The sequence below is a fragment of the Rattus rattus genome, chromosome 5 (assembly GCF_011064425.1).
Source record: "Rattus rattus isolate New Zealand chromosome 5, Rrattus_CSIRO_v1, whole genome shotgun sequence".
NCBI lineage: Eukaryota > Metazoa > Chordata > Mammalia > Rodentia > Muridae > Rattus > Rattus rattus.
This window is the reverse complement of record NC_046158.1, coordinates 108,323,781-108,395,236: the sequence shown is the minus strand read 5'-3', so window position 1 is coordinate 108,395,236 and position 71,456 is coordinate 108,323,781. Positions and strand designations below refer to the sequence as shown.

Sequence of the window (71,456 nt, the reverse complement as noted above, 5' to 3'; positions counted from 1 at the left end):
TCAGCCTATGTCTGTCTTGGGGGGGGGGGGCACCATTCAAGCATTTATCAGTCCTAAGCTCTTCCTACTTAATTTCATTGAGGTGTTTCTTTGAGTCTTCTTTAACTCCCTCAAATTCCTTGATTGTTGATTTATGATTTGTTCCCTTACATTCTGTGTCCTGAAGTTTAACTGGGTAGTTCTCATTGGCAAACATTTCCACAGGGCTGGTAGTTTTTGGAGAGAAGACACTGGCTTGATCTTTCATATTGTTGGTAGTCTTCAGATAAAATCTGGGCATGTGAATTTCTTTTGTTAGCTCAGGCTAGACCCTGGAGGAGGACATGGAAAAATCTGGGTATCTCTCTTTTCTGTTAATAGCATTGTAAGTATATGCACAATGTGATTCCATTGTAATAAAAGAGTCTGAGCAGCCCAGAGGGAGGAGGAAATGAAAGTTGTGTGCTGTTAGTGTCAGCTTTCTAGGAGGAGGTGTCCCTAAGTGCTTAAAGGGTGAAGAGGAGTTTGTTTGCACAGTGAACATATGACATCATGTTGTGGGTGAAAAGAAATAGTCCTCAGGGACTATTCATCCCTCCCAGGTGACAATGAAAGTTCGGCAGAAGGTGAACTATGTCTGTGAGAGTCTCACATAGGCATCTGATTCTATCCTGAAGGCATACGTCCCTTGAGAACTTCTCAGCTCTACAGTGTAGCCTAAACAGTAAAACTGAGCCTTGCGAGTAACAGCTCCAGCTAGGCTTTTCCGTGTTCACCGAGCACATACGCCAGTGCTCACCTGTAGCTCATGAAACCTGCTTAGCTGTGTAAGTACCTCCTGGGAGGGGTCTCCCGAGGCATCCGGCTTCACAAATTGAACAGCTACTACATTCTAGCTCCTCACCTTGCAAGAGGCCATTGTTGGACTACCCAACCCCTGTCCTGTAAAGCAATCCTATAAATCCCGTTATAGTATGTATATATTGGTTCTGTCACTGTAGAGTACCAGGCCTAATCCTCCGGATCAGTTTTAGAAGATGAAGCATCTTCCAAACAGCCCCACTGCCAACACTAAAAACAACTCGGCACACGCACACTGCCTGCCAACCTCTGAAGTCGTAGCTACCCACTCCTTCCCCAAAATGAACTAGAGAATAGGCTCGAAGTGTGGGGAAGTGATAAGACAATGCTTCAGTGTCAGCCATAGTGGCGACTGATGAAAAGAAAGCTCTTCCCCAAGCTGTGCATGGAAAGGAAACCTCGGCAGCAGAAGTGACTTGGAAAAGAAGCCAGAAGATCATTGACCTACAAGGGGTGGCCACAACCAGGAACCCCAAGGAGATGGAGATAAGAAAGTCAGGTGGGGCTCCAGAGGTCCGTGGATCCCTGGGTTTCTGGTGCCCAGAAAGGGTTTGCAATGGACATTTCAGTATCTGAAAGCTCAGGGCTTCGTTTCACTGCCATCTTACGGCAGGGCCTTAACAGACAGAAAAGTAAACTCTGCGTGATTGGAAGAATGACAGTAAATTGACCCACATCCTGGGAGTTGAGGGCAGCTCAGTGGCTCCTCCTGGAAACGAAAGCCCCTAGACCAGCAGTTCTCAACCTGTGGGTGGCAACCCCAAGGGGTCTAATATTATATAATATATATATGTATGTATATATATCCGATATTTACATTACAATTCATAACAACAGTAAAATTATAGGTATGAAGTAGCAACAAAATAATTTTGTGGTCAAGGGTCACCACAACACAGATAACTGTGTTAAAGGTCACAGCGTTAGGAAGGTTGAGATCCACTGCCCTAGGCAGTCTTAGGCACTTAGCCTGTTTCTTGGTCTCTTCTGAACTATTGGCGATTCTATGCTGCATCAAGAGATCCAAATGCATTCACAGCTGCTAGGTTTGTGCCAGGAACAGAGGGTGCGGACAGAGAGTTCTCAGAGGCACAGCCTCTGAGAGTTGGCCAGGTTGATACAGGCAGTGTGGCATCGTGGGAGTAATGTTCATGGCTCTGACCCTACCACCTCCCTTCTTAAGGTTCTCGTGCAATGATATTTACGACAAAGTTTATCATAAGCAGGGCACAATAGAAATAGCACATGTCTGCATTGATGGAACTTCAAGTTTGATTATTATGGAGACAACTTGTTTCTGTTTTCTTTCATTTCCCTCCTCCGCCTCTGGACCTGCAGGTTATTATTCCACGGAGGGATGTGTGCTCCCAGCTGGAGGTGGCTTCAGGATTTCTCCCACCACCATTATTTGTCTCCTGTCTGGGTGACTCCAGGAGTCTAATGGTTTCCACGTTGCTCCATGGTGTCCCTCTAGTCTATTTCTATAGTCAATGTTCCCACGACAGGGAGAAGTATAAATGTCACCCCTCTGCCTCCCTCTCCAGCCCAGTATCTTTCCACAGCTTTGCCTATCTTCCTTTTTTTTTTTTTTTTTGCATTACACTCAGCATAAGGTGACGTAGTCTCAATTGATCCTGTTCTTATCTTTCCCACTGGGACCGAGGGTGAGGATTCAATGGACCATGTGTCCTTGACTGGTATCATCGCTTAGAAGCTGCTCACTCTATGTGTTTGACAAATGAGAGAATAAATGTAAGTTGTTGAAAAAAAATGAGGCCCTTCTTATGAGATGTCCAAATACGCACAGTGAATAGGAGCCTGCTTATGGGACGCACGGAGGCTACACGCTTAGCACCGCGCCTGGTTTCGAGAACTCACAATCATTTGGGTTTAGTTCTAACCACAGTCATATTTATTGACGTATAATTTGGGCTTCACGACAACTTTCTGAGGTTGGCATGGTGCTTGGGACCATTCACAAAGAAGAAAATGGGCAGAGAGGTTAAGGAACTTGAGTAACTTTAATTATTTAATTATCATGGAGACAACCTGTTTCCCTTTTCCATTCTGGAAGCAGATACACGCTGTGAGTTCAAGGCTAGGTTGGTCTATTAAGTTTCAGTTTCAGTTCAGCTAGGGATACATAGGGAAGCCATGGAGGGAGGGGAGGGGAAGAGAGGGGGGGAGGATTGAACAAGAACAAGGCACACAGCTGGGACATAGACCTAGGAATTAAAAGGTCTAGCCTCCTGAAAGACATTTACTAAATGATTTCACAGTGGTCACCTAGGTGAGTGGGGAGGTAGGAGATAGTAGGGCATAAAGTCAGGGGAAGGTGTCGATGCCAGTTATACCCCCAATAGCACCCAGTGACCAGGACAAACCTCTTCCCTTCTCTATTCTCACTTGGGAACCAGAGCTGCAAAGAAGAATACACTGGATGATGTGTTCAAAGTACCCAGCTGGGGCCTCATCGCTGTGGAAGCTAACAGTACAGCGGCAAACCCGTGAGAAGCAGGTCTAGAAGCCCATCCCCATCCCAGGCCACACAGGGCTCTACAAGCCACTTGGCTTAAGGCATGAGTCCCCGTGGAGCCCCAGCTGTCACCAGTGCTGTTGTTCCTGTGTGGTGGAACATGACACTTGGCACGTACCCAGGGGTATGTACACGGGCCACTTGTGAAATAGCTGGGATCCCTGCAGACTCCAGGTGTTAAGGAGCTGTGACCTCAAAGGGGCTTGGCAGCAGCCTGGGTAAAATGAACCCTCTCTACTTGGCCAGAGCTGAGCCTGTCTTGCGAAAGGGACATCGGGCATCTGGGAAATGTGATGCATGCTGGGCAATAGCTCGTTTCTCAAATCTCCCATGCAGGCCAGGTCGGCACAGCTCTCTATGTAAGTTCCCTTTCCTTCCTTCTGGGTTGACACTAACTGCGGCCCACAGTTCTTTTTCTTTTCCTTCCCTTCCCCCCTCCCTCCTTCTTTTTCTCCTTCCCTTCATCTCTCCATCACTTCCTCCCTCCCTCCCTCCTTTCTTTCCTATTCGCCTTCCTTCCTGATACCGACTATTATTGAGTTGCCCCGGCTGACCTTAAACTCCTCGGCTGAAACCACCTCCTCCTACCTCAGTCTTTCAAGTGCTGGGACTATGCACACCCACCATGGTGTAATATTGATTGGTCGGGGACCCCCTTCCTCCTCATCAAAGTGGTTTGTCTGCTGTTTTGCTGTCTTTATGTTTTCTGACATGAAGTAGGCACAGAACAAATGGTTCTGTAACCTCATGAAGGGGTTTTCCTTTTCTGCTCATCACGTCCTGTTGGAAAGTTCCTAGAAGGACTGCTACCCCGAGCAATTTCAGGGAGATAAACTTGGATTTCTTCCCATCTTTAACGCATGATCCTCCTGCCTCAGCTTCCCAGGTGCTGGGATTACAGGCCCATGCCACCTGCCTGCTCTGAAACTTTGCTTTAACTCCTCTGACATTGGGTAGTAGAGGGATCAGCCTGCCTGGATTTTAACCCAGACTCTGCCTCTTTCCAGATGTTGCCTTGAAAGAGTTTTAAAAATTTTTATTGTGCCCCAGTCTGCTCAACTTGGAATTGGACGCTCATGACACTTTGTCTTGGATCCTTTTCTATTGCTGTAATGACATGAACAACATGACCAAGGCAACTTCTAAAAGAAAGGATTTCTTTTTGATATCTGGGGCTTACAGTTTCAGAGGGTGGGTTCATGACCATCGTGGCAGGGAGCAGGGCAGCAGACAGGCAGGCATGGCACTGGAGCAGTAGCTGAGGACTCACATCTACAGCTAACTGGCAATCACATGAAACCTCAAAGCCACCTTCTAGTGACATACCCTCTACAAGGCCACACCTCCTAATCCTTCCCAAACGGTTTCACCAACTAGGACCCAAGCCTTCAAACATACGAGCCTATGAGGGGCTTCCTCATTCAAACCACTGTAGCACCTCTTTATAGGTTTGTGTGAAGGATATAAATGGGTTGGTGTACACAAAGTGCTTTCTTATATTAGTTTTCTTTGCTTTGTTCTCTCTCTCTCTCTCTCTCTCTCTCTCTCTCTCTCTCTCTCTCTCTCTTGATTGTTTTTGTTGTTTTTTAAAACAAGGTTTCTCAGACCAGGCTGGCCTTGAACTCACAGAGATCCACCTGACTCTGCCTTCTGGGTGTTGGGATTAAAAGTATACACCACTACCATCTGTAATAATATTTTGGGCAGTTTGTTACGCTCCCAAAATAACTGCCGGGCATTTCTATGCCCACTTGAGCCTATTTTAGCCCTAAGTCAATGACACAGGGACCTTATATTTTTATTGACAAGATGCTGACACTGTGCTAGGCAGGCTCTAAGCTATCCTAACCTTCCGAGGCTGCCTATTTCCTAGCCTCGTGGTCCATGTGTGACCTCGTGGTGACTCAGCACAACCTCATGGCTAATCCTCCTGGTCCATCAACCTGATCTCCTCTACACCTTCCTCTCCTATTTCTCTCTCTTGCTCTTTGGGACTCTCTCACTGGGATTGGAAGTCCCGTCCCATTCTCTTCTCTGACCAGTTATAGGCTGAACCAGCCCTTTATTAACCAATCAGAGATGATGAAAAGCAATTTTTACATAACTTTGAAACTGAAGATGCTTGGCCGTGTCATTGTCCGGACTGCAAACAAATGTCTGGACATAGAAGTCAGCATCTGAATATACAGTGCACAAGACCAACCCCCAACAGCCACCCGCCGTGTTATTTTTCTTAAGCTTAGTTTTATTAAAGCATATAAATAGTGTACTGATTTTGAGTTTACAGTTTGACCAGCTCTGCTAACCAGACACTCTCACTGAAGCTGCATACAACAGGACACTTTCCCTTTCCCCAAAGCCCCCTCTGCCACTTCTGGCCCCTTCCCCCTCCACCCCCTTATGCCCCTCACTCCCCACCCCTGTCTCCTGAGCGTCTGACAGATGGGCTGGGCTGCTGGTTCTTGGTTCTAGCATTTCACAGAGAAAGGATCCACATCTGAGTGTTGCCTCCTTTGAGTCAACATCATTTACTGTGATTCCCTCTCTCAGTCGGTTACGCCTTTTTCATTGTTCTAAGTCAGGTTACAGACAATTATTTTCTCAGCCTGAGTTTCTTTATTTGCAAAATGAGGTTCATGCCTTCTACCCTCTTGAAGGTGGTAAGACCACTGAAATCTGGACTCCTCACTTAGAACATGCTGTCTCCTGTACCTCTCCCTACAGCTCTGAAAGAGCCCCCCCCCGCCCCCCTGCATGACGGGGAGCTTTGAGCCCAGAGGGTCAAAGGCATCCTGGAGTTGAGAGGGGAAGAGAGCGGTAGAGTGGATTCACAGCTGCAAATGGTTGGCTTTGTTTATCAAACAGACTGTTTGTTATCTTTTAATTCTTTGTCTGGTTATCCTTTCTGCCACCTCCCCCTTCTAAGCATAATTAAAATGCAAGCTGGCACTCCCCAGGAGGAGATAGCTGAACATTTAATTGCCCTGAGCAAAAACTTCTAGCAAAAGGTCATGCTACAATGGCAACCCAGACTCCTTTTCTCACACACCAGTGATAATGTATTAAGCTGCATGCTTGTGGGACCCAATCTGGAGACAGCACCAGTCAGGCTGCGGGGTTACCATTAAACACTCACCCAGCCTCATTTCGAAGGATGTTTCCCTAGCTTGGATTCATGACATTGTCTGTCACCCCAGCTGACCCTGCCGGAGTTGACCGTCAAGGTCAGAAGGCCTTGGCCAGAGGGGACAGCTCCTTTTACCATAATGTCTTGGCTTGTTGTCCTTGAAGCAGGGCCAGGAAGACACATCTGCTGAGTGGCAGATACTGGAACTCTCAGAATTGGGTCATTACCAACCGAGTCTCAAGATTGGGAGGGCGTCTCACATACTCTTTTTTTTTTTTCAACATATTTAAGGAGGAAAAATGTAAGATAAATATAAAGGTAAACAAAAGCCTGTTCTTAAATTGATGGCGTCTTGGGGTCCCTGCAAAAATCATGCCTGGGATGTCATTAGCAATCCCCGTTTAAAGTCATGGGAAACTGGGTGAGTTCATGTATTGCTTTGCTTTCAGACAGGGTCTCGCATATCCCAGGCTGGCCTCAAATCACTACATAGGTGAAGATAACCTCGAACTTCTGACCTTCCCCGCTTTCCCATGCGTCCCTGCACCTGGTTTAGGCAGTGCTGGGACTCAAACCCAGTTTTGTGCATGTCAGGCAGACAGTCCAGTAAGTAAGCTGCACCTACAGCCTGTGAAATTTATTTATAAAGAGTAAACAAGGCTTAGATAACAGGATCTATGGTTAGAAGCTAATCTCCGGGTTGATTTAGTCTCCCTGATAACATGGGAGACAAGGATTTTTCCATGTTTCTGCCCCATTCTCCTCAGCAAGGTGATTTCCAGCATCATCTCCCATTGATACTGTGAACACTAAACTTCTCATCTCCTCCTCCCCCAAGCTGTTGGTGGCCACTGATCTGTTTTCTGTCTGCCCATTTGAATATTCTCAATGTTTCGTACAAGGGAATCAAAGAATGCTTTTGTGTCTGGCTTCTTACTCTTAGTGTGTCCTCAAGTTTCATCTGTGTTAAAACATGTGTGAGATCATTTCCCGCCTAATCTGAATAGACTTCTCTCAAAAGAAGACATACAGAAGGTCAAGTCTATAAATGTACCAGCCATCAGACAAGTATAAATTCAAATAATAAGGCATTATTCCATACCTGTCAGGATGGCTCTTAGCAAAAAAGCAAAGTGTGTGGGAGAGAGAATGGGAAAAAAGACAAGCCTTGAACATTGTTGTTGGAAATGGAGAGTACGAGAACAGCATGGACCTTCCTCAAAAAAATTAAAAGACTGGGGAGGTTGCTCAGTGATAGGATTCTTGTCTAGCCCACACAAGACCCTACGTTTGACCACTAGCAATATCAAAATTATAAGCAGAACCATCCTATGATATAACAAACCCACTGTTAGGGATGTAGCCAAAAGGGGAGAGAATCAATATGTAAGGGAGAGCTGCAGTCCCAATTTCTCTATGGCACTATGCACGTTAGCCAACACGTAGACTTAAGTGTTCATTAGACAGTGAGTGGACGCAATATGTATGCTTAACATAATCTTTAAAGTCTCCACTTTAAAAACAAGAGAAGACCTATTGTCGTATAGGCAACGACAGGGAGGACCAAGGGGGACATCCTAAGTGAAGTAAACCAGATGCATTGTTACTGCATGATCTCACTTGTGCACGTGATCTGAAAAGGCCAAGCGCTTACAGGTGGATGTTTGGATGGTGGATCCCAAGGGTAGCATGGGAACCCTGGGAGGAATACTGGTCAAGAAGTAACTCAAGCTGGGTAAATTCTAGATATCTTTTTTATACCGTAGTGACTATAGATAATAACGATATACTGTATTCTTGACAGTTGCTTAGGGAATAGATTTTTAAGAGTTCTCACCTCTAAAAGAGATGAGTAATACACCCACTAATTGGCTTGATTTAGTCATTCTAAAATATATGCATTTCAAAACATCTTGTTCGCAACGTGTGTGATTTTCGTTAACTAAATAAGTTTTTATTTTAAAAAAATCCAAAATATTCCTTCTTTTTTTTTTTTTTTTTTTTTTTTGGTTCTTTTTTTGAGCTGGGACCCGAACCCAGGGCCTTGCGCTTCCTAGGTAAGCGCTCTACCACTGAGCTAAATCCCAGCCCCAAAATATTCCTTCTTAAAGATGAGTAATATTTCATTTATGTGTTTAGCACGTTCCTTTGTGGCTGGCCCCTTGGGTTGCCTCTGCCTTTTATCTGTTGTGTCCAGTGCTGCCGAGAGCATGGACAGGCAGCTCTTCCGTGTTGGTTGGGCCGTGCTTCCAGTTCATCCGGGTGTCTACACAGTAGAGCTGGAGGACACGGGAGCTTGGCGTTCCTTTGTGGAAACCATCCTACTATTCTTCTACAGCCACAGCCCCATTGTATATCAGCAGGGAGTGCGTTACGCTGTTTCTTTACAGCTTTGCCAATGCCCGCTCTTTTTTATTTAGTTGACAACACAAATACAACTAATATGAGACAGCATCTCGCGGTTCTTTTTCACTTTCCCAGTGTGGTTGTTTGAATGAAAATGGCTGGGGTTGGGGATTTAGCTCAGTGGTAGAGCGCTTGCCTAGGAAGCGCAAGGCCCTGGATTCGGTCCCCAGCTCCAAAAAAAAGAACAACAACAACAAAAAAAAAATGGCCCCCACAGGCCCACAGGAAGTCGCACGATTAGGGGGTGTGGCCTTGATGGAGGAACTGTGTCACTGGGGGTGGATGGTCTCAGATACTCAAGCCGGGCCCAGTGTCTCACTGCTGCCTGCCAACCCGGATATAAAACTCCCAGCCGCCTCTAGGGCACCATGTCTACCTGTGCGCCACCATGCTTCCAGACATGAGGATGACAGACTAAACCTCTGAACTGTGAACCAGCCCCAGCGAAACGTTTCCTTCTGAGTTGCCGTGGTCATGGTGTCTCTTCACAGCAGTGGAAAACCCCAAGGCACCAGTGAAGCTGAGTATCACCTCATGTCACTCTTGGTGATGTATGGATTTTCTTCAGGGAATTATCTACTCAAGACCTTGCCTGCTTTAAAATTTTGCTGTTATTTTTCTTTTACTTTTAAGATTATAATAAAATTATCATTTCTCTCTTCTCCCTTTCTTCCCTCCCAACCGTCTCGAATATCTCTCCCTATTCTCCTTTAAATTCATGGCCACTTTTTTCATAAATGAATCATCCTTAATATAAATAAAAAGAATGAATTAATAAGGCAGCTGTATTTCTTCACCTTATGCTACCCTCCAATAACCACCCAGAAGAAATGAGATTAATTCAAAACTGCACCTCAATAACTGAGCGGTAAAATTTTTACCTTTACCTCCTAAACTATTCTGGCTTCCTCCCAGCCCAGCCCCTGACGCTCGCACATTATTATTGATCCGGCTCTGCAGACTCCTTCATGGCTCCAATTTCTCCACCCTCCTCACTGGTCTGCCTCTCCCCCTCCCTCTCTCTCCTCTGCTGGCAGACACCCCAGCCTATTCTCTCTTCTGCCCAGCCATTGGGTGATCAGCATTTATTGACACGGCAGAGAGTGCGTGCTAAGAACTGTTTACACAAACCTGAGGCAGGAGATTCTTGGTATAAGCAAAACAAGGCTGAGTCTGGATTGAAACAAGATGAGGGCAGAGAAATCAGCATTTGAATAACACAAGGGTAAACTTTACACAGCGTATAACACATTATGTCTGCGATAAGAGTTAGTAATGATTCCTTAAGACCTTTTGAGACACACCCTGTTGTTTTTTTATCCTCTTCCCTCTATAAAAAGCCCACTCTTCTATTCCCACTGTGAGATCACTGCGTCCCACTTTTCCTCTACACTCCCCCTCTTTCTGCAGCATTACCCCCTTCCACTCTCGCTAGAGAGACCCCCTTTCCCCCAGATCACTTGCACCCCACTAGTCCCCTCGATGGTGCTTACCAATCCCCCTTTCCAGAAATGACCCCCCCCTTTTACTTTCTTGCTTTCTGCAGTTATTCTAACACATGCATTCGCATCTGAGGATTTGGAGCTAGGAACCTCCATGAGAGAACATGTGATGTCTGTCTGTCTGTATCAGGGTCACCTCATACAATGTGACCTTTTCTAATCTCATCCAATTATCTGCAAATTTCATGATTTTAGGGTTTTAACAGCTGCCTTATATTCCATGGTGTGTACGTACCACATTTTACTATCAATACCTAGGATGGGAGACACTTGGTTTGTTTCCCTTTCTTTGCTGTTGTGAAAAGAGCAGCAGTGGGCGTGGCCGAGCAAGTATGTGTGCATAGGATGTGAAGAAGTGCTGTGTGCACTCGCCAAGGAGTGCCAGGGCTGTGTCGGACGGTGCATTTGTTTTTACGTCTGTGAGAATTCTATCCACTGACTTCCACAGAGGCTGTACCAGTTTATAATCTCACCAACAGTGAGGAAGGTCCCTTACCCCCCCACATACCTACCTATCTATCTATCTATCTATCTATCTATCTATCTATCTATCTATCTATCTATCTATCTACCTACCTATCTATCTATCTAAATATCTATCTATCTACCTATCTATCTATCTATCTATCTATCTATCTATCTATCTATCTATCTATGTCTATATCTATCTATCTATGTATCTATCTATCATGTATCTATCTATCTATCTACCTACCTATCTAAATATCTATCTATCTATCTATCTATCTATCTATCTATCTATCTATCTATCTATCTATCTATGTCTATATCTATCTATCTATCTATCTATCTATCTATCTATCTATCTATCTATCTATCTATCTATCTATCTATCTATGGTAGCTTTGAAGAAGCTTTTTAGTTTTAGGGAACTCCATTTGCCAATTGTTGGCCTCAATTCTTACATAAATGGAGCCCTATTCAGAAAGTCTGTTCTCACACCTATATCATATATGTTGCTGCCTGTGTTTTTTTCTCTACCTGTATCATATATGGTGCTGTCTGTGTTTTCTTCTAGGAGTTTCCATGTTTTAGGTTTCACGTTTAGAACTTTGATCCATTTGGTGTTAGTTTTTATGCAGGTTGACAGATGAGGCTGTGATCTTACTCTTCTGTTCATGCATATGCAGCTTTCCCAGCACCATTTCTTGATCACATGTATTTTCACCAGCTCATGTTTTTGGTATCTTTATCAAATATTAAATGACTGAAAATACCTGTACTTCCGTTTGGGTCTTTTGGGTTTTGTCCCATTGGTCGACACGTCTGTCTTTGTAGCAGTACCATATTGATTTTCTCCATATGGCTCTTTAATATATACTAAGGCCTGGAATGGTAATCCCTTCAACGTTGTTCTCATTAGACCTTCCACATTATCCTCAGGAATGTTTTGACTGTCCATGGTGTATTGTAGCTCCATATGAGTTTTAGGATAATTTTTCCACAGGCTTTTCCTGCATCTATTGAAACGATCATGTGTTTCCTGTCTTTAAGTTCACTTATATGGTTTATAACATTTATTTACACACACACACACACACACACATCCTGAATTTCATGGATAAAGCCCACTTGGTCATGGCGGATAATCTTTTTGATGCATGCTTGTGTTCTATTTGCAAGTATTTTATTGAAGATGTTTGAGTCTATGTTCATCAGAAATATTGAAATTTTCTTTCTTTTGTTTTGTCTTTACCTGGGTTGGGCATTAGAGTGGTTGAAGGAGTATGGGATGTTCCTTTTCTTTCTTCTTTTCAAAAAAATAGTTTAAGAGTGATTGGATGGAGATCTCCTTGGATGGCTGGTAGAATTATACTGGGACCAGACTTCATCTGGTGCTGGGCTTTTTAAAGAATTTTTTAAAGCCAGTTTCAATCTCCTCACTTGTTATGGGTCTATTCAGGGTTTTGACTTCTTGGTTTAATTTTGGTGGCTTGACTGAATCTAAAAATTATTCATTTCTTCTATATTTTCCAGTTTAATGGAGTACTGGTTTGTAAAATATTCCATTATAACATTTTGAGTGTCTTTGTTATCTGTTGTAATGATGCCTGATCATTTCTGATCCTGTTAATTTGGCTCCTCTCTTTCTTTCATTTGGTTAATTGGGCCAATGGTCTGTCAAGCTTGGTCATTTTCTCAAAAAAGAAAAAAGAAAACAAAAGAAAAAGAAAAGAAAAAAAGAAAAAGAAAAAAGAAAAAAAAAAAAGAAGAAAGGAAGAAAGAAAGAAAGAAAAAGAAAGAGGGTTGAGATTTGTTGATTCTCTGTGTTGTTTTCTTTTTTTTTTTTTTTTTTTTTTTTTTTTTGTTCTTTTTTTTTGAGCTGGGGACCAACCCAGGGCCTTGCGCTTCCTAGGTAAGCTCTACCACTGAGCTAAATCCCAGCCCTGTTTTTTTTTTTTTCTATTTCACTGATTTCTGCTCTGAGTTATTATTTCTTACCATCGACTGGGCTTGTGCTTGTTTCTTCTGACTTTTCTGAGCTGTATCATTAAACCATTTACTTGCGCTCTTTCTGTTGTTGTTGGTTTTGTTTGTTTGTTTGGTTGGTTGGTTGGTTTAGTTTAGTTTTGGTTTTTGAGACAGGGTTTCTCTGTGTAGCCCTGGCTGCCCTGGAACTTGCTCTGTAGACCAGGGTAGCCTTGAACTCACAATGATCTTTCTGCCTCTGCCTTAACAATGCTGGGATTAAAGGTGTGCACTGCCCCCTGGCTTTCTTCGTTGTTGTTGTTTTAATGTTTAATGTAGACACTTAGCGATATGAATTTCCTTCCTAGAGCTGCTTTCATTGTGTTTCAGAGCTTTTCTTGTGTTCATTTAGTTCCAGGAAATTTCTTCTTCCTTGATGTCTTTGATTCATTCATCATTCAATCATGAGTTATTTAATCCCTGAGAGTTGGTGTATTACTAGGTGGTTTGTTTGTTTTTTTTTTTTTTTTTTCCTGCTGTCAGTTTTGCTGCATTGTGGTCAGATCTTATACAAGCAGTGGTTTGTATCTGTTTGAATTTGTAAATATTTGCTTTGTCTTCCAGGATGTGGTCTATTTTAGAAAAGCTTCCCATAGTGGGGAGTAGAATGTGTATTCTTCGGTGTTTAAAGAGAATAGTCTATAAATATCTGCTAAGTCCATTTGATGTTAAAAAAAAAATCCGATGATTCTCTAATTATTTTTTGTTTGGATGATTCGTGTGTTTGAGAAAATGGGGTATTGATGTCACCTCTGTTAATGGATTGGTGTTAATCTATGTCTTTAAATAATCCAGTATCAGATGTTCTTACGAAACTGTGTGCCCTAGAATTTGGTGCATGTATGTTGAGGCATTTGTAGTTAACTGTCCCTTGCTTAGAATACAGCGTCTCTCTTCATCTCTTCTTATTAGCTCTACTTGGAGTCTATTTTGACATGTGTTAGGCTAGCAATGCCTGCTTGGTTCCTGGTCCCTTTCGTTGGAGCGCTGTCCATCCTTTGACTCTAAGGCAGAGCCCAACTTTAAATTGAAGGCGTGTTTGTCTTAGATAACGGATGGATTTTGTTTCTTGATTCATTCAGTCAGCCTGCGTCTTCTGATTGGAGAATTGAAGCCACTGATATTTAAAGTTATTGTTGAAATGTGTGTAATTATGGTCCTTGTGTCATTGACTTTTGAGGTGGTTTGTATTCTCGGTGATTATTTTTGCCTTAATAATCATGGCTTCATAGTTCTTCCTGGGGTCTCTCTGCTGTGTTCATTCCTCTCTTCTCACTGAATGAATATTTCCTGTATTTTCCATAGCTCTGGTTTGTTGACTGTAATTTGTATTTACATTGTAAAAAGCTTGTCTCTCTCCTTCAACTTTTGCAGATAGTTTTTCTGGACATATCAATCTATGTTGGTCATGACAGGTATTAGAACTTGGAATTTGTTGCTCTTGGCTTTCAAAGTTTCCATTGAGAAATCAGTTGTTCTGATGGACTTTCCCATCAGACTTTTATGTGACTTGTGTTTTCTCTTAAGCTTTCAATTATATCATATTCCTCTTTTGCTTCCTAGATCCTTTACTATCTTTGAGTCCTGATAGTCTATATTATATTTGAGTATTTCTAAGACTTCGAGTTTTCCAATTAAATCATTGGGTTTCTTAGTTCTACCTTCCTTTCAGCTCAGGGCCTCTTCAAGATTACTGTCAAATCCTTAGATGTCATTATCATTTCCATCTGTTATCTTTGGGGGGTTGTAACTTTTCCATCACTCAGTCATTTATATTTACTAAGTTCTTCCTCCTTAAACTCCCTTTTATTTATTGAAAACCTTTCATACAATGTACTCTAATCCTTGATTTTTTTTTTCAAATCAATGCTAGTGCAACAGCGGGTACAAATATCATAGGAGTAGCCATCCACTCTCTGAGTAGACTCAAGACCCATGCCATGTGATAAAATCCACGGCTTACACTATTGGTACCCAAGAATTTAAGAATGGATAGGTCATAGGCCTACAGAAAACACATACCATTGTTATTCTAAAACCTAGCAATAAAACCTTGCTTCTAAGGCTACTGTGCTCTACCCATAGATCAGTGCCCTGTTCAGCCAACATCAGAGAAGCCTCCTTTTCTGGTAGATGGAAACTAACACAGAGACCTACACCTGAGCAGTCTGCAGAATGAGAGATTTAGCCACATTCATTTCTTTCTACTTAATTTCACTGTGTGTGTGTGTGTGTGTGTGTGTGTGTGTGTGTGTGTTTTCTTTAAACTCCTTCAATTTTTGGTGAAGTTTATGATTGTTTTTTTAAATTTTGTCTCCTGGGGTTCATGTAGAAAATCCTCATTGGTAGACATTTCCATAGCACTACAGAGAAAATTTTAACTTGCATTATTATTATTATTATTATTATTATTATTATTATTATTATTATTGGTATTTTGGTATTTTTGCAATAAAGTCTGGGCATGTGGACTTTTTTATCCTTAATTCTTAGTCTGTTGTGTACAGAACAGGTTGGGGCTGAAGAGAGGATGTTGGGTGGGTGGAAACATTGGGTCTAGAAGTTGGAAATGGCATGGATGGAATGAAGTCCTCCATGGCTTGCATGGAGGGGACTGGGCTACTGTACGGTATGTGCTCCTGGTACAAGCCTGAACTTTGGGGGCATATTCGGCTAGGTGGAAAGGTTAGATATTGTATGGGAGGGTCCTTAGGTTTAGGGAATAGGTAGGGCAGGTCTTGGCTGAAGCATAGAGGTCATTTGTAGTGCAGGCAAGGTGGTCCTCAGACTAGATTTGTGTGGTTGTGGCAAATACATGAATGGGGAGGTCAGGGAGACTCAGCAGCTAGGTCCTGGAGAAGGAAGTGGTCTGTCTGAATGGGTAGGATGGTCGTAAGAGATCTGTGGCTTGTTACAGGTAGGAAGGTCCTGGTGGAAATCTATGTTGACTGCATTGCAGGAGGGCATGGTTAGACTAGGCTGGGCCACTAGGTATGAGGCCAAAATCTGGCAGGTTTTGGAGAAGACATGAAGAGGGAAGTCAGTGAGATTTTTTGGGCTGGGCCATGAAGGTGGATGTGTAAAGCTTTATTACTGAGTTTTAAGAGTTCTTTATATATTTTTATATACTAACCTCTTAGCAGATACACAACTTGTAACTATTTTCTTGTAATAAATAGGTTGACTTCTGTTAATAGTGTCCTTTGATGAACATAAATGTTTAATTTTTTGACATAGGATCTTCCTACCCAATCCTGGATGTCTTGTAACTCACCATGTAGACCACGATGGCCTCAAACTCACAGATCTGTTTGCCTCTGCCTTCCAATGTTGGGATTAAAGGTTTGTGCTATGATGTCTAGCAAGTTATTGATTTTGATGAAGTCCAAATTATGGCTTTATTCTTTTTGTTGTCTGGAGTTTTGTATTATATCAAAAATGTCACTGTTACATTCAGAGTCATTAAGTCTCCCTTCTGTGTTTTCTTACATGAACTTTATAGTGTCAGCACTTACATCTAAATTTTTGGACCATTTGGATTTTAGTCTATGGTTTTAGCAAAGTGAAAAAAATCTTATTTTATTAATTTCTTTCTTTAAAACCTCTTTATTTATTTATTTATTTATTTATTTATTTGTTGTGTATGAGTATCTTGTCTGCACTTGAGTGCATAGTGTCTATGTGCACTAAATTCATGCTTAGTTCTCATGAAGGGAGGAGGAGGGCAATAAATCCCCTAGAACTGGGGCTACTGATGGCTTGGTCTATGCAAGACCAAGTGCCCTTAATGGTTAGGTTGTCTCCTCAGTCACAACAATATGTCTTTTATTTAGTATCATGTTTAACCTATCAACTCAAATATTTATCTTTATGCCCTTTAAAGTGTTTCCTGGGTTTATTTGAATATGGCTGTATTCTTTCATCCTGTTTTCTATGGATAGCCCCAGCTTCCCAAGAAGAGGCATCCAGGGCTTAGATAAATGTCACTGGCTCCTTGCCAGTTGGGAAAATGGACCCAAGACCATGACAAATGACTGAGAAACTCAATGGAAAAAGTCAGGGGGTCTAGTGCTTGAATCTAATTCCTAAGCTGGCAGTTAGGGATCTTAGTGTTCCTAAGATGCCAGGCAGGCTTCAAACTATGTCCTTTCTCTTCCTGCTTGGTTTTTCCTCACATACATACATACATACACACACATACACACATACATACATACTATATAATACATACATACGTGCCTCCTCTTACCCAACCATTCTTTCATCTGACAATCTATCCATCACTAATTCATCCATCTGCTCATTCTCCATTTTCCCATTCTTTCCTCCATTCTCCCACCTCTCAAACCAGTATTTGCTGGATGCTGTCTAGGGTCTGGTCATGGGAACTGTGTTAAGGAACATAATCCAACACTCTACTTACTATCAGGCAGCACCCAGGGCACTATAGAAGAGGGATGTTAATCAACCAACTCCTGGTCCATGTATAATTACACACCGTGATACAGGCTCCAAAGAATGGCAAGACAGCTATAGCATGTATAACAAATGAACTAGGCCCAGTCCCCAGATGGGAGGGCAAGGAGAAAGCAAGTGTTTTGGGCAGAGCTTCGAAGTACAAAGACCGGGACCCATTTTTGAATCTGTCAGGAGGCTGATGGGGTACAGGGGTGATGGACAGTAATGTGGAAGTGGGTGCAGCTCTGTAGGGCTCAGTACCTACAGGGAAGGCTGACCTCTGCCTGGATCTGACTTCCCTGTACAACCTGACTCATCCTTATCAATATTTAGATCTCATCTTGGGAATTTCCTGTCTGGGGAGCTGCTTTACTCATGCGGGCTTAGCAAAGCCTGTGTATTTCCATCTGATAAGGAAAAAAATATCCCAAACTTAGAAGGAAGGCGGAAGGAGGGAGTGTTTCTTCTCATTGCCACAGTAGAGCACTGTTTAAAAGCATTACTAAAGGATTAGTTAGTCCTGACAAGAAAGACATATGAGTTTGTTTATGCTGTTTGATTAGGGACCAGGTTTTATAAAGCTATGATATATGTCCAATTAGTAAATTTGTTCTCTCTAGGTCTGGTTTAGCACCTTGGGGAATGTTAACAATCTGTATCTCAAACTTCGACCTTTTTTGCTCTCACATTCCTTTCTTAAAAGCCCGAGGGCACCCATTTCCTCTTGGCAGCAGGGCTGCCCTCCTGCAGGGGACCCTTGTTCCCTGACTGATGTTCTCATTCTGTAAGCAGGCCATGGGCAGGCTCAGCAGTGCTCTGTTAGGACTGGCAGCTGCTCTCACTTCCTCCCACTCCATGAGCTCATATGGGTGTGGCCCATCTTTCGTCAACCCTGCATTCTCAGAGTTTTGCAAACGGCCTGCTTCCAAGCAGGGGCTTGAGAAATAGTTATTAACTCAACCATTCGGAGTTGGTCACTTTGCCTCTCTGAACCTCGCTTCCTTTTCTGTGAAATGGACACCAGAGCACCCATCTGCCAAGATTCCGTGAAGAACTGAGGAACGCAAGAGATCACAGGACTCTCGGGCACACTGCATCGATGAGATGACATTTCTCCCCAGATGACTTACATGCTGAAGGCTTGGTCACCAGCTGGCCGATGGAATCACTGGAGGGTGATGGAGCACGAGGGCTCTGGCCTAATCAACAGGCTCTTCCACTGAGATTCTTAACTTGATGGCATTAGTGGGAGGTGAGGTGGGGCCTGAGTGGAGGAAGCACGTAACTAGAGGCTGTATTTGAAGGGTGTGCCCTGACTTTCAACCCTTCTTCCTGCTAAGGATCCTCCGATGACATACTCCTCACCCACTGCCATAATGTTCTGTCTTGCCACAGGCCCACAGGAATGGGGCCGGCTAACCACAGATAGAAATCTCTAAATCCCAGAGCCCTAAGTTACTGTTCTTTCAGGTGTTTGGTCACAGCGACAGGGAGCTAACACACAAGGTGCACAAAAGCCTCCCTCGGTCTAGGGGCTGGACACTAAAGGTGGCGTATAAATTCCTGGGGTGGGGGGCTCCGGGTCTGGTTAGGAGAACACCAAGCCACAGGACTCCTCTATGATCTCAGCAATAGTTCTTGTCCTTTCATGATGTGATATGTGTTAGCAAAATAAACCCTTTCCTCCCCAACTCACTTTTGGTCACCGTGCTTCACTGCAGCCATGGAAACCTAAGATGGGGTCATCAGCCCCATTGGGCAGGTGGAGTGGACAGCTCAACTGAACTTAATCCAGACCTGCTATGTAGCACGGGGGATTCCTTTCTTTCTCCCAGGGAACCTCGGGAGGGGGCACAACTAAACCCTACTGTACAGCCAAGGTCCCAGAGGTAGTGAGTGGGTGGGTGAATTGTCTAAATCCCCACGACACTGAGGCAGTGGAGAGAGTCTGTGTCTGAAGTTTCAGCACGACCGATGCAGCCATGACTCCCTCTGAGCCAAGGGAACAGAACCCCCGCCTCTGTAAAACCTAGAGAGGACCAAGTGATACAGAACTTTCTGAAGCCCTGGCACACTCCATCCTCACCCCCAGCCCCAGAGGACAGGCAACTGGCAGACTCCAAGGACAAAGCTTCAGAGACAAAATGAAACACCCCAAGGCATCATTGTTACCCAGAAATCTTTATTACAAAAATATTTTGCAAGCCAAAAATTTTAAGTTGCAACTATGTACAAAATGGGGCCTTTCCTCCTTCTCATCTGGTCTACAGATAAAACTGAAATCCCACTCCTCACAGGGCGCTTTCGTACCAGGGTTCCATACATAGGCTTGGGGATCCCCCCAGGCTGCCTGACTAAAGCTAGAGCTACGTATCTTCCCTGCCTCGTTCCTTTCTCCCTCCAAAAAAACTTAAGACAAAATTAGGATGTCAGCGAGGACATCCTTTTAACTCATCTATACACCCGTGTGTGTGTGCGTGTGTGTACACACGTGATGTCTCTTGGCAGAGGAAAAGAGGATGGATCTTTACCTACCAACCCTTTGGAATTAGAAGACAGCCCAAGACCATGGCTGGGCCAAAGACCAGTTACGGTTTGCTGGGCCAGTGAGGTCAACTCTGACTATTGGGTCAGCTAACTCCTGGATGCCTTTATGGGAAGTATTAGGTCACCAGTCCTATAGAGCTGAGTCCTGGCTGTTTTCCTGACATCCCTGTCACACCTACAGAAACAGGCAGGTTGAATCAGCTTCTTACTTGAAGAGCCAGAACCAGGAATCCCCCGGCATGGGGGGACATTAGCGCCTCAACTTACTGAGCTGCATGTTAAGACCAGATAGCTAGGTTTGCAACATCTGCTTGCCATTGGGCCCAGCCAGGCCCCGACATCCAGTTTGAAGGGTGAGGGTCAGAGCCTCTGCCCAGACTCCCGAGCCAGGGACAGTGGGGTGGTTTGCCCTGGCTCACAGCTGTGTTGTCACAGGTATGATCAGGTTCTGTTCCAGTGTGATCCTGCTGAGGTCTGATGGTAATAACAGACTCCTTGCACTGATTACCTCAGAGCGCTGGAATACCGGGTGCTGGCCGAGCGTCCCTTCTCTCCGTATGCCTCTGCAGTGCTTGTGAGTTTGTCACTGACCTTCTCCCCTCGATGAGGAATGGCCAGCGTCAGCACTGGATCAGACAAGGCTGCACTTACCACAGTAGCCATGGAGGCCAAGGGCCAGCTGTGGGGACAGAGCCTGGCTCATCCCAGTGACGCTGAGTGCTGAAAATGACAGCAGAGGGATCCTTCTTGGTCCTCAGGGTGCTGGGAATTGGAAAAAAATCTGTTTCTGCTATAAGAAAATCCTTCCGGGACAATAAACTGTTAGACCTCAGACTTCACAAGACCCAACCATTCAACACATGACAAAGAGCCAAGATGCTGCTGCTGTTGTTTTAAGGGGGGAAAGAAAAAAAGAAGAAAGAAAAAGGAAGAAAAAGAAAAGAAAAGAAAAGAAACCCAACAACAACTAAACAGCACAAATCAAATTTTCTAACACCTTAGCTTCAAGACTGCACAGTTCACATTTCTCAATAATTTACAGGCGTCCACAGAGCAATGCTGTTGAGTTAGTGCTAGCTGGAGGAAGCGAGCTGGGACTGGAAGGGTGGGGCCACACTGAACATGCCCAGGGAGTCTCTGCTGGTCTAGGGGAAGAGGGTTCCTTCTCCTCAGGGCTCTCAGCCTGGGAGGTGGGGAGGCTAGCACTGTTGGCTGAAAACTTGTTGACTCCTGGTGTAGTTCTTCCACACATGGGGCGGTCTGATCTAAAGGGAGTCTGGCCCCGAAGCTCAAGTTGGATGGAGATGGTGAACTCTTCTCCACACAGAAGACCAGGCGCTGGAGCATCAAGGAAGCAACCTGATTGCCTGGTTGCCAAGACCAGGATCCAGACCCAGTGTGATGGGCTGAGGCACAACGCTTCTTGGATTCCAGGCAGCTTTCTCCAGTTCCCCCTCTGGTTCTGCAACACCCAGCTCCAGAAGAAGGGGACATGGGTGTCCGAGAGGTGTTGGAGAGCCACGGAGGGAAGACAAAAGCCACCCTTACCCCTGGTCCTAGGACCTGTGCCACCTGGCCTTCTGGAGACAGGGCTGGCTGGCTGGTTGTCCTCATCATGGCCACTCCATGTAGGACAAGAAAACTTGTGGGGATGGGGCCTAGAGCCGACCACAGCCCCATTCACTTCCTCTGGACCTGGACACTGGCATACTCTGAGAAGGATGGCTCAGGCTTGGGGGTTGGCTGTGCCCGGTTGAGGTGGACCATGTCCAGGTCAGCATAGGTGAGGGTATCCTCTGGCCTAGGCAGTTTGCCTGTCTCAATGCTTGCATATTCTGTGTGGTTGTTGGGCTCGGGGACCCGGGGGGCGGGCTTCTTCTCTTTGGGCAGATTCAGGTCTGCGTATGTGATGTCGTTGATGTCATTTGTGTCCTGGATCTAAAAGACACAGAGAGAAAGTCATTCTGGAGCCCCAGCCTGTTGACTCATCAACTGGCTAAAAAAAATCTGCATGCTTCTTTCCCAGAGGGCTCAGCCTTCATCCAGGCCCCTTCTCCTGCCAATGGTGTCCCATTCCCAGCCTTTTCCCTTCCAATCCACCTTCCTCCACACAGAGCCCAAAGGGTCTTCTGAACACTATGGTGGTGGTCCCTTTCCAGTCCCAGTTTGCTTCCTCCAGCTTTATGTTACCTCCTTCTTTCTGGGTGGACCTACCTATAGCTATCCTCTCCCCCTTCCCATGTCTTTTCCTTGGCCTGGATCACCCACTCTCACCTCCCTCTCCCATGTAAGAGACCCCAGTGCACCAAGTACAGCTCTGATCTAGCATTGCTCTACCCTACCTCTGGCTGGGCCCAGAGCTCCTCTGAGCCCTTCAGTTCACATCTTCCTAGCATAGCATCTACCACCAAAGACTATGTCTGTTTTACAACCTTAGTAAATGTGATCTCCCAGGAGATAGGGAACACTCCTTCATTTACATGTTGATTCCACATTTATTTTTCTAAATTGGGCACTTGCTATATTGCAGACAAGGCTAGCACAGAGGCCCAGTTCATGGTGACGGGATTAATGGATAGAAAGACAGATAGGTGGAAGGATGAGTGGACAGACAGCTAGACAGAGAGATGAATGGAATCACAGTCAGAAATCATTTCACAGAGGCTTGACAACAATTCTGCACAGGAAGAATGACTGACCCTGTTTTACAGGTTAAAAAATGTGACCTAGAGAGCAGATATAAACTCAATGAATGGTCTAAGTCACTCAATTGAGCAAAAGAAACGAAGCTTGTTGGAACCGAACACGGTGGGCTTCCCATACTGTGACACCTCTGTCCTGAGCCCTGCAGGTACTCATTGCTGTCTGGGAAACCACGGGGACTGAACTTGCCTCCCTCCCTGGCAAGGTACAGAGTCTGGTGTTGGGGACCTAAAGCAAGTCTGCTGGCTCCCCAGAAGAAAAGTGGCCACCTTGCTCCAGGGCCTGACATTTATTTGCATACTCAGTAAGTCTTGGAATGTGAATTTCTACAGGCTTCAGCAACCAATTCTCTTACCCAGAAGATTCCAGAAGGAGACAAAAACACAAAGAATAGGGGGAAAGGGCCCTGGCTGCCATGACTAGAAACTGTCTCATACTTGCTAATTACCACTCAGCTCATGCCTAAGGCTGGTAGGGGCTGACACAACAAACCAAGGTGTCTCGGGCCCCCATACCACACCTCTCCAAGCCTGGCTCTGTCAGCAGATTGTCTAAAGTCATGTCAACTGCTTTGGAAATGGCAGGAAAGCTGGGGCTTTCACTCCAGGCTCAGGACAGGGTTTGTCTTGTCACAAGGCTCTGAGAAACCCTGTGTGCCCAGAGGTGACACCATTGGAGAGAGACAACAGGGCTCAGGGATCTGGGAAATAAACAAAAATACTGCCTATAAGTTCCCCTCGGCAATGAGGGGGAGAAGCTACCGGGTCACGGAAGGTACCCTTGTCATCCATCCAGGTCATTCATGACACAGGGTTACTCCTCCTCCACAAAGGTGAGAACAGACATGACAGGCAGGGAAGAGTAGGGTGCACTGCTGAAGGTTCCCCAGGGGAAGAACTGGCCAGAGCAAGAGCCCAGAAGCAGGAATGTGCAACAAAGGAGGCTGCACTCTGACTCCAGGTGCTCGGGACACTGCCACTGGTGCCCCCTGAAGTTATGCAACGGCTAACAGTGAACCCAGAAGCCCCAGACTCTCCGGCGGTTGCTGGAGAAGGAGGCAGAGGACTCATGGGTGATTCAGTGATGCACAGATCCTCCTCCCTAGCCCAGAGTCTTAATTTAGAACTGGATCTGCAACTCCAGTTGAAGCAAGGAAATCACACCCCAAGTTTCCCAGGAAGGGCAGCTCACCAAAGACTGTACCTGGGTTATTTCCCTGGCATTCTTCTCGGGCTCGTGCAACCTGAAGTGGAAAGAGACTCAGATAAAAATATCTATCTGAAGAGCTTATGCAAATCAACCAGAATAACATTCAGGTCCCTACTTCCTACACGAGCGGAGGAGGGACCGTAAGTGCTGATCAAACGTCTGGACACAGGAGCCGGTCTCCTCACTGAGGGAACGCTAAACAAAGCACACCAGCTTGTTGAAAAGCCCCTGTTGGGAGGATCTCTAGAGTTGACAGTACTGGGAAGGCACGCGGGGAGGAGGGTGGGATGAAGAAGACTCCATGCTGCTGTAGGGGACAAGCCAGGGCAGTCCTTTCCGGGAGTGGTGGACAAATTATGAGCAGGGATAGTGCCCATCTTTTGAACCACAACTGTACCTTTTGGCGGGATTGAATAGACACAGGCCTGAGCCCCGGACAAGACACGGAAGTACGCTCACGTCCTGGGGCTTGGCCGACAGGCAGTGGTTTTTCGGAAATTAGCATAAACTAAACCCTTCTGTGTTCAAAAAGTAGGTGGGAAATTTCCATTTTATTTTCGTGGTGCAGGGGATAGGTCTCAGTGCCTTGTTCACGCCAATAGAGTGGCATGTCTGAGTCACCAAGTTCGGTACTCTCAATGAAAAACGAGTGGGAACTGGAAAGAAAATGCTACCAACAGCGGTCCGCAGAGCGTTGCTGCTTGTTTCAGTTTTCCACATTTCCCAAGTGTTCTTCATTATAAAGACACCTACGTATTGTTGTCAGAAGGATCGAAATGCCTTAAAATGTCTTGCTTAATAAACAACAACCACTGTTTATACCCCTGATCCCGCCATCGGAGCCCCAGGCGTGGCTCCCTGGAGGGTCCCAGTGAAGGAGATGAGCAGAGACGGGTCCCACAGGAGTTATATAAAATTTCAAGCGAGGAACTTGGGCACTCGAGCATGAATAATGGCAGGGTGAGCAATGAGGCAGCAGGGGGTTCGACAGAGCCTCCGTGAGTGCCTGGATCCTAAGATGCCCCATGTGGCCAAACCGTCCTCCAGGATCCAGGAGGCAGCAGATAGGGGATCATGCAGCCCTCTCCAGTCAGCACTTCCCACCTTCTGCAGTCTCTGTTGCTTGTTTGGTTCCCAGCCAAGCATCACAAACACTCACAGACATGCACGCATGTACACACGCACACGCACATGCACACGCACACCGTTCTGCTGTGTCTGCTCACATAGACACTCTTACTGCGTCCCACGTCCCACGCATGAGGGCTACTGTTGCTTTGCATTTTCTGCTTCAGCGATAGCCTTGGCTAACTCTGTCCTCCTTCTGGTTACCATTGCTATGATGAGACGCCATGACTAAAGCAACCTGGAGGGGAAAGGCTTTATTGAAATTATGCCTCTTGGTCACTGTTATCATTGAAGGAAGTCAGGATGGGAACTCAAACAGGGCAGGAACCTGGAAGCAGGAGCTGACACAGAGGTCATGGAGGAGTGCTGCCTACCGGCTTGCTCCTCATGGCTTGCTCAGCCTGCTTTCTTATAGCACTCAGAGCCGTCTGACCAGGGGTGGCGCCACCCGCAATGGGCTGGGCCCTCCCCCATCAATCACTAATTAAGAAAATGCCCCACAAGCTTGCCTACAACCCAATCTTACTGAAACGTTTTCTTAATTGAGGTTCCCTTCTCTCAGATGACTTTAGCTTGACACAAAACTATTCAGGACAAAGTCCTTACTACTTTTTCTCTCTGTTAACGTATACGTATTCTTTAAGACTTAGCTATGTGTTTCCTCCCCGGAAGGCTTCACAGGCAGTGCTGGGTTGGTGAGGCTGCTTCTCTATGACAACCTCACATCTTCATCTCTGTTTTCTGTTCCTCCTTGCCACACTGCCTTAGCACATAGGCACGGGCACCCAACCTTGAAGCTAGAGCCTGTCAAACAGCCCCGAGGCCTTTGCACAGAGAACTCTCCCTTCAGATCTTTGAAATCCTATTTTAACACTTTTCTTTGGAGACAGGGTCTCACTTTGTAGCCTGGGCTGGCCTTGAACTCACAGAGATCCACTCGCTCCTGCCTCCCAAGTGCTGGGATTAAAAGCATATACCACTGTGCTCGGCTGAAATACTATTTTAAACAGCCTTATCTGAACCTTCACAGAACTCTCAAACTCTGTTCTCAGGAGATCATTCCTATCTTCCAGAGCAGTATTCAATGCTGTAAGCATTTGTCCATTCTATTTTAAAACGTGGCACCACCATTACTCATGCTGGATTCAGACCAGTGTGGAACATATCCTGGAGTCTTCTCTTTCTTATACAAGCACCACAAGGCTAACTGGCCATCTCCAAAAGCTACATCGAATTCTACTACTTGGTCATCTTATCATCCTGGTCCCAGGTCTTGGGCTCTGTACGGTCTTGGTTTCTCTGCCTCCATCTCTTGTGTTTGTAATGCATAAATGAAAACCAGCTGTGTTGGCTCAGCCCCATAATCCCAGTACTCAGGAGGCTGAGGCAGGGCTTCAAGTTCAAGGCCTGCCTGGGCTTTGAGACTCCCACCTCAAAACAAAACAACAGGAGATGGAGAAAGAGAAGAAAAAGAGGAAGAAGAAAAGGAAGAGAAGGAAGAGGAGGAAGAGAAGGAGGAAGAGGAGGAGGAAGAGGAGAAGCAGCAACAGAAGCAATTATTTTTCTGTACAGAAACCTCAGCATTTACAATGCAATCCACTTCTACATCCTGACTGGTGAGGTTCTGCACAGCCCATTCCTGCCCTCCTGCTCTAGGCTTCCTTCCCTGTGCTCCAGCTAATACAGCTTCATCAATAGTCCTCCCTCAGGCCCTTGGCACTAGCTACTCCTTGTCTAGTGTACTCTGCCAGGGAGCACACCCTGGTCGCCCCCACTGAGGCTCTCATCCACTTCTGCCTAAGTTGGGAGCACTCCCCGATCACCTCACACTGAGGCTCTCATCCACTGTTGCCTACCTAGGGAGCACTCCCCGATCACCTCACACTGAAGCTCTCATCCACTGTTGCCTACCTAGGGAGCACTCCCTGATCGCCCCTGAGCTCTGGTCATTTGTCTTTTTTTCTAGCTCTTGCTGCACACCAATTATTAAGCTTTTCATTCACATGGCAAATCACCTCCCAAGGGACAATGAAACCTTAGCACCTAGTCCTGGGCTAGTCCGGACAGCGACCCCACCCACGGGGAAGGAGTTCCCTCCGCAAATACTTGCTGAATGAGTGGTTGAGTGTTTTCTCACTGGATTGCCCCAGTGCCACTCAAGTCTGGCTCTGAGCTGAGCTCAATCCAAAACAAACAATGTCCTGGCATTCTGAGAATAAGTGCAGCGGACGTGTCGCAGTTCAACAATGGCTGTCCAAATGAACCCCAGAGCCCAATAAAAGAGCAGACAACACTCTCACGTGGGCGGGGATAACAGTGTTCTGCCTGTCTGTCAGATGGCTGGGCCCGTGGCCATTCAGCAGCCTGCAGGGTCCTTTGAGTTCAAAAGCGTAGGATCCCCCGTCACCCTCTCTGAGGTGTTAGGCTGTCTCCTACACCGGCACCAATGTCTTTCAGAAAGTATTTGATCCCACGCTGGGCTAGAGCCACTGCTGCCCAGGAAACCACCATTAAAGCTTGCTCCCCACCATCACTTTGGTCTAGAGACATAAAAGAAGCTAGTGATTTAGCTCCCTGGGTAGACTAACACTGGAATGATATGAAAGGGCAGAAAACGTCCTGCTTCTCTGGAGGAAGGAACAGGTGGCGGGAGGCATGGAGCATCAATGGGGAAATGCCAGTGTTGGTCCCAGAAATCCTGCACAGAACCGGGCCAGCTCGGCACCACATTGATTTCTCAGATCCTGGCTGCCTCAACCACGGGAAGGGGAGCTGTGATAATCTCCTGGGTGCCATGGAGTCTGAATCATAGGCTCAGGTTGGGTTTGTGTGTGAACAGCCCCTGAGGCTTCGGCTACTCACAAGTCTGGGAAGCCCTGTCCTTCAACAAGGATAGGAAGAGAGACTCATGATCACCGGTGGGATGCCACGAGTAAAGGGACAGATGGGCGTGGGACACAGTAAGTGCTCACTAAACAGGAGCTGTGACTGCTGCTGTCATCTCATAGTGTCTCTTTCTGCCAGAGCTGCACTGTCTAACAAAGTAAGGTGAGTGAGACCAACAGGAACAAAACCAGACAGTGACCCCTCCCACGGGGAAAGAGTTCCAGGGGCTCAGAGCTCACAAGGGCTGCAGTGGTAAGGGGTGGAAGCTACTCGGTCTTTCTTTCACTCAACAAGATTTTATGGAAAACTCCTCCCATCCCAGGGATAGCACTTGGCAGTGGCTGTGAGCAGGAGGGACACAGTCCCAGTGTTCAGGAGATGTGGTCATGAGAACACAGACAGGCCCAGAACCACATCAGGTAAACCAGGATGTCCAGACAGAGCACTAGAGGCTCACAGGAGGGCTGAGAGAGTACATATGTGGAAGAGGCCGTGTGAGAGGGCTAGGAGGGAAGCTAGAGCCCATATGTGGCAGAGGAGAGAAGTGTGAGGCCTCAAGGCTGGCTAGAACTAACAGCGGGTGAGCCCAGGGACTGGACCAAAGGCCTTTGGGCTTGACCTTGAAGGCCCACAGAAAGCAGCCAAAGGTCTCTGAGCAGATGAGTGAGACAAGTTTTGCTCCTGGAAAAGACTGGGCCAGGTGAAGGAATGTGGCAAGCAGAGCAAGGGTGAGAGAACGGGATTCCTGAGGGGGTGGGGGCAGGGCAGGGGGCGGTGGGGTGGGGGCAGGAGAGTGATGTGCATGTTCAGGGGTGGAGGCTGTGACGTTGGGCAGGGTCAGTTCAAGAGGCTGCCCCGGGAAACTAAAGCAGAAGCCCAGGTTCACCTCAAGGGCACTGTGCACTTTCTCTTCCTAGGCACACATGGGCAGCTGAAGCTTCCTAGAGTCCCTGAGGTAGGTGAGGTCCTCCTGCTATGTGCAGTCACAGTTTCTACTACTGATGGTCCTCCTGGACACAGACTCCTCACTGTCCCCACACACGAGCTGTCCTTGATGCTACAACCAGTTCATCAGCAAGTCCTCTTGGCACTATCTTTAAAGTACAACTGGAGCCTGACCACATCTTAGCTCACATTCCCCTGGCCCAAGCCTTCGTTCGTTCATCTGCTTAGAGCAGCCCAGTCATTTCCTCACTGGCCCTTCTGCCGTCACCTCACCCGTCACCCAGCTTCTACACACGGAGAGGGCGGTACTTGTAAAATAAAAGCTAGATCACATCTCTCCGTGGAACTGCGTGAGTTCTTCTACCATTGCAAGCTCTATACCACTGTCTCCCCACTCCAGAGCCTTAGTTCAATTCCGAACTACAGAAGGAGGGGAGGGCAGGAGGGAGGGAGGGACGGAGGGAGGGAGGGAGGGGGGAGGGAGGGAGGAGGGAGGATGGGAAGATCTGCACAGCTCATGAGGACACAGCCTCGCCTGAACTGACAGGAAGCCATTTACAGCTTTATTCTTCACACCTTCACACAGATTCTGGGGAGCTGTTCCACTCTTCTGGGAAGCACCAGGGCCCATCTTACAAACCAGAAAACCCTTTCTCCAAAAGGGGTGAAGCTCACATGGCTGCAAGAGCTTCCCCATTTTCTTGCCTTCTTGTGCCCAACCCCAGGCATGGTGCTACCCGTTCTCTTGTCCAAGCTCGCTAAGCCTGCGTCAGAGCCCTGAGCTTCAGGTCCCTGCTTCCATGTCTCTTCAGAGGCTGTGGCTTCCTCTACCTAAGCCCTTCAGCCATGGCACCCATCCCTGCTGTGTCGGAGCCGCCATACTCTGGGTGGCTCTGCTTCCACACGCACTTCCTGCATCCCTCTCCAAGTCTGAGCCCGGGTTGCACCCCAGCTCCTAGAGCAGAGCTCTGCGACAGACCCTCCTGAACATAAACGACTGCACTAAGGTGTCTGTCCTGTGATGTCACCACCCGAGCTCCCGAGTGAGCGGGCTGTGACCTCCGATGGACTTTATCACCACCCTAGCAGATCCTCAGGCTACACCCTAGAAGGAGGGAACACGGCTTAGGCCTGGAGAGGTGAGCCCCATAGAGTGTGCGGGACTTGATGAGCACAGATGGCGTGAGGAGGGAGGCTGCCCTCACTCTCCCCGGGAATTAGGCAAAGGCCTTGGGCTATCAATGCCAGTGTGCCCTGAAAGCTATTCCTTTAAGGCAACAATTAGGAAAAAACCTGATAAGCAGGGTACAAGAGAAAGGGGGTGTGCACAGATATAAGTGAGGGTTGGTGAGTTACAGTATTTGACAACTAAGTAAAGGGGGGGTCTGGGTAAATGGGTCAGTGGGTAAAGTGCCTGTTACACATGAAGACCAAGTTCAGATCTCTACAATCCATATAGAGCCAGATGTGTCAGCTTATGTCTGTCTGTAATCCCAGAGGTGCTAAGGGGAGATGAAGACAGGAGAGTCCCCTGTTCATCGTCAACTAACTTGGCCAAACACAGTGGAACAATAGTGGAACACACACACACACACACACACACACACACACACACGCTCACACTCACAATGCTCACACTCACACACACACACACACTCACACTCACACACACACACACTCACACACACACACACACACACTCACACACACACACTCACACACACACACTAACACACACACAAATGTGCACACTCACATTCACACATGCTCACACTCTCACACACACACACTAACACACACACAAATGTGCACGCTCACACTCACACATGCTCACACTCACACACACACACACTAACACACGTGCACACACACAGATTAAAAATAATAAAACAGGTGAGTATGCTACAGCTCAGGGATGCACTTACCGTGTGGAAGAAGTTGAGCCCTTGGCTGAAAGAGAAAAAGAAAAAAGATGTTGTTTAACCAGGAACAAGTTGCTGTGTAACTTTGCTTGAGCCAAGGTTTGCCTTAAGGGGTGTGGGGAGAATCAGCTCAGGAAAGGCCAAGTCAGAGGGCTAAACTGGGCTAATGTGTTCCCTTTAGGTAGCCTTCACCCCCAGAGGGCCCAGATGCCCTCCTACTCTCTGCTAGGCCTCCTCTCCCTTCAAGCACGGCATTTTGGCACTCCCCAGTTAAGTCCGCATGGTTGGAGTGTGACTAATCTGCTGTGTGACCCTGGGTGGGTCACTCCCCATTGCTGAACTCCTTTAACTCACATGACATCCATTATTTCCCCATTCTCTCTTTCCAGGAACGCAACTGTCTGCTTCGGTCTGGGATACAGGAAGGGCCTCATCCCACAGATTATCTCTGGGGGATTATATTTATCTGTAGCAGTTTGATTCCCAGTCTGTTAAAAGCTATAATTAAAACATATGTCTGAAATGTGCTCAGAGCTGCACTTTGAACAGCCACTCGAGGACGGTGAGGGTGAGCCCAGCTCAGGGTGGGGCAGGGGCAGGCTGGGGCTTCGGGGAACAGGATCTGCAGGTGAGCTAGTGTAGAGGGAGGCTGCAGGTCACAGGTTCTGACCAAGTTTTATAATGCTGCCGTGTCTCAGTCACCTCATCTGTAAAATGGGTCAGTGAGACTCCCAAGGCTTGTACTGAGAAGCGACTGCATTATTACATGCAAAGTATCAGGAATACTGTGGGCCTGGCCTGAGCACATTTTTGGCTGTCACTGCTGCTTAAGCCTGTGTTTGGGACCTGGGCTCTGCACGCACTCACCACTCAGGGGCTGAGTGGTCTCCTGTGTCTACAGATCTCCAGGCCACTGTCCCTCCTCTGATCCCTTAGGCACTGATGCTGTACCACACAACAACAAGCTCCCAAGAGGTGCTAGTTTGCACCTACTGCCAGGCCTCTGAAAGGACAGTGGGATTTCACCGCCGCCTACTGAAGTGCTCTACAACGTGATGGGCCAGGAACATGCTTTCCTGATTGGAGCAGGAGCCCCTCCTGGGTGCCCCTCTGAAGGAACTCTGGGAACAGTCAGGCGAAACAAACAAACAAGCAAACAAACAAAAACAAACTGAGGGCTCGGGTCCTCAGGCAGGACTTGGTTTGGCTGTTGTTTCAAAGGTGAGTCCTTCCAGTTGGTCCAGATGGGACAGAAAGTGTGGGACAGAGACAGAGGAGGTGCTTAAGGGATGGGAAACCAGTGGCCCACGCGGTCCCTCTTGAGCCAGGCACTCAGCTACAGAATGGCAGCTTGGGATGGTGCTTGTTTCCATACTGTGGTTTGTGAGGGTCACAGCTGGCATTTTTAGCAGCAAAGAGAACACAATATAATCAGAAGAAAACATCAGAGTTTCAAATCTACATAAAGGGTGCACTGAGCTGAGGTATAAAATGCTACATCTATTGCTTTTGGTTACGGGGTTGGGGATTTAGCTCAGGGCCTAGCAAACGCAAGACCCTGGGTTCAGTCCTCAGCTCCGGATTAAAAACAAAACAAAACATGGAAAACCAGCATAAAGCCGTTTCCTCCAGCATAGTGAAGATGTATACTGGGGTGGTCCCAGAATGCGGCCAACCGACCATTTCATAGCAGTTCACTTGAGCCTCATGACTACTTTCAAATCGCTGCCCCCATCAGCTGTGTGACAAGTCAGATGAACCACTTGCCCTCTGCCAGTTTCCCCTAAAGTTGCTGTGGCCAAATATAATAACTATGCCAGTCTCTGACAGGGGAAGTGAAGCCGGTAGAGGCCTCAGTGGTGAGGATGAAAAAGTCTGGAGCCTGACTCCAAGGTCAGAAGCTTTGCAGAGCCACAACCACACACATGTGCATGTGCACACACGGGAATCATGGCTGGCCTGGAGCTCATGTCCTCCTTCCCCAGGAGGCCATGTACCCTGTCACTGTGAGGGGGCTTTCCTGGCGTATGTATGACTCTGGCTGTAGGAGCTGCCTTGTTAAACATGTGTGTGTGAGGCGCTTTCCTAGTATCCTACATGGACACTCTGCCAGCCCTCCCACTTGGATTCCCTTGGTGGCAGTTGGGAGTTCTAACTGGGGAACTTGTTAACATGGAGCCTGGGCACACATCAGGGATACAGAAGGCTGCAAGCAGGTCAGGCATCTCCTCTTGGAGGCTGACAGGGAGAGCCTCTGAGTCTCCCCAGTGCCACCCTAACAGCTCCTACTACCTCAGTAGCAGTCCCATGAGGGCATGAGACCTGGGGCGGTGATGGACAGCCAGCAGGGAGGATGGCTGAGGAATGAACCTCTTAGACCCAGGGGTGAAGCTATTCCATCAACCCCCTCCCCCAGGACTACCCTCCAGGTTTCTTGTCCCTGGAAGTCACGTGTTCTTAAGAACCCAGGGGCCATCCCGTGAGGACAGCGCTGAGAGAAAGCAGAGATTCCACTCACCTTTCTTCTGTTTGACTCGGAGGAGGTAGAGGGCAGCCATCAGCAGGACTACTAGCAAAGCACACGCCACACCCACACCGATGAAGACGTTCCAGTTGTAGTAAGTATCATTACCTGAGGACCACAAGGAAGAAGGGCTTCATGCATGACACTCCGAAACAGAAACAATGGAAGCCTGCTGACCCTTTCCTCCTTGGCTGTGGACATCTGGCTGGGTTTTCTTACATCTTTAAGTTTGTCTACCTACCCATTCAAGTCACTCGTGAGCATTGCAAAAGGCACGCTGCTGGCAGCCACAGAGAAAGTAGGCACAGGACACAGGCAGAAACCATATTACCTATCCTGAGGAATGGAGACTCAAGCCTTCTCATCAGCCATGGCAATGGGACAGACAAACTGGAAACTAACTGTTATATGGAGGGACTTGGGAAGATGGTGATGGTGGAGGACTTGCTGTTGGCACACGCTCTGCACAGCACCCAAGGTTTCACACACGTGCCCAGGACCTAACCCATAGTGTACACATTTGTGGTAGAGGGCAGGCAATGTCCTAAACTAGTGGTTCTCAATCTGTGGGTCGTGACCCCTTGAGGGATCGAATGACCCTTTCACAGAGGTCAACAAAGAACATGGGAACACACAGGTATTTACATTGCAATTCATAACAGTAGCAAAATTACAGTTATGAAGAAGCAATGATAATAATTTTATGGTTGGAGGCCACCACAACATATTAAAGGGTCACAGCACTGGGAAGGTTGAGAACCACTGTCCTAGACCTACAGCATAGTAAAGTCAAGAGCAGGGCTCTGTGACACAGAGATGTGAACTCAAGTTAAGTGTTCCACCTCTTCCTCATCCACATCAGAGGAATCATGTTCTCCTGCTCTGTTATTGAGGCCAATACTAATCTACGTCATTCAACAGCACGGAGGATGGCCTGAGGGATCATCTGCCCAACCTTCATCCTCTGGCAAGGTATTTATTTATTGATTCCCTACTGTGTTTTGTGTGCTGTAAAGCTGGTGTTGAGTAAGACAGTCATGGTCCTTACCAACTAAGGAGTGACAAAGCCTATCTCTTTCAACATGTCCGCAAGCAAACAGAGGCTCAGAGAGAGGCACCAGCTTGTCCAAGGTCACACAGCAAGTCGTGGTAGAGCCATCACGAACATCGACACTTCCTACCTGCATGAACTACGCATCCTCAGAGAATCGGTCATGGGTAAAATCAAAGGAGCACAGCACAGGCCTGAGGAGCTCCTGAAGTGCCTCTGAAGGATGAGTAAAAAGGTGGCCCATATTCTCTTCCCTTGTTGTATAAAAGGCATCAGCTGTAGTGCCAGCAAACACTGGGACAGTGCTAAAGAGCTGTTGCCACGTGGCGCTTTCAAAAGAAGAGCTCTTGACTGACAGCACACTGGAGGGGCTGAGGTGACACTGCTGACATGCTGTCACAGAACAGTGGGGCATGGCAGCCGTCCTAGGCACACACACATTGGTCTAGAAATAGTCATGGGAGGACTGTCCCGGGAGATCGCTATGGTATGGATGAGGGGACTCTTTGTAGTACTGACTGTCCTTCAGCCAGATCGCCAGCCTCTATGAGACGTGAGAGGAGGCACAAGCAATGACACAAGGAGCAGAGGCCAGAAAGAGTGAGAGGTAGAAAGGGGCCATGGGGACCAAACAATTGTTAGGCAGAGAAAGCAGGAGATAGGACGCTAGCAAAGGCAGCCTCCCTCTCCCTTCTCTCCTCTCTGGTACACTGTGTCAACAGCCCCATCCAGACAGGAACCAAACTCTTACCAGTGCTGAATGGAGGAGTATAAATGCTTATGTGCTTATGTGTGTAAACTTCTAGACTTCTCTACAATAAGCATTAGATAATAACTTTAACATTGAAAAACAGAAAAATCATGATAAAGATAAAAAACAAAAACAAAACAAAACAAAATAACAACAACAACAAAAAAACCCAAAAAACAAAAGCCGGTCAGTAGGAGTGGAGGCCTCACCAGGGATGGTTGCCATGGTGCCTTCACTACTCGAGTGGGCAAATGCCCGCACGGTATGGTTTTCGGTGATCGCTGGCTGATTGTCGTGCTCCACCTGGCACGTGAATACCACATCCTCTCTGTGAGCAGATGAGTTCACCAGGAACAGGCTTGTGTAATTATAGGTCCCATCCCTGTTGTCTGTGAAATGCTCGGGCTTGTCCGTCCGTGATAAGTTTCCATTCTCCAGCCAGTTCAGCTGGAGAGCCTTGGGGTAGAACTTCTGCACCTGGCAGGTGAGGTTCACCTGGCTCGCGGGCGTCAGGGGCTGTTGGGTGATCTTCAAGGTGGGTGAAACTGAAACAGTACAGGCAAAAGCTCTAACTGTGATCCCGGGGAGGGGCTGCAGAGCCCAGCCTCTCCCAGCACAGCGAATGAGACTGCTAAGCATGCATACGCGTACTCAGTGTGGGTCTCATATGAATGTGGGTCTGATATGAACGGAACCACTAAGCGCAGCACCCAGAACACAAATGGTGCCTTGTCTGGGGATCGGGAGCTACTGTTAAGGGTGATAATGAATGACATCAATGCATGCAGTACCCACAGCAAAATCAATGGAAACTACCAGGCAAGGGGTGTGGCTCACACTGGGTGCTCAGTAATTACAGTTGCTGTTGAAATGCAACTCCCAGCATGGTACTAGTCATAGGGCAATGGCTGGCTGTGTGCTCGGGCTAGAAGTCAAGGACATCTACCTCGGATGATGTTAGAAAAGTTAGCACTCCCACGAAGCGGGCGTCCTTCCAAGGTGACGTGGGCTACCTCGCAGATGACCTGAGAATGAATGTCCTCGGGGTTTAGTTTCACGCTGACTGTGCTGGAGATGTTGTAGGAGACATTGCTTTTACTGGAGATGATGGTCTCCAAATGGGAGAGTTCTTTCTTATCTTTGAGCCACTTCAGGGTGATATTCCGGGGAGAGAAGCCGTAAGACTTGCAGGTGAAGTTCACTGTCTGTCCAGGAGAGCCCCTGGAGCCTGGGCCCGACACTTCCGGTGAAGAAGGTTTGGCTAAAGGAGCATTTATAGACAAGAGATATGATTGTGATGGCCAAGCAAACAGACTAGTGGTGCAAGCCGCCTGCCTAGATATTATCACCATTACCGGAACATGGGGGGATTGGCCCCAGGGCTGTATGCACACTAAGTACATGTTCTACTACCGAACTGTATGGTATCTTCAGCTTGGTGACACTATGCATCAATCTCCCTCCTGATGAAGCTGGAACGACCATGTCCTTAGCCGTCTATCTGGGGAGGATGCAAAGGTTTCATGAAATAAAGGAGTCAGGCATTAAGGCAAGGCCAGGTACTCCAGGCCCAAGGTCTGGAATCGTCTCTGCTTTAGGTCTTCCCACGATTGCTGACCTATCTCGTTCTTTGCTTTAACTGCTTTTGACTGCATTCCTGGAAACCCTGCCACCCTAGAGAAAGTGTCTGCAGAGGTAAACACAGGAAACAAACGACACTGCAGGACAGCCAGTCAGAGCCCAGTGGCTGCTCTGAGATGTGTGCACCTCCCAGAGACACACCTATGACACGGGACGCAAGGTTGCTGCCGTCTGGATGCGGTGAGGATGAAATGAGGACCTGGAGGCTTCCTGCTTCGGATGACTGACAGACACACGGAGATGCTGCTCAAACATGAAGACACACAGACCTGACCTTGACCCAGATTTTTATTAAAAATTAATTTTTTAATGCGTCTATGTATGTGAGTGGGTTCCTTAAGAGAACAGAGAGGGCACTGGACCCCCTGGAGCTGAAGCCACAGGTGCTTGTGAGCCACCGGGCAGCGTGGGCACTAGGAACTGAACTGAGGTCCTTAGTAAGTGCTGTGGACGCTCCTCCGTGAGCCTCTCTCCAGCCCTACACCTGATTCTTACGTTCTCTCTGTGAAAACTTAGGGATTCACTACGTGGGCTTTCTTCTTCTCTCTCTACAACCTAGTAGGCCTCATCCATGCCAAGTTCCATATTTGAAAGGGAGATACTAAAGGGATTTTTTGTTTTCAATCTGGAGAGCTTTTGTATAGAGTTGGAAACAAAGATCACATCTATGTTAGGAAAGCCAAAGGTAGTTTTGAATTCTAATTAGTAAAGAGACAGAGAGTAAGCAGCCCCACCAAGCAAGCAGACACACTTCTGGTCCTGATAGGACACATGGGTGACTAGGAGGGAGGCAGTGTCCCTTGGGGATTAACCCGAAGTGCTCATATGCACCCAGCATCACTTCCGGACAGCAAACTACACATTTCCATCTGTCAGCACGTACTTGCTCCCTAATATCCACCTAATATGTTAAGGGCACAGAAAGGAGGTGTCACTTGAAGAAGTCAAGTCATCAGGGCACCAGCAGCGGTGAAGACCCATCCTTCCGGCCCTGGGGACTCCCTGTGCTTAAATCGAACCCAACTGCAAATGTAAAATATTGTTGAGAGAGCTGCATCCGTACTGAATAGTAACAGACTTTTTCTTGTCACTATTCCCGAAACAACACACAGAACAACTATTTACATAGCATTTGCATCGTATTAAGTATAAGAAACCCAGAGATGATTTAAAATAGACGGCAGGATGTGTGTAGGTTACACGCATATCTCCCCCGGCCTGGATGAGGGCCTTGGGCTTTTTTGGATTTGGGTATCCTACGGGCACCAGGAAAAAGCTGCAGTTACCATCTATTGAGTTCCTGGAGCCTGACATTGGCTGCTTCCTCTGTGCTCACCAGCCCAAGACGGGGTGATTAGGGTGAACTTCTGTAGGACAAGCTCAGAGTAGAGTGGGCTAGCCAAAAGCATAGTGGCTTCCACTGAGATGATTAATTTAGTACTGACCGCTCTTCCAGAGGCCCTGAGTTCAATTCCCAGCAACCACCTGGTGGCTCGCAACCATCTGTAATGGGATCCCATGCCCTCTTCTGGTGCGTCTGAAGACAGCTACAGTGTACTCATATGTACACAAAATTTAAAAAAAAAAAAATCTTTCAGGAATCTATCTGTGTTTCCTTTATACATTTAAAAAAAAATCACTCTGGGAGGACGACATAAACTCTGGGAGACAACTTCTGGGGGTTGGGGATTCAGCTCAGTGGTAGAGCGCTTGCCTAGCAAGCACAAGGCCCTGAGTTTGGTCCCCAGCTCCGAAAGAAAAAAAAAAAAGATGACTTCTGGAACACAGCAGGTAACAAATAAAGAACAGCTGTGGCTACTATAGTTAGCTCTGAGACTACACAATTCTTCTTTGGCAGCCAGAAGGCACAATAAGGCCACCACATTGTGGCTCTCTCCTCTTTTGCGGTAATTCCCCTCAGGACCCGAGTTAGGCCAGCAGCTTCAAAGTTCCAATGGGGTCACAGGTGTTTCATCGAGATAAGCCATTTAGAAAGCCTGGAGCACCGAGGAAGGATCTGTGATATCTGGGGTCATCAAGGCAGGGAAGGACTGAGCTAAAGATAATTTGTCTCTGTTCAGACATGGAGGTCAGGAATGCCCTGTCCTGCTCCTAGCAGACGTCCAAGTGGAACCGTCAGAGCTGCGTGGGATGCATCCCCAGTCTTCTGAGGCCAGCTCTGGGAGATGTTTCAGCTCATCCTTGAGACCCAGGGAGCACATGCTATTCCAAAGCATCAAGGGTTTTTGAGAACCAGCTTCATGGGAGACTATCTTTGCTAGGGGAGGAAATAAGTCATAGTTTTTCTTCCGTGGTTTCAGGACACGTACCTCAGCCTGGTTGTGGTTAAAAACATCAGACACAAGCTATAGAGACAGATTTGCAGGTAAGAACACTTGCTGAGCAAATATGAGGACGTGAGGTCAAATCCTTAGAATCCACGTAAAAAAGCTGGGCATGATGGTATTTGCCTATTAATAACCCCAGCGCTGTGGGAGTGGTGCGGAGACAGAAGAATTGCCGGGGTCTGCTGGCCACCAGCCTAGCTCCAGGATCAGTAAAAGACTCTGTCACAGACAGAAAGTAATGTAATAGGAAGATTCAAACATTCTCCTCTGTCCTCTGCTCATGGGCAGGCAGATCACGCACGCACTCAGAAACTTCAGATCCATGTCAGGACAATTACAGCAGAATTTCTATGGCAGATGTGAGGTGTGTGGTGCTTTTGGTCTCTTAGATGAGTTATACAAGCAGACAGATGGAAAGCCGCCAACTGACTCTAACCCCACCAACACTTGGGACTGAGAGGGGGAAGTAGCCACCCAAGGTCACATGGACACAGTTCAGCACAGCTCCCACGGGGGGATACAGCCAGGTGCTGTTCTAAGTGTCTGATAAGATGTCACTGCCTCAGCCCTGACCACATACTCTGTGAGAGTGGCATGACAGAGGAGGCCACCGAGGCTGCTATGCGGAGGGGTTTGTACCAGGGCACGGGCAAAGGAGTGGCTTATCTACGATGTGGTTCCAAACAGTTAAGACTCTGTCCCCTGTCCTCCTGGCCACTGTACCTCTCATACTCAGTGATGACCTTGACACCCCATCTAGGGCTTTGTTAACATCTTGATGCTCATGGAACCCCAAATGGAGTACTGTTACCATTTACAGGAAAAACAAAACAAAACAAAACAAAACAAAACAAACAAACAAAAAAAAAAACATTGAGGACTTGACAGAAGCCAAGTCTTGCTCCAAATGGCAAGATCTCAGGCAATTCCTCATGGCTTCCTGAGGGGCTATTCAGCACCATCATACACCCTGGAAATGTGGATACTCCCGGCTCTGGCTTAAGGAGAAATGCTATGAAGAAGATGCAGCACGAAGCCACACGGGATGAAGATGTGGCAGGAAGCGACTTGCTAGTTGTAGTTGTCTAGGCAAGTGACACACTACGTGGGAGCTTCCGTGTCTGTCATAGCAGGATACGCTACCTGCCCCACTTCTGTGCAGAGGTGACAAGGAGACTCAGTCACTGCCTGGAGGGAAGGGACCTGTGTAAGGTAGTAGGCCTTTCACAGGGGGACTACCTGTCCTAGACAAGTGGGACGGGCATCCGATGCAGCATTATTTTAAAAAAAATACACAGCATGGAAAAACTGAATTATCTACCAACAGACTACAATAAATTGTGGAACTTCTAGATGCTAGAGTAAAATGGAGCCATTTACATAATGGAGGGGTCCTTTGTGTCCTGACTGACATGTGGGAGAGCTTTCTGTCAGTGACAGGCCTCGGGTTCTGAATGGAAGGGGCTTCCTGAATCTCTGTGAAAGTGATGTGTGGAGAGGCTGGGTCCTGGGCTCACCTGTGGGGATGCCTAATGCCTGGGCAGCAAGGAGCCTGCTGGGATCTGCATTCTGGTACTCATGGTACTTGAACCGTGTGCAAGGAAGAGAGGGCGGTGGGATGGGCAGATGAGGGATGCAGATGCCCTCTTACTTGCTAGCACTGGAACCTGGAGCTAACGACTGGCCTTGACGTCCCTGATCTGCTGAAGGTTGAGATCAGATTGTCAACCTGATCTTCCATTGTGCCCTTGTGAGCCACACTCACCGGATCTGGGATGCTACTCTCTGACCTAATGCTACACCTGAGGGGATGAGGAAGGCACAGCCTACTTACCGAGTACAGAGAGCTCTGTTCCCCCTCCAGATTGAATTTCTATGTCAGGCTCTACTGTTCCTTTCTGGAACTTCACACAGTAGTAGGTGCCAGCATCTTCTGGGGTGACATTACTGATACGGATGCTAAAGTCCATATTGGTTCTCTTAGTAGCATCTGAAACATTTGTAATTCGAGGAAAGTGTTCTTCTCCTGCGAAATGGTAGATCGGGCTCTGATTTTGCCCTTTTCCTTTGAACCACTTAATGGGTCCCACAGGCATCAGGGAGGTCACAGTGCAGTTCAGAGTGGCCGAATCTCCAGCAGCAACAGACACTGATTTCGCAGGCTGAATCACCTTCAGTTCTTTCTCGCTGGCTCCTGCAGAGAAAGATGGCAGCCATGATTCACCTTAAGGGATCCTGCAAGCTCAAGTTTATCAATGGTTTTCACTGATTGATCACACACAGTGGTATTGAGCTCAGCACAATGTTCAGCATGTGTTATCCCCCACATGAACCTGTAAATCAAGACTGTGGTGAGAAAACTGGGGCACAGAGTGCTAAGTCACATGGTCTAGTGTAGTAGAGTGCCCAAGCCCTTGGGGGGTGTCCTATCTGAGCTGGGCTCTGAAATTCAAATCTGAATTTGTCAGTGAAAATGTGTACTGGCTGGTTTTGTGTATCAACTTGACACAGCTGGAGTTAACACAGAGAAAGGCGCCTCCCTTGAGGAAATGCTCCATGAGACCCAGCTGTAAGGCATTTTCTCAATTACTGATCATGGGTGGTGCCATCCCTGGGCTGGTAGTCCTGGGTTCTATAAGAGAGCAAGCTGAGCAAGCCAGGGGAAGTCATCCAGGAAGCAGCACCCTCCATGGCCTCTGCATCAGCTCCTGCCTCCAAGTTCCTACCCTGTGTGAGTTCCAGTCCTGACTTCCTTTGGTGATGAACAGCAATGTGGAAGTGTAAACTGAATAAACCCCTTCCTCCCCAACTTGCTTCTTGGTCATGATGTTTATGCAGGAGTAGAAACCCTGAGACAAAATGGGAGCCTGAATTCCCCACAGAGGGCACAAACCCAGCAGAGTCACAGAAGCAGGGGACCCCAGTATGTGTGGTACTTTTCAAAGAGGTAGATTCTGTACTGGAAATCAAGTCCTGAGCACACAGCAGTCTCAGTGGTAGGAGAGCTGAGAACCTGGGTCCTAGGTGTGGCTCAGTAGCGTGTGGCTGCATCATGTGGAGTCGTCATTAGGTCAACAGAGAAGGCCCAGGTTCTCGCCCTCTCCCAAGTACCACGGGGATGTGGATATGGCTTCCGCTTGAACAGTTTTGATGGCCCTTAGCCTCTGACTCTGTGGAAGGTTTTGCAGGACTCCATCTGGATGTACTTCTAATAGGAAAAAACAAGCTGAGGTTGGTGAGTTAAAAAGCAGCGTCTGGGCTGGATGGCTCAGTGGTTAAGAGCACCGGTTGGCCTTCCTGAGGACCCACGTACAATACCCAGCACTTACATCAGGTGGTCTGTAAGTCCAAGTGCGTGCACACACACACACACACACACACACACACACACATGCATATACCAACACTTACTTACACACGTACATAATTAAAATAAGTTATTTCTAAAAAGTAGCATCTAGGGGATGACTCAATGGATGAAGTCCTTTCGATCCAAACACAATGGTTTGCTAAACATACGAATGTAGACACAGCATTCAGACACATAGACATTAGAGACGGCGTGGTCCAGAGGGGAGGACAGGAGAGGGAGGATGAGGACAGCAAGGGTGGCAGACTGCAACAGCGAGTCAGGTGATCTTGGTCTCTAGCTGGACTCTCCACCAGCTTCTAATGTGACTCTGTCTACTAGATGGCTATAGCAGGATCCTCAGGTAGCCCCTTTTGTGTTGGCAGGGTAAAAGAGGCACTGTGTGTTTGCCCATCCGCCAACCCCCTGGTGTTGTGTACTGTCAAGGGGAGGGGGTCTAAGGCAGGAGAGGTCTGCTGTCACTGCAGGCCCAGAGCCCTGGGATGGGCCTGCCATCGGTTGCTCACTGTCCTGCCTCACCTCCTTCCCCAGTCAGGGCTCGCCTTGAGATCCACTTTTCATGGCAGATGTGAGCAGATACCGAAAGTAAGAGCCTGGGAACAGCCTGATTCTCACAGTACAGGGAAAGAAGTGAGGCCTGTGGAAACAGGGGCTCAGCCAGCCTAAAAGGGGTAGGGCCAGTGGCCTGGCAAGTGACAAGATGTAAGGAGGGAACAGGCTTGACAGACATGAAGCCTCCCAAGAGCATTGGTGACGTCACCAGCTACTACCAATAGCAGGGAGCCATGGATATTTCCCAGTGGGTGTACAGCTAACCACACAAGACCGGTTGAACTGGAACCACCACGTGCGCAGGCCGGGCCGAGAACAGGGCCCTTTTGCCAGCTCAGTATTCATAAGTGGATTCAGCAGCAGGGAACTGGTGTGTACACTCTACTTTGTCATGAGGATTGTTCCAAAGCTATACATAAGCACCTGCTGTATACTTGCTGGCAATTCTAGTTCCAAAACCTACCATCACATTGCTGTATTCTTTATATACCCAGTTTGCTGTCAACTGCTATTTTCCCCACCATTAGGATAAGTAGATCCACTACGAACTGTTTCTTGCCTTCTGCCTGGTATATACTGTGTCCCCAATGGAAATGGGCTCAAGAGGCAAGTGGATCTCTGTGATTTCCAGCCCAGCTAGGAAGGCCCTGTCCCCAAACCACATATATGCTGAACACACTGATGAAGTGAGAAAGAACAGGTTTTATTTGCTCTATGACCCTGACAACACCCCAAGTCTCTTCTTTCCTTCATCCGTTCAGTGGCGCTAACATTCGTGGCTACCCAGGAGCTGGTGCGCCGTTATTATTACACCGTCCTCAACAGCGCACACAACTGTGAGTCAGCAGCTGACGAGGGAGGCGAGCTCACAGGGAACTTGGGAATTGGGCGCTGACAAGTTGGAGCAGGGCTATTCTTGTGGTGCAGCCAGAGGCCTGTAATCACACCCCAGGCAGGTGACAATAAAATCTGGGGCTGGGGAGGGTTGGCTCCTCCCCTTACCCCCCCTCTTTTTTTTTTTAGCTACTCTGGAGATCTCAACCAACTGCCAGCAGATTTAGGCAGTTAATTAATTAGCTAGTGTTTCTAAAGCGTTTGAAGAATTTTAAAAGTGTGATGTAAGTGCCAAACATTATTTTAATCTCCATGTGTATTTTCCAACGGGTATTTTTTTTTTTGTTTTTTCTTTTTGTTTGTTTGTTTTTTCCTTTTATTTTGCTTGCTTGCTATTCTTTTGCTCTGCAGGTTCAGTTCTGTGAATCAAACTTGTTAAAATGACTGCTGTGGGCCAAGCCCAGGGTCATCTCACTGACATGGCCAATGAAACCATTCCCTGCTCTTTTTGGCCTCCTGGCAGAGCGCACAGCCTTTCTAGAGCCTAAACCAGACAGCATCCCTGTAGGTGTCACTGCTGATCGTGGTGATGGGGAACAATTCTCAGGGTGGACCAGTATCGAGTGCTAATCACTTCCTCAAGGACCCAATCACAGATACCGGTAGTCTCCTCCATAAGACCTTGAAAATGTGGGGAACCAACCCATAAGGCAAATGACAGGGGTGAGGAAGTGGAAGACCGCTTAACCCACAGGCGAATTATAAAAATAACCGCTGTGATGATAAGAACACTTTTCATGGCACAATTAAAATAGCATGGCAGCTATATACAAACAAACAGAAAACCTATGGCAAAGTATTTAAAAGAAACAAAGTCTGAACACTAAACGATCATATCAGGGCTAGAGATGGCTCAGAGGTTGAGCAGGTACAGGTCTTTCAGAGGACCTGGTTTGGTTCCCAGCACCCACACAGAGGCTAATAATCACCTATAACTCTAGGGAGATCCGATGCCTCCTTGGAACCTGCACTCGCATACACATACCCTTACCTCACATGCACATAATTTAAAATCAAACCTTTTTTAAAAGGCCTCACGTGGTACTATCAAGGATGACTGCACGCAACGCTTTTGTTTTCGTTTAAAATAGCTGAATAGAACAACATAAAATCACAAATCACGCCTTCCGACAGCTATGGGACGTGCAAACACTGCATTCACTCAGGCATACTGGAGCAATGGGAACCTCAGGGTGCCACATCCACGGAAAGAGACCATCCATCCGATCCTACTATGAAGCCGTCTGAGGGCTAAATGCACAGCCCCGTAGGACTGTACAGAATCATAACAAAATTATGCTGGCCATCAGGGTTAACAAGTGACATTTGGTTTGATCCTAAACCTTGATGTTCAAGGCGGGGGGTGGGGGGACTGGTTATTAAAAACTTGAGGCTCCTCGTGAGTGGCGATTTCCACGGTGTTCACTTTCGATTTGTACTGCCTATCTATATAGCCCCTATAGGCTAAGAAGACAGCGTGACTGTGGCCCTGTAAGGAGTAACTGTTTACGAACAAACCCCAAGTATATCACGGTCTCAGACTATGGATCTAAAACCTCATGAAGCTGCCTTTTCTTTTTTAATGTCTACCTTGGATACATTTCAGGTTTTCTAGGTTGGGTGATCGTTACGGATCACACACAGCTGTGTGAGGGCCCAACTCTGTGAGAGAGGGCTTGCCTAGCAGGTGTGAGGCCCAGCTCTGGTGCCACGATTCCGAAAGAATACACACAGCGTCTCCTTATGTTTAAAGAAAACTATGCACGTAAAATGCATGTTTCGTACATGTCCACTTCTTGAACAAACTTCTCTTAGACGGTTCTGCCCATTATTACTGTGACTGCAGCTCCTGACTCAGTACGTATCCGCCGGTGCACTGAGCAGCCACATGTCTAGGGGAAGAGGCCGGGATCGGTAAGATCAGCACTGCTGTGTGCTAGGGCTCCACGCGGTGCCGGAGTGAGGCGGGGTGGGCGGAAGGGTTTCACTTACCACTTTCTGGTAAGGACTACATCGAACAGATCAGCCTCTCTTTTTGTAATAGTGTGGGGGGAAAGAAGCAAATAGCGAGGACATGGGTGTGTTTCTAGGGAGGGTAACTGCCCTGTGTGCTTGTTGCTGTGGAAGGCAGTGGTGAATCATGGGATCCCCATGGACCGAAGGCTACGTGGCTGTGTGTCTGGCACACGAGTTGGGAAGTCAGACTGTGAAGGAGTCACGTGACTGCACTTAGCAGCAACTCGGATCCGAAGGATAAAACAACTCCTGCCAACCACTCTGAGGACATCTTCTGTCCCACCCCACTCCCAGGGACCCCTGTCCTGTCACCTGGTGTCCCTCTTTTCTTCTACTGGCCCAAGTGTCCAAGGCTTAACCAGTGTGCTAAAAGCTACCAACCTATGTAGTAAGGTGCGACTGAGACCGGATGAGCAGGCTTAGAAAACGTATTTCACGTTTAAAATCAGCAATATTCCGATGAGGCTTGAAGATGAAGAAAAATGATAAGACATGGAAGAAAAAGGGACTGTGCTCTTTCTAATGAGAAAACTAACTCAACTCAGGAGTGAAGCCAAGGAAGAAGGCAGGGCGACCTGGGATATGAACTCTCCCGAAGCCTCATCCCTAGAAGAAACTATAGCAACAGCCCAGAGCCCCACATCCCAAGAACCCCAGCAGTCCTAACCCTCACACAGCAGCAGGCCACCCCTCCCTCAGGTCACTATTGTCCCCTGTGCTTCGTCCCTTGCTCTCCAGCACACGGCGGCTGTTCACCGTCACCGTCAACTTCACTACACTTAGAATCAACTGCAAGAGTTGGAAGGCAGACCTCCAGGGGTGCGCGTGCGGACACTTCCAGGCCGGAATCACCCAGGAGCAAGCCCAACCCTGGATGCGGGTGCCACTACCCCATGGGCTAGGAACTCCAAAGGAAAAGGGGGGTGGACAGAACCAGGCAAGAGCCAGCATTCCTTTGTTTTCTGTCTATCCATGGCACGTCCTCAGTCATACATACCCATGATGCTCTGACAAGTGCACAGGGCCGAGTGAGTGACCATGGACCTATTCCCTGAAACCACGAGCTAAAACCATTTCTCCTCCTTCTGTGCTGCTCTCAGATATTCTGCAATGCAGACTTAATCAACATATGTTTCAGTAGTGCTGTTGTCTGTACCTTCTGGTATGACTTGGTAGCTGGGTAGAAAAGCTCGTGGTGCCATGAAATACCAAGGGTTTCATTGTACTTGTACAATGAAATACGAAGAAGGGTTGGGGGGTGTGGTAGAGTGCTTCACAGCCTGCTTAAAGCACTGTTGCTGTGCAGTGTCCAGCAAAATATACACACATACACGCATGTGCACGCAACTCACACGCATACACACACCACACAGAAACAAGACACGAACACCTACAGGATAAGTGTACATAAAAGAGTACATATATCCACTGAGGGCAGACACATGTGTATATACATAAGTGTGCAGAGCACAAACATCCACACATTTACTGGGTAGGTACATAGGGCTCTGGGTAGGAACGCAGCAGGTGCCCACATGTAAAATTTGATGTATGTGTGCGGAGACATATTGGAGGACGCCACAGTGTGTGCGAATGGGAGCAGGCAGTAAGCAAATAGTGCACGGTGACATGAACCACAGGAAGAGATTGTCTGAACGGCGGGTAGTCTGAGGAGGGATGTCTGGGGGGTGACCGCAGAGAGCACGTGTGTATCGTGTGTGTACAGGCGTGTGTGCGCACGTGTATGTGCGGTGTGTACTGGTGGGCACGTGTGCAGGAAAAGGTGTGTGTGTACTGCACATGCGCAGGGAGGCACCCAGGGATAGCTGTTTATGAACATGCTATGTGCCCGTATGCTCATGTTTACCGGTAGAGCAAGTTGGGATCATGCCTAGCTCGGAGGAAACTGTGAAGTGAGATTCTTCACAGAGTGGAATTGGAGGAGGGAAACAGGAGGGGGCATTAGCAACTTCCAGTGGGCAAAGTCTGCACAGTGCTCAGCCTAGGCTCCTGCCCTGGGGAAGGAGGTACTGAGAGTACTTGTGCTCTGTGGCCAGCAGAGACAGAAGGTTCCTGGTGTTGGATTCTAGAGGGGGCTGCCCCAGCTTACAGTTGCGTGGACTCCAAAGTTGGGAGCCTAGGGCTCTGACAGCTGTGGCTGCTCAGTGGTTTCCCTCCCAGTGATTTATCTCCTCCCGCTTACAAAGCTTCCTCTACTGGCAGGGTCTGTCCTAGATGCCACCGGAAAAAGAGGAAGGTGGGTCTATCCTTCAATAGCTTACGCTGGGGATATCTGGACACAAACAATGACTATATATTAGTAATAAATGTCATGAAAGGCTGCTGGGGAGGAGGATATTGGAAAGGGGCTGAATCCAGGAAAACCTCCTAAAGGTGGCAGCCTCTGAGCCAGGTCGATAGGGGAGGGGAGGTAAAAGCAGGCCTTCCAGGAGAAGCCACATGAGTAAAGACGGGGAGGTGAGGCAAGGGCCTTGCCATCTGGGAGTAGAGCAAAGTCTTTGGGACCCCAGCAATCTGGGACAGAGTTGGCCTGGAGCTGGGCCAGCCCAGAATTCTGGAGGATGGCTTCCGGTACACAACTAGGGGGCAGACTTTCTGCTGACACCACTGGACAGATGGTGCAGACCCACCCTAAAGCATCAGAGTCACAGACAGGAGGCCTGGTCAACAGGAAGGGCTTCCAATTTATCTCCACCACAGGCATCTCTGAGGACTGGGCACTGGGCCACATCCCTGGTGGCCTCTTTCAGAGGCAGCAAACTCCTAAGATACCCAGACAGTGGCAAGCTCTGGCTTGGGGCTAGAGGCCTGGTGTTTGACTTGGCCAAGCAGCTCTCCTCATCTGTAAGCAGGGATCCTGCCCCGTTCCTACTCGAAAACACATGCTTAATGGTGGAGAGTAGAGTGGAGAACCACGTGGCTTCTCATCCCTCCCTCCCTCCCTCCCTCCCAGGCTGCACACTCCACCCATCAGCTAATCCTGCTGGCTCAAGTCTCAAGCTACAATGGACTCAGCCTTCCTCTCACCCCACCCAACCCGTGGCCTCCCTGTCTCCACCTCCTCTCTCCACAAATCATGCTCAAGGCAGCCTCGAGGCCTGAATCAGGGGCATTCTCCCCTTTGCTCTCTGCTGAAGCCCCCACTACACTGAGACCCAGGACCCCATGTTTCTGCCCTTTTGCAATCAGACCAGAGTCTCTGATCACCATGAAGCCTCTGTGTATGCCAACTCCCATGTATCCAGGTGTTTAAAGGCGAAGGAGAGAACATATGACTGCGTCCTTCAGCTGGGGTTGGGATAGAGGGCAACAGAGTCTCTCTGCCTTAACATACATAAAAAACCACGGTGCAGACGGCACACACAGGGTCTGTGGATGAGCAGCAGCTGGGTCAGGCAAAACTTGAAGGTGACAAAGCAAGGCACGTGGCTTGCCCAGTGGCTTGCCCAGTGGCAGGGGTAGGGATACAAGGGACAGAGACTGCAAATACACGTGTACTGTGGATGTCCTTTGAACTGTAATGGACCTCTGGGAACCAGAAGTAGCGAAGGGAGGTTGGAGTGGAGTGATAGCTCAGCAGCCTAAGAGCCTTCGTCCCACTCGGAAGTAAGAAAGGAGGTCAGGAACCCATTGGCCTCCTCACAACTTCCAGTCCTGACTTGCTCTGAAACAAGCACCATGCCGCTCTGCATACCTTCCCAGGGCAATGGACAGACTAGATGGCCCCACAAGGTGACAGCTGCTGTTACCAGTCTTTCCTCCCTACGAGGCCATGGAGCCCTCTAGCCAAAGAGCTGGCACAACCCTATGCTGGTGCTTCTCTCAAGACGGGGCCTCCAACTCAGGCTTCTGCGTTCATGCCAAAGAACGTGCATTTCCCTGGCCAGGCTAAAGGCCTCTCTAAAAGCGACACACACACACACACACACACACACACACACACACACACACACACACACACACACACACACACACGCACCTATTAAACGTCATCTACTGTGGTTACCATGCACTGAGCCAGCACAAGACGGTCTCCGGATGGGATTTCTCCCCAGCTAAGCTGATGTGATTCACTGATTCCTTTCATAGAGCTTTTCCAGCTCGGCTAGTAGTTCCCTTAACCCTTTGCAGCCTCTGCAGGAAAGAAGAGTGAGAATAGCTTCCAGATTGCAGACCGGAAACCAGAGCACAAAGCAGGAAAGTAGACATGTGGCCCTTGGTCAGGCAGGGGTGAGTACACAGTGGGTGCCTGATACAAGGTCTCCTGTGCCAAAGAAGCTGGCCAGGGAGCCGCCGCTGGAGAGACCCGTGGAAGCCTTTGGTTTACCTTCAGAGGGAAAACTAAGGCTCAGTGGAGGGGCGTGGGGACCCTTCCTGCTCTTTAGGGCCCCAAAACACACGATGAGGCTAGCATATAACAGGGCCATAAAGATACATAAAGACCACCATAGCCAAACAGATCATGGCAGGCCTCAAATATGGAGTCTCTGCATGAACCCAGCGGGATAGGGCCATCACCACCCAACTCCGGAGTACCACAGGGACAGGGACAAACACCGTGAACAAAAACGTGGGCCAGGCCGCAGGGTGGTTGCGGGGTCTCCTTCAAGTTCTGGGGCTCCTCAGCTGCACCGGCATGAGCTTCCTGGGATTTCAGTATGTTGGAAGCTTCATGCTACGGAAGTCATGGCCCCAGAGGAGGGACTTGGGGGCAGTTGGGGAAACAATCTTTGTCTGTGCAACATCATCTTAAAACCTTCTCTTTAAAAGGAGGTCTTCCTATCCATGCTATTCTTCTGTTCCACTAACATAGATTAGCCCACTCACTGGAGGCCAGGTCCTGGGTTAAGGTCTCAGGAGGCAGGTGACTGTGTCTACCCTCACACAGCCTGTGTCCTAGCTAGGGGCGTCAGGGCAGAAAGAATGAAGCAGTGAGCATAGGAGGAAACGGCGTGGAAACGACTCGTCACTAGTTGCGTTTGTTTTTGCTTTCTCGTTAGAACGTCAACTCCATGGGAGCCGGGGATGTGCCTACCTTGTTCATGGTTTTACCTCCAGGTACCCGAAGACGTTCAATCTACTGGCATCTATCAATGTTCAGAACTACTGCACAAATATTTACAATTAAAATGACCCTAACGATAACAGCACAGCAGTCGAGAGTAGACAAACCCTGGCTTCAGTTCTAGCCTTAATTCTCTCTGGCTGAGTGGCTTGGAAAAAAGCCTAGCATGGGTTTCAGGAGCCTCAGTCTCCTCGTCTATAAAATGGGTAAAATGTATGCTTGTCTTGGCTCTCTGTGAGGGTCAGATAACAGTCCAAAGGAAGACTTGCAATCTATGCATCCAGGAGGAATGGCTGTGCCCAGTATCCACTGTGCAAGTCTCCTCGTGCCAGCTCCTTTCACCCAGTTACACTGAGAAACAAGAACGTAGAAGACCATTCAGTAGGAAGGCTTGGGTCATTGTATCAGCCCTTGTCATTCTGCATATGTCTGAAGTTTCCAAAAGTGGAAGAATGTGGGAAAACAACGTGCGCTCTGTGCCAAGGACAGGTACACGGGGCATTTGCTGCCACCTCATGCCTCCATTTCTAGAAGACATTGATGGTTGGCTTAGAGAGCGGGCCAATGGCTCTATAGTCTGGTATGCCATTACCTATCCTAGCCATGTCTCCCAGCTGTTCACGCCAGCATCCAATCTCCCCCCACCCCGGCACTGCACACCCCTAGCTGCTGATCTGATCTGCAGCTTTGGAGACCCAAGTGGATGGGCCAGGGAATCCTGCTGGCACAGAAGACCATGCTGCACGTCCCCCACGTCTGCCTCTGCTGTGCCACATCTTCCTGGACCAAAAGCTTGGCAAGCCACTCGGCAGGGAAGACCCATCCTGCCAGGGTTCCAGGAAGCCCGCGTGAACAGTTAAACAGCATCAGCCAGCGTAACAGGCCCTCTCCAGCGTGTGGATGGAAGCACATTTTAGAAACATCCGCTGCCCTCATCTCCTGGAGGATACACGGATCGATAAAAAAAAAAAAAACTATATAAGAGATGTCCCATGAGAGCAAGGTGCCAAAAGCCCTGGTCTTCAGCCTCCCTGCTTGTCAAGCAAATCAAGGAGACATCTAAAGCACAGGCTTTGAAGCTCAGGTTGATTGATCTGGGTGGCAGACACCTTGCTGAGCCATCATCCCCTCACTGGTCAAGGGGGTTAGATGATCAATCATCAATGGTGCATACTCCAGGGTAGCTCTGAGACCCACTAGGATCACACACAGTAGCTCGGAGGCCAGGATTGTGATGATTATTTTTAGCACTTTCTCACAGAGCTCAGGATCCTGTCAGAACTCTGGCTTTCACAGTAGAGATATCCAGCTCCGTTTTAAAAAGTGTCCGGCCAGTATCGTAGGAGACCTGGCATCTCCCTCCATGGCCTGGCCCGACCTGACTTTGGATCTGGAGACCTGTGCTAGGCCCTCTATCCTTCCAGCTTTCCAGGGCTGTGAAGCCACAATTCCAGACGTGTGAGTCCAGAGGGAGACACCTAGAGTCAGGTTGGGTCCACAGCTCATTGGCACTAACAAGGCAATTAGATCACAGAGCTGGTTTCCTCACAACCTGTCCATCCCCCAGGGGAAAGCTTCAGGGGGAAAAGAGCTCTCTGAGTCACACTGACATTTAGTTACTCATGGTCCTCGTTTCCTGAGTGCCCACTATGTGTAGGAGCGTGCTAGGTTCGGTTGCTTTGCAAAGGTCCGTTCCAGTCCGAGATATGAGCAAGTCAAACAATATAAAACAATGACAGCATGACAGCTAACAGGTACCAGGATGAGCAAGTCACAAAGCATAAGGCAGTGATTGCAAGATAGCTTACAGATACCAGGCATGCTCCAAACATCACCTCAATTTGCATTAATTGACTTACTCCTGGAGAAAGAGCTGTTAATGACATCTCTGGTTTATAGGTGAGGAAAAAGGAGACCCAGGGAAGTTCAGCAAATTGTTCAAGTAGGTGGCAGAACCAGGCCTGCCTCCCAGGGGGTCCTGGCACTGTTGTGTGTACACGGTGAGGCTAATAGTCAGTGAGGCTGCAGCAGCAGATGCGAGAGTTAAACACGCAGTGCACACAGTCACAAAACAAAGGAGGAGTAATAAGTAGCCTCAGAGAGGAACAGATAAAATCATGGGAGCGGGTCAGGGGAATTAGCTCCCCTGAGCAGGAGACAAGTAAAGGGAACCTGGAAGGATGAGGAGTCAGACAAAGGGAGGTAAGGAAGTACAGGAAAGGTCATCTTGGCAGATCAGCAGGAGCAAAAGTAGAGAGAGAAGAGGCTAGCTGGGGGCGTGGACTTGCCCAAGAGCCAAACGGGGTTAGCTTGCATATTAACAGGTATTGTATAAATCAAATACCTCTTGTTCATAACACACTGGAGCAGCCTGGAGGTCTCCCACATAGGATTCCCCTGGGCTTCAGTGTGCAATGAGGAGGCCCTGTTACCTCACAGCACATGAACATGTGTGCCTATTGGGAAACATGAGGTCTGACAGAGGACACCCAGGCCCTGCTGTTCTGTTCTTTTCTTCTTTTCTTCCTTCCTTCCTTCCTTCCTTCCTTCCTTCCTTCCTTCCTTCCTTTCTTCCTTCCTTCCTTCCTTCCTTCCTCCCTTCCTTCCTCTTTCCTTCCTTTCTTTCTTTTAAAGAAAACTTGGCCCAAGGCGTCACCAGTTTTGAGCTGGGGAGTGACATGGTGTCATAGTCAGAGCTGAGTCCACAGCCAGGAACCTGAACATAGTTAAGGAGGGTCCTCTTCCCTCAGCCCATGATGACAAATAAGAAATAACCTGTCACACACTGTCACACGCAGGCTCTGCAAGTGGCGAGGTGGTGTGTGTGGGATCCACTCAGCACTTTTAGACTCCCTTCCTTTCGCCCACTGCTCTCCATCTGTTGCAAAGGGCAAGATTCGGGGAGGAACGTTCCAGTGTTAGGGAATCCAGAGCTCCCCAGCCCAGATGGGGCCTCTTGTTCAAACCACATCGCTCCCCCAAGAAGCCAAGAGGCTACCAGTTCCACGCTCAGTGGACTTCAGGGAGACCTGACCAAAAGCTTTTGCTGACAAGAACCTTCCTGTAACTCTTCAGCCTCAGGTGGCTCTTCTCACCCCAACCAACGTGGGCTGCATAGTCCTAAGTCACTCATTCCTCTCACCAGACGCTGGATCCCGACTTCTGGCTCCTTTACTGCTTACTCCTGGGACAAGCTTTGGACTCAGTTTTCCTCATCTGAACCTCACTAGTAGGAGCCGAATGGCACACGGCTGGTAAGTGAGACTGTGTGGACAAAGCCCTGGGCCTGGAATGCAGCTAGCTACTCAGTTTACACGGGTTCGTCTCCCTTTCTCAACACAGTCAAGACTTCTAAAAATCAGCTCCTGGGGGATGGGGGGACAGGAATAATTAATGGGCACCAGGCACCCAGAGAACACTGAGCTTTCAGTGAGCCTTCCAAAAGTCTCTGGACTTTAGACATAGCAGATAACCCCATCCCACCCCCTTTCCTACGAAAGAGGAAGTGAGATCAGCTATACTGCTTAGGAAAACACAGAGGCGTCACCAGCATGCTGCTGTCTACCCAAGGGCCACAAGGCTCGCTGGAGGGGCTCACTGTTCATCTACGCTGGAACCTCAACTCCCCTCAGATACACCCTACTAGAGCAAAGAAGTCCATCCCAGGGCTCAGGCCCAGCCAGGGCTGGGAGAGCATCCTGTGGCTGAGTGTGAGGCCTGCCACCATCTCGGTCGTTCGTTCGTTGGTTCAGAATAGCAGGGTCAGCCCCTACACAGGCTGCAAGAACCCACGGTGGTGACTTCACCAGAATCTTTTTAGAATTTTCCTTTGGCATCATTTGTCGAGTGCAATCTTTAGAAACTTCCTCTCCTGCCTCCCGGAGGCAATAATTCACATGACCAGTTCCCTTCACCCAAGCAGTGATCTTGTGAAGCCCAGCAATCACATGACACCTCCCAGGATGACAGTTCTGCCAGAGACAGCACTCATTCAATCCAAAGCTGTCTTTTCTAAGCTGATATTTGGGTTTCTTGCTCAAACAAATCCATTTTCCTAGAAAACTGGACATCTGCCTTCTACCTGTCTGTCTTTCTGTTCTGCCTACAACTGCCTTCTACCTGTCTGTCCTTCTGTCCTACCTGCAACTGCCTTCTACCTCTCTGTCCTTCTGTCCTACCTACAGCTGCCTTCCACCTGTCTGTCCTTCTCTCCTCCTCTTCTGCTTTGCTGTAAATTCCCTAGCCTGGACAAGGGAGGATGAGTCCAGTAGGAGCTAAAGTACTTCCTGTGGCAAAGATGTGAATTTGATGCTGAGCCCCAGGGGACTATGTGTGGGTTGCTGGGAGGCTGGTGCTCCGAGGCCATGCACCATCCCTTCCTCACGGAGAATCTCATTCTCACCTCCCAAGACTGACTTACTATGAAGTTAATCTATGCCCCTCCACTGCTCCTACTTTTTCAGGTTATTGATGCTGAATGGATTAGAACAGAAGGTCCAATCTTTATCATTTATAGACTGTTTTGATAGGTGAGGGTAGGGAAGGGGGTAGATACGGCTCTTAAGAAAGGTGTTATCATTCCCCGCTCCCCCCACCCCCAACCCCCCACCGCAACCCCATGCCCAGGAAGGGCAGACTGCTAGTTTGAACACTTGTTAACTATTCATTTGCCATAGGGCCCTAGTCAGAAAAAGATGCAGAACAAACATTTAGATATTAACCTGGACGCAGCTTTCTGCACTTCGGAGAGATGCCTGTAGATTCCTAAGCCCTGGAACATGACAGGGTTGGGCTAGAACTTTGGTAAGGCAGGAGGAAGCAGACCAGATCTCAGGAGAGAGGTGAAATCCATCCGTTTGGCCCTGAAAGGACCCAAGGGTAACTGAAAACTGTGAATGGGGTGGGAGCACTTGGTGGGGAGCACTTGGTGGGTGCCTGGGTTTTTGGGGGTACTGTGACCCAGAGAGAGCTCCTGGACACCCCACTTTTTCCCACCCTGCTGTTCTCTCTTCCCTGAAGCTGACTCTCTTCCTCCTTCTACATTGCCATCAGGTGCCAAGCTCCAGGCAAATGTGGGTGAGGAGGGGGTGCTGAGACCATATTTACCTCCCGGAAAAAGGAAGGGTGTACAGAGACCCTTATGTCCATAGCACCAATCCAAGAAGACACTAAATAAGGCTCCCTCTCTCCTCCCCTGTACAGCTTTAGCCTCCATATCCTTCCAGACCAGACCCAGGATTTTTGCAAAACCCCTTTAAGATGCAGGACTCCTGAATGGTGACCTCACTCCTTGGCCAACCGGCCTTCAGAGCCCTCCTGCTGGAGACAGCCAGGTGTTTGATGTAGGCCAACAAAGAAGACAAGCTCAGAGCCACAGGTACATGCTGGAACTGCAGGGAGCTACTGGAAGCTTGCCTAAGGAAGGCAGGGGGGTAGCGGGGAGGAGACCATCCAGGGAGGGCTGTGCCCACCACAGGTAAATCCAACGTGTCTCCCAAGGGTCTGTGGCTTATTCAGGCCTCCCTTCCTGTCTCCACCTCCACTAACCCTAACCCTGCTTTCTCTGGTACTAGAGCGATAGCTCACTCTTCTCCATCCCAACAGCCCAGCAGTGCGAGCGAGGACCTCTGCCCCGACCTCTCTCCAATCAAGTCTAGCAAGGCAGCGTATGGGGAAGCCAGGCGCCCTACTGCCTAAAGCAATTGCCAGCCTGCTTCCCCATTCAGGTTGGGCAAGGGGTATGGTAAACCAACTCATTCCTATACCCCGCAGCCCAGCGCAGGGCTACCCAGTCACAGTCCACAAGGCAGATCCGAATAAGAAGAGTTCTATCCCGGCTTCTAGCCTAGGCTATGTGACCTTGGGCAAGTGGCTGACCCTCTCTGGGCCTCAATTCTGCATCTGTAACCCCCGTTACAGGGATCTGTCGACATTAGCTGAGCGGCAGTGTGCGGAGCCTGAGCCCGCAGCTTGGGGAGGGTGGCAGTGGGAGCTGAGGGTGCTTACCTGCACAGAAACAGGACGCGGAGAGCAGCAGGCAGAACAGCAGCGGCCCTAGGCGGCCAGGGGCCGGGCCGGCGGGCTCCATGGGCCGCGGCTGCAGAGCAAGGAGGGAGATCGGCGGTGAGCGCGCTCGGCAGGCGGGCGGGCGGCGCGGGCGAACGACTAAGGCCCCTCCCCCTCCGCTGCCCCCCAGCGCCACCGCCCGGCGGGGTGATCTGACCCCCTCCCACAATGAGACGCCGCGGAGCGGGGAGACTCCGGGAGCGTGACGCCGGGCCAGGCCGGCGGGAAAGGGGAGCGGACCCGAGGGAGCCAGGCGCAGAGCCAGAGGCACGGGGGCGGGGGAGCGGATAGCGAGGGAGAAGGAAAGAGGGGGAGAGGAAGAGGGAGAGGGAGCGGGGACAGAGCACGGAGAGCGAGCGCGAGCGGGGACAGCTCGCAGAGCGAGTGCGGGCTGCGCGGAGCCGTCGCGAGGCCAGCGCGAGGGCGGCCCGGCCGAGCGCCCCCGCCTCGCGCCCGCACCTTCCCGCCCGCGCCCTAGTGCCCCCCGCGAGCTGCGCCGCCCGCCTCGGCTCTGCGCGAGCCCGCTCTGCCCGTGCGGGTCCCCGCCAGCCGCTCGGACCTGCGCCGCCGCGCGCAGGGCTGCCAGGCGGTGGAAGCACCGCTCCCTCTGCCCGGAGGCTGGCCGCGCACCACTTTGCGCAAACTTGTTTTTCTCAGGTCGGAGCGGCGGGCTGGCTACTTGGTCCTCTTAAGGTGGACTGGGAAAGTGGCGGCCGATCGCCCCTGTTCTCCGCCTCTCACCCGGTCAGTTCTAGTCTCCAGTGGGCAAGAGGCTGCCCGCGGCAGGCGCGCTGGCAAGGGTGGAGAGTGGAGGGGGCGGGGAGGTTTGCCTTCTGCCCCTCCCCAAGAGGCCCTGACCGTGTGTCCCAAAGCCGAAGGTCGGCCTCCGCGTGGGCATGGGTTCTAGGGGCCCAAATCTTTCCTAGCTGGCCCCGAGGTAAAGCAAAACCAGGAAGTAAATGCAGGGGGAAGGGGGAGAGGAAGGAGAGAGTGATGGTACAAAAATAGCGTGTGTGTAGGAAGGACTTCAGTGCCTCTTGGTAAAGGCGCGCTGGGGGAGAAGAGCAGCAAGAATGCTGTGGCAGGGAAAGGAGTAGGGCTGGACCCTAGGGAGGAGTCTGACCTGAGGCCTTCTATCAGGGAGAGTAGATTGAGAGTGGAGAGGGCCCAGGCAGCACTGGGCTGGGAGGGGCCTGGGCTGCAAATAGTGACCCCAATGAGGAAGATGAGAGATGGGAGAGCCACTCCCAAAGGACAGAGCCTCTAGGATGCAAAGTGTACTTCAGCTCTGGATTTCCTTGAGCTGGGTCAGGTGCTTGGTCAGTTGGCAGAAGGCTGGGCACCAAGGCAGGGAAGAGGAATCAAGACCCTCTATTAACTGGAGAGTTTCTGAGCTGGAAGTTCAGAGATAGTCAATTTTGTTTCCCAGGATGGTGATTGGGGGACGTAAGGAAACAAGACAGGCCCTACTGGCCCAGCCTCTTAATAAAGAGGATGTTTAAGCTCAGAGGAGAAGGAGGAAGATTGCCTAATGGTGTAGAAAGCCCCTTATGCAATGGCACCCCCAACCTGCCCCCCCACCCCACCCCACCGCCATTCCCTACACCTACGGTCAAAAGCCTGGGGTCTTTTAAGATTCTTTTTTTTTTCTTTTCTCCTTTTTTTGTTTGTTTGTTTGTTTGTTTGTTTTGTTTTGTTTTGTTTTTCTTACCAGAGAGGAGGGCAGGACGCAGCTGACGAACACAGGAACCACCTCCCAAGCTTTAGATCTTTACTCCTGGTCCGAGAAGCTGCAGACTTGGGGAAAAGGCCTTGTTTCTGTGTCCCTGCTTCCTTTAAAGCAGACCAGGCCAACATGAGCAGCGACCCAGAACTGCCACTGGGAGAGTTACACAGGCTGATATTTGCACTGCATTTTAAGAAGAGCCTACCATGTACCAAGGGCAAGGACAGTGTTTGAGAAGTGTTTGGCAACAGTCCTTGAGGGACCACAGGGCAACCCTAGGAGGAAGATTAGATGTATTTCTTTGGGCCTAGGGGATTACAAGGACCCACGGGTGCTCCGGGAGAAGATGCAGAGAAAGACAAGCAGACAGAAGGAGCGGAGAAGGTCTTGTAGGGAGTGTGTGTCACAAGTGTGCGTGTGTGTCAGCTTGTTTAGATAAGGGCAACAGTGTGCGGCCTGCAAATCTGGAGGGTGGTCCAGAAGCCCAAGAGAATTGGTTCTGCAAATAGGAACACTGCAGGCAAGATGCAAGTAGGGCCTACCATGCTTGATTTATACACTCAAGGGGCCACTGTACTTGGAATAAGAGGTGGCTGGAGGGAGGCGAAAAGGAGGACGGGGACTAGGCAAGAAAGAGAACTTGGTTCTAGCATCTGAGCTGGGCTGCAGGGAGAGTCTCCAGCTCTTGAGACAGGATCTTCTTTTTTTTTTTTTTTTTTTTTTTTTTTTTTTTTTTTCCGGGGCTAGGGACCGAACCCAGGACCTTGCGCTTCCTAGGTAAGCGCTCTACCACTGAGCCAAATCCCCAACCCCGAGTCTCCAGCTCTTTAAATCAGGTCTGACAGGACCATGGCGTCCATTAAAGCCTTGTGAAAACCATCCTCCAGAATCCACCTGGGATTGGAAGAGGAAGGGCCTACTGCTGGGGTCAGAATTGAGGCAGCCTCCTGCCCTGTGCTGCTCCTGGTTCTGGGGCACGCATGCACAGACACCGGCCTGCCTGGGATTAGGAACTGGGAGATTAGGAAGAATAATAGCTGTACTACCTGCTATTTATATACAGCATCTTTGGCAAAGGCGCTCAGCAGAGCTTCCAAATTACCCCCTTCACTCTCACATCTGAGTGTGGGGGAGTTGACGTGTGTCCACATAAAAGTCCCTTATGCTCGCCCATCAGTTGCCGTGAGTCCACTGAGATTCGTGGGCAAATGTGTAAACTAAATGGGCAAGGTACAGCCTGCCTGGGGTCGAACGCAGATTATGACAGATAATTGATATGAACCAGCCATCACAACAGCCAGTCTGGGTGCTTTAATCCAGATGTGATCCGTTCACGCTTCGTGCACTTACCAGCATGCACGGAGTGTCTACTGTGTGTGTGGCAGTGCACTGGGCAGTAGAGATGCGGCCCCTGGGAAGAACAAACCAAGTACAAGACCCTGTGCTCAAGGAGCTGACAGATTAGCCTGTAATGCTTCACATGTCAGGTGGGTGTCAGTGCTCCAGGGAGAGGTAGAGATGGGCCAAGGGTATCCATGGGGGTCGGGGTGGGGGCAGTGCAGTTCCAAAAGGCAAGATGGGAGATATTCATACGCTTTTACCTAGCACCCATTTCTTTCCTCTCTCCTGTCCATCCTCACTCGGGAGCCAAGAAATCCTTTTATACGAGGCTGTACAGTAAAGATCTAATAATTTCATCCCTTCCCTGGTGTGTGTGTGTGTGTGTGTGTGTGTGTGTGTGTGTGTGTGTGTGTGTGTGTGTGTGTGTGTGTGTGTGGCATTCCAGAGAGAAGACTTGAATGAACAGGAGGAGGGGGAGACTTGGAAACTTCAAAGCTAAGACACAAGAGATTTGACTAATGGCCAGGACATGAATGCAATCTCAGGAGGTTTTGATGCCTGTAAGAGTGACAAATGCATTTTCGATGTGTGCCAGGCCCTAAGATCCACGTTCTCTCCTTGAGGCCCCAAACACCGTTCCGTGTCTCTAGATGCAAGAAACAAGGCCAGACAGACATCGACTTGACCAGGGCCATTCTGCCAGGCATGCTGGGGCCTGCAGAGACACGGTACAACTGATACAGCCTGGCTCACGCTTGTTGCTGATTCCCATAGCCCTGGGCTGGCATCAGCAGGCCAGCCTGCCTGGCTGCCTTTGTGTGGGACCTGTCAGGAGGCTCAAGCTGCCAAGGACCTATTTTTACAGGGCAAGAGGAGCCATTTAGAGTTAGAGGCCTCGGCTCTGAAGCCAGAACAATTAAAAATAAAAGTGCCACAGACCCTGGGGGCAGCTTGAACCACCATGGGCAGGCTGTCCTGGAGGGAAGCTGCTGAGTAGGCTGGAAGCAGAGTGAAGTGATGAGACTCACCAGCTCTGATGGTGTAGGCCACTCTGGGTCTCACAGTCGTCCCTTTCTGGGCGTGGCTGCTGCTATCCCCACTTTGTAGCTGTAGAAGCAGAGACTCAGAGGGGTCAGGACTTACCTAGGACACGTAGCTGTTTGGTCCCCAAGTTGTCAACTTTGAATTCAGTTCTTACTACAACGACAACAACAACAACAACAACAACAAAAGGTTTCTATTTGTTCAGCACCTGCCATGCTTTGCAGTTTTGTCCTTTTTTAATAAACAATTTCTTTATCTCCTGTGCATATTCACCTGCGCGCGTGTCTGTGTGAAAGCGTCATATCCTCCCAGTCTGGAGTTAAGAGGCAGTCGTGAACTGACGTGTGGTAACTGGGAACTGGGAACTGAACCCGGGACTTCTGGGAGAACAGCCAGTGTCCTTGATCAATGAACTGTCCCCCCAGTCCCTGCAGTTCTTGTGATGTAGTCACACCAGACCTGGTAGGAGTGCTAATTGCTACACCGCTTTAACAGCAGAGAAAGGCAGAAGTTGAAACCACCCCTTCTGCTAGGCCTGTCTCAGAGTGGTCTCGCCAGAGCTCCTTGTTACCCAACTCCTCCCCCGGTATTCCCTATCCTCATCCCTATTCAGATTTACCTTTATAGTGTGTATGGTGGTGTGTCTGCCTTTCATCGCCTCCCTACAGGCTGGCTCAGCTCAGAGGCTCGGTGATTGTCTCTGGGGACAGATGCAATGGCTCAAAGTTTAGCACACTGAGGTTAGCTATGGAGTAAGTTAACTTCCTCCATCTTGCTTCTGTGGATTAAGGCAGTGATAGGGCCCTACCCAAAACGGTTCTTGTAAGGGTTAACTGAGTTCTCATTGGCTGTCGCATTTGTTTTCCCTAGAACTGCGGCCTCGGGACCCTCACCAATGAGCAGTAGGCTGTAAATTAGATGTGTTAGATGGGCAGTAGATCTGTCCCAGCTCACCGGTGAGGAGTCACAAGGACTCACATTGCAAGGCAGGGTATCTCTCTCCCAGCCTGTGGGCAGCCACAGTGCTCGATAATCATCTCTCCTTTGGCCACAGCCCCCACATCTGTGATTTCCCAGTGTGGGGGAACTTCAGATCCCCTAGAAAGATTGTTAGACATAGCTTCCAAAACCCCCACCCCAACTTCAGGAGGTGTCAGGTAGTCTGAGAATCAGCATTCTTAGCAGGGGGTCCCAGGAAGCTGAGGCCTCAGGTCTGGGGACCATACTTTGAGACACGAATGGTTCAGGAGTCCAGCCCCAGCTTCCCTGTAGATGGTCAGTTTGTTGTGGTCCAGCCTTCTTAGAGGAAAGAGGAAGGTAAGGGCAGCACCCATCTAAGAGAAGGCAGCAGTGCTCCCAGGCTGGGGGGGTGGGGCGGGGGTGGGGCTTTGACAGATCATTTACCACACTCCCAGGGAGCCATGGGGTAATTAGTGCTTTCCCAGGAAAATCAGAGACTGAACCACTCAGCGGGCAAGCAGACAGGCAGCTAAGCTAGCTCCTTAGCTCTCCCCCTAAGCTCATCAGGGGTGGGATGCATTGTCAGGCCCTAAACACTGTTCTCAGGCTCTGGGGATCTGGTTCTACCTAGAGCCAGCCCAGCTGTGTGGAGCTGAGCCTTCCCCACAGCAAGCTCAGGCAGAATGTTCATAACATCTATGAATATCAAAAGATCTGGGTTCCAGGGCCGAGTGGCTGGTAAAAACTGCTAATCAGAGCCACGCCCAGACCACAGTGAGCCCCAACCCGGAATGAGTCCAGTGTACTGACTCTTTCCTGAGACTCTCTCCCCTGGACCCCTAGAAACAGTCTTATCCCCACTCCACAGGTGGGAAAACTGAGGCAGAATGTAAGAAGCTTGCCCAAGGCACAAGACTTGAAAGCTCCGGAGGCAGACTTTAAAGTGAACAGTGCGATCGCCCCTCCTCTGCAATACTGGATTTGGTCCAGAGCTTGGAAGTCCATAGTACCCTCTCTGGGTCTCCCTGCCCACTAAGGCCATAGTTTAATGGTATACACATCCTTCTGTGGTTCCAGTGCTGACGAAGCCTGTTGATTGGTTGGGGCACAGAGGCTCCAGTGAAAGAAACAAATGTCACACAGCTTTAATTCCATTGATGGCCCACATAGCCTAGGGGCAGAGAGACCTTCATTTGTTCCTGGGTCTACCCTCCCTAGCTGTGTGACTCTGAGTGGCTGTAAACCCGGTTGAAATCCAGGATTATTGGGTGTGGGCAGGGAGAGAGAGAAGAAACGAGACAGATCACTAAAATCAGTAGAGTGTGACAGGAGACCCTTACTTCAACCCCTTCTCCATTTTGGTTCTGATCAAAGCATAGCTCAGGCTCGGTACCATGGGGTCCCTTCACACATATCTTCTCCCTCCTCCCCACACATAAACCAGTCCTCTTGGTTCTAGCTTCATAATCACACTGCCCACGTCATACCCTGCTCTGACACTTGCCTTTCTCACATCCTCTCTGGCTCCTTTCTCCTTGGTGTTCACTGTGCTCTTCATAAACCGCCCGGAAGCCTTCCTCGTCAGATTTTGAAATGAAATCAGAGACTCACATGGTATGCCATGCTCTGGCAGGATTCATCCCAAAGGCCCCTACCTCAGGACCTTTGCACTTGCTGATGGCTTTCACAGCCGCCATCTTTCCCCCATCAGCCACCTTGCTTGTTCCAAATCTTCCTGTTCTACTCAAATGCAGTCTCCTCAGCACAGCCCGCCTCAGCCACACTGTCTAAACTTGTGCTCTTGCTTTCTCCCACCTGCTCCTCCTTTTTTCCCTTGAGTGCACTCATATTTCCTGGTGACAGATAAACGTTCCATATTGTGGGTTGGGGTGACTCTTCACTCATATTAGGGCTACATGTAGACTCCACCTTTATTCCCAAGTACCTGAGCTGAGCCTGTACACAGTAGGGCCTCAAGAAGTAACTGATGGCAGTGGATGGAGTTGAGCAGAAAGCAGGAGGCTCTGTCTGTAAGAGCCCTGGCCGCTCCTCAGAGGGGCTGAGATCCTTGCATCCCGAGGGAGGGTTAGGCCTGGCTCGTCTCAAAGAGCAGGTGTTTTTGTCGACTCCCGCTACCTTCCCAGACAGGGAGTCCAAGCCTCCCTCTGGTGTCATTCTGTTTTAGAGCTGGAGTATCGGTTCCTGCTACAGGACATGCAGGGAAAGCCTGAGCAACACACACCACTTCCTCTCTGTCGGTTTCTGCTGAACTTCGACAGTGGCCTTTGAGGAACAACAGCCACCCCGGGCCTGTACAGTGCCGTTGCTTTGGAGTAGAAAGTCTCCACTCCAAGACTACGTCTATCAGCAAGAGACTTTGCCATCCTGGGTCAAGGCTGAGCTCATCTATGCCCACTCACCCACTGCACAACAGAGCCAACAGGCTGTCTGAGGAGACAGGCTGCCTGGACAGCCCACTGGGTTGGCAGCCAAACCAGACTATGATTTTTTTGGGATCATTCCCACCTCCACCTCTAGTTTCCGCTAGGCTCTCCACCCCTAACCTCCTGCTCCATTCGTCCTTCACACCTGAGATCCCACCTTGGACCCCATCTGCTGCTCTGCTCCTCACAAAGAGAGCAGGGCCGGTCCTGAGCAGGGCGGGGTTGAGGGAGAGGCTGAGCTGCTGCTGCTAAGGAGGTGCTCACTACCTGTTGAGGCCATCTTAGCGCTGAGAACTCGAGGCCTGCCTGTGCTCCTGCTGCTTCTGAGTTCCCGGGGTCTGACTAAACTGTTCCTCACCTCCCTGCCATGGTGTCACCACCCTGGAGTCTCCCAAGGGCCCAGTGTCGGCCGCTGTACACGGTGGTGGAGAAATAACGTCTTGTGAATAAAGAGCAGTGCCTCTCTCAGGTGAAAAGAGTAGCTCTTTTGCCGTCTGTCACCTGGAGGGCTTGTAGTCAGTGCAGTGCAATTGTCCCGTGTGTGTGTGTGTGTGTGTGTGTGTGTGTGTGTGTGTGTGTGTGTGTGTCTGATTCTGAGTGTGTAGCTATGTCTCCAAGCTTAGTTATATGTGTTCGCCGATGAGGGTGGACACGTGTCTATTCACAAATATCCAAGTGTGCTGGACCTGTCTTTGTGGTTTTGCGTGTCACTACGGGTTATGTGCCTGCGTGTGGTTGTTTGCACGAGTGTCAGGACTGTACACGTATGCATCCTGTGCTGTCTGTGCCATCGGAATGCAGCACACACGCCTTCCCGTGTCTGTGAATCTGTGTGTCTGGGACATTCTTTGATGTATCTTGTTATGTGAGCTTCTGCCTTCTTCCCCTACTAGGCTCTCCTGGGGGAGCTGAGCTACTCCCGCAGCATTCCTTCACTTAGTTACCTGACTGGCAAAACCCAGAAGTGGGCCACACCCCTCCTCCCCTGCAGCTAGAGGTGTTAATCACTGGGTTATATGCAGATGGCAAATGTGTAGCTGCTAGGCTTAGGGGAGGGGCGGTGGAGGGGGTGTGCAGCTGAGCACACAGGGGCGGGGCGTGAGAGGAGAGGAGAGAGAAGGCAGGGAGAGAGGGAGCAGGAGAGAGGAGAGAGCAGGCAGAGGAATGGAAAGGAGGGAGAAGAAGGAAGGAAGGAAGGAAGGAGGGAGGGAGGGAGGGACAGAGACAGAGACAGAGACAGAGACAGACAGAGACTATGTGTTTAGAAGTAGGATAGGCCTGCAGCCTTTGGGTGCTGTGGGTTACGAGGTCTTTTCCTGAAGTGCAGCATTCACCAAGAGGATCAGAAAGCTATGATGCTGTTTTCCTTCCCCTTAGCACCACAGGATTATAGAATGCTAAGATGTCTTAGGTTGGTGGAATTGTGGCATCTTGAGCCAGCGCAATTCTAGGTTTCCAGAACCACAATCAAGGGTGGAACTCTTCCCGGGATGGTGGTGTCTGCTAGACTTCAAAGAGACAGATGTCTGAGGCACCTATTTAACCTTTCAGAGGAGTGATGCTGCTCTCCCTCAGTCCCTACCTGTTAGTGGGGCCTCCTGGCTGGTACACCCTGCTCCCTGCCCTAAACTCTCCAGCCCAGGGGTGTGGATGCCCTTCTGTATGTAAGCCAACCGTTTTGGTTACCTGGTCTTTGATCTACTCTCCCATGGTCTCCTGGTCCCTGGCCTCCCCTCTCCCTTCCCCTCCCCCTCTCCTCAGTGTGGTCATGTCCACTCTGGACTCTCCCAGATGTCCCTGTCTCTGACTCCGCTCTCCCTTTTATCTGCAATAAACTGTCTCCTCTACTGTCCCTAGGAGCAGTCTTGTGCTTTTCCTTTTTATTTATTTCTTTCACTCAATATCTTCTGCCGCAGTTTTCCTTTCCTGAATTCAGCCTTTCCTTGAGTACAGTCATGGCCAGGGAGTGACTTTGAAAGCTCACCTGGCTCAGGCCCTGGCTCACACAGGGCCATAGTCCAGCCATTTGGGGCATTCTTGAGGCTGGCAAACTGAATGGTCTGCAGACTCATATTACCTCCACGGATTGTGCTTCTGGCCAACATGAAGGTGCCTGCCTGTGTTCCCAGAATGTGCATGCGGTGGCTTAGCTGCTGCAGGTGTAGAGACAATAAGGGGTAGATACCTGTCCTGTCCATAAGCGAGGCTGGGTAACCCAACCTAAGGGCAGACGGCCAGCTAAGCAGGCAGACACATTCACTGGAATACCCAATGGGAGATTGGGACTCTCTCTCTCTCTCTCTCTCTCTCTCTCTCTCTCTCTCTCTCTCTCTCTCACACACACACACACACACACACACACACACACACACACACTCACACACACTCACTCACAGTCTCTGCTAACTTAGACTAACTTCGAACTCATCATGTAGCCAAGAGTGATCTTGAACTTTTAATTCTCCTGCCTCCACCTCCCAGGAGCTGGGAATCACAGGTGTGTATCACTGCACCAGATTTTGTGTTGCTGGAGATAGACCTCGGGGCCTTTTGCACGATAGGCGAATATTCTAACTGAGCCCCATCCCAAGATCTTCCTTCCTTATTGTGCCTTCGCATGGTAGTTTAAAAGACCAGGTTGTGTCCTTTCCCAGGGACTCTGGGAACCATCCCTGAGGCCTGTCACTGCTCTAAACTTCGAAATCCCCAGGACTCCCACAAGCTTTTTAGCTTGGTGGCCCGTTGGGCTCCGAACTGTGCTATGTCCAGTCCTTCCTTTGTGTGAAACTTTGTTGCCGAAAACCTTTATTCATTAGTGGAGTAAAACCTTCCAGTTAATTCTAAGTGCCATCAGAGAACAAGTTTAACATATTTAATTCGTAATTTCCCAGAGTTCTCAACATTTAGTACACAGGAGGCATCGAATAGATGTTTGTTGAGTAACGGATTGATTGTGTCCATTAAGTTCAGCTCATTTCTCCTTTGCTGTCTCAGTCCCATAAGCCCTTGCAGGTGTTTTCCCAGGTCACACTGTCCCTAGGAGCTTCTGTGGGTGGAAATCTTTGCAGGCACAAAACACCGCGGAGTTAACACTGTCAGATCAACCTTCCTACCTGTGGCATCCAGTTGGGGCTGCCCATTTGCCTCTTGTCTGGTAAGGTCACCCAGAGTCTGGCACCCAGGAAATGCAGGCGGCTGCCAGCCGCTCAGCATGGTAACTTGCAGTCCCCCGTTGATCCCAACTGTGAGTGCCAGGCCAACCCATTGGCAGCATCTGCTTCACAGTCTAATTTGCAATTGCACGTTACCAGGTTCTTGCCACTTAATATTTAATAGCCAGACAGCTGGCCTTTGCTGGAAGCCATTTTAGAACCTGATTACCTTTTATCTGAACTTGGCTTTAAGTGAGCCCTGAACTGCTTTGAGATTAAGCATAAAGCCGGCATCCTAAGTCGGGGGCCAGCAGAGACCTAGATCATTAGGGGCTGATATGAGGTGACTGCCTACGGGCTTGGTGCTCCTGGATGACCCTTACAAGCAAGAGAGAGGTGGGGCAGCTCCAGACGTCCCTGCCTCTCCTTTCTGTACCACAGGTCCATTTGGGCAGGAGGAGAAAGGAAGAGTGCTAATGGGACCTTCCCTGACTCATATCCTAACTGGATAAGGGGGAAAGGGGGATTCCGCCTGGGCCATTTCCCAACAGGAAAGGTGGTTCTATCCTGTGTGGCTTGGCCACTCAGACCTAGTTTGTGTGGATCCATCAGTGCCATGGAGATGGGTCCAGGTTGCCATGCCACTTTGTCCTATCATACGGTTGTAGATTCTTCCACAGAAGGACCTGAGATGGTAGTAATGCCCCGTTCTCTGACGGCCAAGCTACCCTCCACCCCCAGCCCCTGGCCTGGGGATGCTGGGGTCATCTCTGAAGCCTAAACTCTGCAGAATTGTTGAGTAGAGATGGAGAAGGTCCAAGTGACCTGTGCAGCTAATTAGGACCGTTCAGGAAAGAGGAGTCTCATCTCTACTATTGTTCCCCAGGGGTCCACAGGGTCAGGAAACAGACTTCAGAGTTGGCTTCTCAGCGGATGTGGAGAGAGGTGCTCTTGGAATTTACCTCTGGGAACACAGCCTTCCCTGATCCCAGGGGGACTTGGCAGGGTCAGGAGGTTGGTCTCTGGTGCTTGCTTTGCTCCTGTTATTCTTGGGAGAGACCAAGTCCCTGCCCCACGTGCCACTTCTGCACATGCCAGGCTGCCTCACTGCCCAACCTTTTCCAGCAAAGTCCTCAGTGCCCGTAAACATCACCGTGCTCTAGAATGGGTGATACTTATCAAGCACTTTCTCTATGTAAGGGGCCTACTAAGTAAACAGTTGCCCACACACATCTCGTTTAATCCTGACCACCCTAGCCTCTATCTCTCTCTGGTCTGGCATCATTCACAGGTGGGGGCGATGCCTTTAGAGTGCAGCCATGCACCAGCACTCTTCTACCCCGAGCTACCTTCACTGACCAGCACCCAAGCTTCTCAGTCCATCTGCCTCTCTCCTGGCCCCTCCAACCTACCCTTCACTGGTCAGGAGGCCTTTCAGTGAGAAATCTTATCATATCCTTTCTCTGTTTTGTCTCACCCAAAGTTAAGCCCAGATTCTACAGCCAACACTGCTTCGAAGGGCTCCCCTCTACTCTACCCTCAAGTTTATGGTATAATCTCGCATGCACATTGTGCTTCAGCCACACAGGCCTTTCTCCTCCTCAAATGAGCCCGTGGAGGCCAACTTAGGGCTTCTCCATGACTACTGTGGGTCCCTTGAGGCTCTGTTCCAATGTCAGGATCCATCATTATTCAGTAAAGCACCCCCTCCTTGCACCCAGCTCCTTGCCTTGTTCCACATTTTTGACTCCTGTCACCTTCTGATACTTTTGCTATTTATTTATTTATTTATTTATTTATTTATTTATTTATTTATTTATTCATTTATCTATCTATCTATCTATTTATTTGCCAACCCCCATGCAAATGTCATTTAGAGTGGAACTCTTGCTATTGGATCCTCAGGACCTAGAAAGCACCTGGCACGTCGCAGGGAGTGGCTGGAGTTTGTCCAAGGACTGGGAATGTGGCCTTAGGAATAGGCAATATGGCAGTATTATCCCAATTTGCAGAAAGATTGGCAGAGTCAAGTACAATTCGCTACATCCAAAAGAATGAAGTCAGCTTCAGCCCTTGTCTCCGTGGCTCAGTGCCCAAACTATGATTCATCACTCTGCTTCACCCCCACCAAAGCTGAGGTAACATCATGGAAGGGGGAGCAGAAGGAGTTTAAGAACCGGGGAGTGGCAGGGAGTTCAGTGAAATGCTGTCCTTTGGATATAGCATCATAGCCATCGCAGTCATGAGCTCACAGCAACTCTGGTTTCCACCACAAGGCCTGCACACAACCGAAGAAGACAGGCGAGCAGGAGGGGGCCAGTTAGAAAGAGAACGGGGGTAGGCAGGAGCGGACAGCATAATGAGGGCGGATATGGTATGACACACTAGATACGGGCCTATAATTGGGAAAATATTAAAAATTAAAAATTTCTATTAATTAATTAAGTTTTAAAAGCTCTGTCAGGAGACATGCTGGCGCTGGCATACGTGATCCAGGGGTTGTACATCTTGGGGCTGGGCCTGGGAGTCTAGGACGAGGCTCCATACTATGACACCCCTCTGCCCCATGCCAGCTCCTCTTACCATCTCCATCTCCTATCAAGGGTGTAGGCTTCAGAAACTCTCAGAGAGTCTAGGACGCACAGTTAATGCTTAACTCATTATCTGGTCGTAACATCTTCTGTTGCCAGGCTTGCAAAACCTAGTCCTAGGCGCTCCTGGTCCTCCAGTAGGTTCCCAGTGAGGGTGGGACCCCTCCCCCGCCAGCTCCGTCCCCTCACCTTCCTCATACCCCCATCAGTTCTCCAGGATTACTGCTGGGCATCGATGGAGGGGTCACAGGTGCTTGGCTGCACAGCGATGGGTAAGGAGTGACCCTGCACCCTACACAGAGACGTAGAGAAACACCCAGTGTCCACAGGATGCTCGCCGACTGCAGCCATTTAGCATAGTCAACCACCACAGGAGTACGTCCAAGTTTGACTTCCCACTGTGCCAGGCAGAGGTGGAAGGCACCCTGCCTCTAGGCAACCTTTAAGTGGGGATCCGGTTTGGGTCTGGGGCCATATTCGTACCCCCTTCCTAACTGGCATCCGACACTTTGTCCTTGTGTCACACTGAACCTCAACTTCTCCAATAATTCCCTATCAGTGGGTGTATATGGAAACAGGACATGGGGAAGTTCAGCAAGGCTTGAGTGTATGTGAGGGTGAGCGTGACCTACTGGAAGTGATTGTCCTGGGATTCCACAGTGCCAAAATACACCTGAAGTAGTGTACCTTTAGGGCCCCGAACATGTACCTGGTCGGTGATGCTATCAATCTCCCAGGCAGTGGACACGTCTCCGTCTCCCCTGTGTTATTTTTAGAGGTTAGTGGGACTAACAGCCCCTCCTCCCGCTTACCTCACAAAGATGCATAGAAGAGAAAAGACAGACTTAACAATAACGAGCAATGTGGCCCCTCGCAAGGGGCCAAAACCGGTACTGGGACCTGTCAGTGGGTTACTTTGTTGTCCCATCTCAAGGTCTTGTTTAACTTCCACCGGGACACCTCCCACTTCTATCAGGTTTGCTTCTGCAGACCAACCCCAGGCCCAGACCCAGCATATCTGCTCACTAGCTCCCCCTGCCTACAACTGTGTTTTCCAAGATTTCTCCAAACCTGTTTCCTTCTGCGCATCCCCTGCCCACTCTGCTTTAGCAGTGCCCCCACCACCAGCCGCTGCTCAGTCGGGTCCTGCCAGCCTCTGCAACCTGGGTCTTTCTTCGGTCCCTGCTCCAGCACAGCTGG

The 71,456-nt window shown here is 49.1% G+C and overlaps 1 protein-coding gene across 1 annotated transcript; it reads right to left on the bottom strand.

Annotated features, from left to right (window-relative positions):
- Positions 1–19,521: 19,521 nt before the first annotated feature.
- LOC116900973 (tyrosine-protein phosphatase non-receptor type substrate 1) lies at positions 19,522–63,766 on the bottom strand. The gene is made up of 10 exons (XM_032902603.1): positions 63,725–63,766; positions 61,094–61,172; positions 56,939–57,685; positions 40,849–41,238; positions 35,972–36,286; positions 35,235–35,570; positions 33,218–33,331; positions 30,703–30,727; positions 23,813–23,852; positions 19,522–21,844 (listed from the first exon to the last, which is right to left on the bottom strand). Exons 1-10 carry the CDS (start codon positions 63,764–63,766, stop codon positions 21,587–21,589), a joined length of 2,346 nt encoding a protein of 781 aa, XP_032758494.1. The 3' UTR covers positions 19,522–21,586.
- Between the last annotated feature and the right edge of the window lie 7,690 nt (positions 63,767–71,456).

Bases quoted from the DNA above. Each gene is read 5' to 3' on its own strand.
- LOC116900973 (XM_032902603.1), bottom strand. From the start codon at position 63,766: ATGGCGGCTGTGAAAGCCATCAGCAAGTGCAAAGGTCCTGAG. The intron at 57,686-61,093 runs GTGAGTCTCATC...GTCCACCTTAAG, and splicing joins GGCCTACACCATCAGAGCTG to AGGACCAAGTAGCCAGCCCG. The intron at 36,287-40,848 runs GTAAGTAGGCTG...ATGCTCCTTTAG, and splicing joins AACAGAGCTCTCTGTACTCG to CCAAACCTTCTTCACCGGAA.